Below are 60,948 nucleotides of genomic sequence, written 5' to 3' on the forward strand. Positions count from 1 at the left end.
AGGCCGGGCCCGAGGACTTCGTGCCCCCGCCCGAGTGCCCCGTCTTCGAGCCGAGCTGGGCCGAGTTCCGGGACCCGCTGGGCTACATCGCCAAGATCCGGCCCATCGCCGAGAAGTCGGGCATCTGCAAGATCCGGCCGCCGCCGGTGAGCGAGGAGGCGGGCCGGGTCGGGCCGCGGAGCGGGGGAAGGCCGGCCGGAGGCAGGCAGGCCGGCCAGCTGGCCGGGTGGCGCGCGCGCGCTCGCTCGGCCTCGACTCGGGCCTCGGGCCTCGGGCCTGGGCCTAGGCCCCAGGCCCCGGGGGTGTGCGCGCGCGCGCGCGGCGCCCCTCCTCGGCTTGACCGGGCGCGCCCCCTCCCGGGGCCGGCCCGTGCGCGTGCGCCCCCGGAACCGGCTTGGGGAGGGGGAATAGTCCTCCCGAGTCCGAGTCCCAGAAGGGAGGGAGGGAGGTCGAGGCAGCGGCCTTCTCTGCCGTCTTCTTTCCTCTCTTTGGATCTCGAAAGAGATAGGGCCGAATGGTGCCTTTCCGGAAAGGCCGCTGGAGCCGGCGGCGGGCCGGGGCGGGGGGAGGGGGATGGCTCCACTTGCAGGGGCCCCCGGTGAGATCGAGGCCCAGCCGGCCTCCCTCGGGGCCCCCGACACTTTAGCTGGCTCATAGACCAACTGCAGGGGCAACAAGTGAAAGCCCCCGGCCCGATCGGGGTTGGCACTTCCGGGAGTGCTCGCCGGGCCCAGCTGCGTTTGCACTAACCACTTGCGGGCCCGGCCACCTGCCATCTGAGGAGCCCCTTTTCCTACCTGAGCAGCACTGATTGCTGATGATTCTCTGGGTCCTCCACATGGGGAGAAGGAGCAGGTGTGTCCAGCCTGAAAATAGTGCCCCAGGGAGGCTCTGGGTTTGTGGATCAAAGCACTGGAGGCCAGGCCTCCAGCCTTTTCCCAACACCCTGTGGCCTTTGTTGAGGGAGATGGCGGGAGTGCCTTCTTGGCCCAGCCACCCTCTCCTCAGGATTCCTCCGCTTCGTTGGGCCTGGGAGCCCTTCTTCTTCAGGCCTGCCGCAGCTCTGGGACAGACCTATCTGTGGGGCCTGAAGAGGAGGCGTTTTAGGCATCTCAAGCTCTTCTCTGGTAGCTTTTGTGATGCTGCCAAGGGAAATAGCATACGGACACTTGTTCCTTGCCCAGGGACGTCCTGCGCGTTGTCGGCCTCGAATTTGGCCCTCTTCTTAGTTGATTTCAGTCCAGACTCAGGTGTGCCTAGAAGGTTGAACTCGGTTTCTTGGCTTTGTGGTGGTGGAGAGAGAAGAGGCGCCTGTCGCTCATCCTGCTTGGGGAACTGACAGCGGTGGCTGCTGAGCATGGGCACCAAGTGCTGAGCCACCAGCCCCCCTACTTGACAGAGTTGGCTGGGCCTGAGGCCTAAATAAATGCATGCCCCCTGCTGCCTCTGGCCTTGCCAAGTGGAGTGCTGGGTCTCATGGTCATTCCTTTGTAAAAATGAACAGGACGGGAGCCAAAGGTCGATGGCCCTGTGACCTTGAGAGCACCTCTGAGCTGTGTTCTTGTGTGTCTCTGTGCCTGTTGACTTAGCTTTCAGAAGGGTGATGTAGTGGTGGAGAGGCAGGAGCTAGCCTTAGAAACAGAAAGGGCTGGGTTCGAGTCTCAACTCTGGCATCGACTCTGTAGCTCTGGGCAACCCATCGTACCAGATATCGTCTCTGGCACTTTCATAGTTTCTGTTTGGGTTGGAATTTAGGGAAGGGGCCTCCTGCCTGATAGGTGAGGGGGGAACGGGAGCAAAGTGATTGGGAGTGGGGCCTGGGCACGGCAGAGCTAGCTTAGTCCTCCTTCCTCCTGTTCCCTTTCCCCAAAGGCCCTTTCTGGTCTCTTATTTCCTCTTCCCTGGACCCACCCTTGGAGTCTTGCCCCCAGGCCCTTTGACTGCCCAGAGCCCCCACGGTCTGATCTGTACTCAGACACAATCCTTATGTATCTTCTTTAGCATGGGGTGAACCCTGACTTGGGTTTTCCCTATAGCTGTCTCTGCCCCTGCCCGTGGTGGGACATACCCAACTAAACCTGGCCCTTTTCCTCCCACAGGACTGGCAGCCTCCCTTTGCTGTGGAAGTGGACAACTTCAGGTTCACCCCCCGGATCCAGAGGCTGAATGAACTGGAGGTAAAAGGGAGGGGGCTGGGGGGTGGGAGGTGGAGGCAGACATAAGGACAGACAGACCAAGATGGCCTGGTTGGCCTGATGAAATGAGGCCCACCTGCTTGGGGATAGGAGGAGGCCTGGGCTTAATGCTGATCTAGTGGGCTCCTGGCCTTTTAGCCCTTGTTCTGAAAGGCCTCAGGGTGGCCAGGGAGCTGGGTCATGTTGTCCAGAGGGCATCCCAAAAAAGCCTGGTGTTCAAGGAGACCTTGGAACAGCTTATCCTATTGGCTAGAGGCACTCTGACAGCCCCCTGTGAGCCCTCTCTTTGGCTGAGGAAAGTGAGGCTCAGATCAAGCCACAGGTGGCTTTCAACATCTGGGTTCTCCAAGCCCCAAATCCAGGCTCTTCACACTGCTTTCAATCCTCTTTCTCTTAAAGTGGAAAAAACCAAGACACAAACTAGGTACCTTTCCGGGTTGTCACCCTAAGAGTGCTCTGAGGCTTCTCTTACTATCTCCAGGGACCTCACTACACGCTCATGCCTGAGAGCAGACATTGCCTGGTGGGCAGATGTGACTAAGATGGATGTGTGCTCCACTGCCCTCTCTGGCTGGGGTCTGACATCTCAGGAAGGGACAAGGGGGAACAGGACCCCCCCCCCCAAAAACAAACAAACAAAACAAACCAGAACCTGGGTGAGGGCCTGGCCTGGAATGTAAGGAGAGGGATAGGCCTGTTGCCATCCCTTATCTCTAGGCTAGGAACCTTTCCCTGCCTTGGGCAGTCCTCAGTTTCTCCCTCTGACTATTGGGGGAAACAGAGTTAACTTCCTTGACCTCCTAAGGCTTGGGGAAAGGCTCATGTTTTGCTCCGTGGTCAAGGCTAGCAGCTGTAGGGCCCAGGCCTTGGGGGCCTGGGCAGGAAGGATGCCTGGAGCCCTCTATGCCCTCCCCCCTCCACCTTTCTTCCTTCTTTATTTACTTCTGGGAGTTGGGCAAGAGGCAGTTTCTCTCATTTTTCAGAGAAGACACTGAGTCAGCCCTAGAGACAGGCCTCACCCTTTTTTGGGTCTATTTCCTTAGTTTTCCTGAGGCTCAAATGAGCCCATGTGGCCGCTAGGTGGCGCCACAGTAAATAGAGTGGTAGGCCTAGGGTCAGGAATTTTGTGACTGGTCACTTCATCTCTGCCTCAGTTTTCTCTTCTGTAAAATGGAAACAAGAACTGCACCTGCTTCCCAGGAATGTTGTGAGGGCCACGGTGTCTGGGACATAGCAAGCACTATGTAGCCATATTGCTGTTACTGTCCTTGTTGCTGTTGTTACCACAAGAATGCTGACAGTGAGCCAGGAGGGAGCCTGGGGGCCTGGTGCTTCTCCCAGGGATTCCCTAATTAGCAGCTTCCTAAGAAGAGGCCACGTAACTGGGGGAATTAGGGGCACTGGATATGCCTCCTGGAGGTCAGAACAGGTGTGTCAGATGTGGCTGTAACCCACTTCCCCAGGCCCAGACCAGGGTGAAGCTCAATTACTTGGACCAGATAGCCAAGTTCTGGGAGATCCAGGGCTCCTCCCTGAAGATCCCAAATGTGGAGCGGCGCATCTTGGACCTCTACAGCCTCAGCAAAGTATGCTCCATTCCTCCTCCTGGGCCTCTGAGCTCGAGCAGGGAGTGCCAGCCTCTCTGGATGTGCACCCACTGCTGGGCCAAGTGGTGGGAGGGAGTGGGCATGTGGTGGGTAGGAGGGGAGGGGATTCAGTTCAGCTGGATCTCTGGATGCCTGTAACTTCTCTCCCTCCATGTTTTCCCTTCTAGATTGTGGTAGAGGAGGGGGGTTATGAGGCCATCAGCAAGGACCGCCGGTGGGCCCGTGTGGCCCAGCGCCTCAACTACCCAGCGGGCAAGAACATTGGTTCCCTGCTGCGCTCTCACTACGAGCGTATCGTCTACCCCTATGAGATGTACCAGTCTGGAGCCAATCTGGTGGTAAGGGAGGGAGAGAAGGAAGGAGGAAAGGCTCCTGCCCCCACCCCACACGCACCTGGGCTGTCCCAGCCCAGCCCTTAGTCTCCTGTTACCTTATTGGGCTGAAGCAATACTCTGCTCTTAAAGGATGGACTGGGTGGGGAAATCACCTCAGCTTGGTATACGGATTCCCCGCCTGGAACTGGTTTGGGAAGCTTGGCACCTGGGAGCCCTTACTAGTCCTGGCCTACCTCCTCCCGTGTCACCCAGGGGCTGCCTGCCTGCAGTGGGGCTCCCCACCCCCATTCCCTGGCTAGTTGTGGCCTGGGACTGAGGTGCTTAGAGGCTGGGCTCTGCACCAAATATGTTGGGGAAACTGAGTCAAGGGGAGAAAGTACAGGAGAAGGGAGAGGAAGGGAAGAAGGGTTCGGTCAGGGAGGACTTTCTGGAGGAGGCTCCCCAGCCAAGGCTTTGGGTGCTGGCGGTTACTGATGCCCAGGCAATGGCCTCCCCCTCCAGCAGTGTAACACGCGTCCGTTCGATAGTGAAGAGAAGGACAAAGAGTACAAGCCCCACAGCATCCCTCTGCGGCAGTCGGTGCAGCCCTCCAAGTTTAACAGCTACGGACGGCGAGCCAAGAGACTGCAGCCTGATGTGAGTGCAGCCCCCACCACCCGGCTACTCCGGCCCACTGGGGCTGCCATCCTGCCACAGGCCAGCGACGGCGGCTGCCCTGGGTGTTGTCTTGGAGTTGGCCTGCTCTTTTTCCCTTTCTCTCTCTCTCTCTCTCCCTCTCCTTCCTCCCTCCCTCCTCTCCCTGCCACTCTCACACGATGTGTCTCCCTCTGCTTTCCCTTCCTCTCATTCCCTCAGCCGGAACCCACTGAGGAGGACATTGAGAAGAACCCTGAGCTGAAGAAGCTACAGATCTATGGGGCTGGCCCGAAGATGATGGGCCTGGGTCTCATGGCCAAGGACAAGAGTCTTCGAAAGAAGGGTAAGGTGGCCATCGGGCAGCAGGGTGGGGGTGGGGAGACTGCTGCCGTCAAGACCTACTGACTTGATGTCCTCCCCAGATAAGGATGGCCCCGAGTGCCCCCCTACGGTGGTGGTGAAAGAGGGGGTGGGCACCGAGCCGAAGCTGGAGCCAGCTTCCCCTAAAGCCTTCGTGGATGGCAAAGAGGAGCTGAGCCACAGCCCTGAACCGTGTACCAAGATGACCATGAGGCTGAGGAGGAGTCATAGCAATGCCCAGTTTGTAAGGAAGCCCTTCTCCCCAGCCTCAGCCCTTGGGTCAGGCTAAGAGTCAGGAGGATAAGAAGAGGGAGGAGGACCATGCTGGGCAGGTTGGGGGCCTACGCATGTGCCTAAAGAGCAGAAGGGGGCATGGAGTGAGTACTTTGGTGTCCGGGGCAGGGGGGGGAGGGGACTCTGGCAGAGGCTGAGTGACCTAGGTTGGTGAGGCAGGATTGCTAGAAGCGCCCTCTGAGGGAGGGAATGGTGGACCTCGAGCAGATGGGACAGTGAGCCCTCCCTCCATGTGGCCAGATTGAGTCGTACGTGTGCCGGATGTGTACCCGAGGGGACGAAGATGACAAGCTCCTGCTGTGCGATGGCTGTGATGACAACTACCACATCTTTTGCCTTCTGCCCCCCTCTTCCGGAGATCCCCAAGGGCATCTGGCGCTGCCCTAAGTGTGTCATGGCGGTAAGGTGCTTGACGCAGGAGGTGGGAGGTAGGAAGGCTGGGCCCTTTGCCAGCGGCTCTGCCATCCTAGCCACCAAGCCACGCAGCCCATGGCTGTGCCTTACTTTGCAGGAATGTAAACGCCCTCCAGAGGCCTTTGGCTTTGAGCAGGCCACGCGGGAATACACATTGCAAAGCTTTGGCGAGATGGCTGACTCCTTCAAGGCTGACTACTTCAACATGCCTGTGCATGTATGTGCCTTGGGCTGAGCGGATTCTGGGCAGAGGGCTTTAAGGCTGGAGTTGGCTGGGTATTCTGAAGCCTGTTTCTGCCCCCCCCACCCCCACCCTATCTTGTACCCCTAGATGGTACCCACAGAGTTAGTGGAGAAGGAATTCTGGCGTCTCGTGAACAGCATTGAGGAAGATGTGACCGTGGAGTATGGGGCTGATATCCATTCCAAGGAGTTTGGCAGTGGCTTCCCCATCAGTGACAGCACACGGCACCTATCCCCTGAGGAGGAGGTGCGGGCTAGGGCCCAGGATCAGGGGCTGTCTCTGGAGGGTTGGGCTGGGTCCAGTTGGGCTTTGGTCACTGTTAATTCCCTGCTGGGCCCAGCCTGGCTTTGCCCCCTCCCAGCTGGGGGGGCATTCACTTTCAAGCACTACAGATGTTGATGCTGCCAGGCTGAGATTGCTCCATGGGAGTCAGTGAGGCCCCAGGGGCACATTTTGGCTTCTTGCCACCTACCTGGCAGGTGCACATACCCCAGCACAAACCAATTCATCTTGAAGCCTCTAACTCATCCTCTGAAAAAACAGGGAAGCCACATGCATTCCTTCTATCTTGGGGCTTTAAGAAGTTTTCCACTCTTGTACCATCTGTGAGGCTCAGAGGGTGGGAGAGGAAGGGAGGCTAGCCCAGGTGCCCACAGCGAAGCCTTGGCTGCATCATGCCCTCGTGGCACCACCAGTTGGGAAGGCCCTGGGGACTCAGTCCATACCTGCCCCTCTCCAGGAGTATGCAGCCAGTGGTTGGAACCTGAATGTCATGCCCGTCCTGGAGCAGTCGGTCCTGTGCCACATCAATGCCGACATCTCAGGCATGAAGGTGCCATGGCTGTATGTGGGTATGGTCTTCTCAGCCTTCTGCTGGCACATTGAGGACCACTGGAGCTACTCCATTAACTACCTCCACTGGTGAGCAGGCAGGCACCCAGCAGGGTGGCTCAGGGAGGGCCAGGCTGTCCCTGAGTGCCTGTGCCCTGCCCTTGACCACCTTCTACCCTGTGGGCAGGGGAGAGCCTAAGACGTGGTACGGTGTTCCGTCATTCGCAGCTGAGCACTTGGAGGAGGTGATGAAGAAGCTCACACCAGAGCTGTTTGACAGCCAGCCCGACCTCCTTCATCAGCTGGTCACACTCATGAATCCCAACACGCTCATGGCGCATGGCGTGCCGGTCAGTGCTCTGGCCCTGTGGGGGCCCATCTTGCCACTCCTTCCTCTCCCATTCTGGGCAATCTAGGCAGGACAGCAGATGGGTGGCTTCCACTTCCCCCAAAGTCCCTCGGCTCCATCTAGAGTCGGTCAGCTTGGGCATGTCCTTTCTGCTCTTTTTTTTTTTCTGTGGCGTCTGAGGTGGTGCCTCTTCACTTTAGGGCCCAGCCGCCTGTGTCACTTTCTGGGAGCAGTCTTCCCCTTTCTTCCTCGCCTCTGTCTCTTGAGCTTCTTGGAGTAGCCTTCCTGGCAAACTCCCATCCTTGCTGGTCTCCAGGGAACCCAAGCAAAACCTCTGCTTTCTGTAGGGCACTTTGTGTCTGGGTCTGTCTGAACCCAGATATCTCTGGCCCCGTTTCTCTTTGGTCAGTTGGGTCTCCTCAGTTCTCCCCCACCTGGGGACCAGGAAGGCAGTTCCATGAGACTAGGGCGCAGCTTGACTTGACTTCCCAAATCTGAGTGGCCCCCCCCCGAGCCCATCCTGTTTTTCTCAGGTTGTCCGCACCAACCAGTGCGCGGGAGAATTTGTCATCACCTTTCCCCGAGCGTACCACAGTGGCTTCAACCAGGGCTACAACTTTGCTGAGGCTGTCAACTTTTGCACTGCTGACTGGGTAAGCTGGGGCCAGGGCTGCTCGGGGGAGCGTGGGATGGGCCTGGCAGGGTGGGGGGTCGGCCCAGGCCAGGCTCACCCTCCCATCTCCAGCTGCCTGCAGGGCGCCAATGTATCGAACACTATCGGCGTCTCCGGCGCTACTGCGTCTTCTCCCACGAAGAGCTCATCTGTAAGATGGCAGCCTGCCCTGAGAAGCTGGATTTGAACTTGGCTGCAGCAGTGCACAAGGAAATGTTCATCATGGTACAGGAGGAGCGCCGACTTCGAAAGGCCCTGCTTGAGAAGGTGATGACTGGCGGGGCGGTGGTGGCTTGGTTGAGTACCCTGCCGTTTCCCGGGAGGCTGGGCTGAGCTCCTAGTCCAAGAATCTGCCTGTTGGCCACAGGACACCCCCCCACACACACACACACTCTAAGGGAGGTCCCAGGAGATTTGGTGTCCAGGGCTGGCATGGAGTAGATAAGGGCCCCATTCGTCTGCAGGGAAGGGAGGAGGAGGAAGAGAAGCAGTTTTAGGGTAGGGTGCGTCTGGCTGTGGCAACAGATGCCAGCCTCACTGAGGGTCAGTGTCAGCTCAGAGGGAGGGAGATCTTGGGGCCTGCAGCTGGATTTATAGATGGTACCCCCCCCCAAGCTGTGGGGTCACATGCAAACGTTGGGTCAATGAGCAAGGGGCCTGAAACGCCGGCTGAAGATGAATAGAGGTGGATGGAAGCTTGTATTTCTTGGGCTGCAAAGATCCCTTTCTGAAGCTCAGGGTGGGCGTGGTGTGTGGAAGTGGCAACAGCCTAGTGTCAGCAGCAGGAAAGGAGGGGCGTCATGGGCCTTCTTGTTAACTCTGGAGCGCTAGGCTCACTTGAAGGAACTAGGAATGTTTAGCAAGAGCCTTTCATTTGGGGTGGCAGAGGAGCTGAAGGGACAGCCCCCTCCTTCTACAGATGAAGTCAGGCCCAAATGGGAGTCCCCGAGGATGGGGGAGCTTTTGGTTCCTGCCCCTTGTGCTGGCATCCTGTGGAGGGTGCCTGTCTTGGACCTTGTTTCTGTGGCTAATCTCTGCACCAACTTGTTCAGCCCCTCTGCCAGTGTTGGCACTGAATGGGGGAGAGCCTGGGCTTCTGGAGACTTCCCCGTAGGCTTCTTTCTCCCTTTTTGTGTGCGCTGTAAGCCTTGGTGAGCGCTGTGACACAAGGGCCCCACCATCAAATGGAAGCTCCGGCCCTCCTTGGAAGGCCCCGCCATCAGCTCCCTTCGATCTTCTGCATCCTTTAGAATGCACATGTCAAGATTAATGGGATTTACTTCCCCTAAGCACCATGTGTTAGACACTGGCTGAGTAGATTCGGGGCCCAGTTGTGCTGATGCTTCCCTCTCCCTGCACAACAGCCTGGCTGCTCATGCCCAAGAGAGGATGTGTTGTGTGCTTGGCTTGGTTTTGTGGCTGGCCCTGCTCCGACAGCTGCTTTCTCTTGACTTCACTGGGCCTGCTCGATGGCAGAGCCCCAGAAAGCTTTGGGCACAGTGGGCCTTGGTGGTGAAAGTGCTAGCAGTGAGCATGATTCAAGGTGGGCCTCAGCAGCTCTGCCTCCTGAAGCTCTTTCCTGCCCCCCCCCCTTACATTCTTCATTTGCCAGGCTGCTGGGCTTCCCCCGTGGGTCCCAAATCTTTGCTGAAGGCTTGTTCAAGTTTTCCATGCGTGTTCTTTGCCTGTCATTGGGGCTGTGTGAGGCCTTGGGAGATGGGCAGCCTATGACCTGCCTCCCCCCTCCGCCATGTGTGCACAGGGCATCACGGAGGCAGAGCGGGAAGCCTTTGAGCTGCTCCCCGATGATGAGCGCCAGTGTGCCAAGTGTAAGACAACGTGTTTCCTGTCTGCATTGGCCTGTTATGACTGCCCTGATGGACTTGTCTGCCTCTCTCACATTGATGATCTCTGCAAGTGCCCCACCAGCAAGCAGTATCTGAGGTGAATGGGCTGCTGGGCCCAGGGAGGCAGCCAGGAGGCCCTGGCTGGGTGGCCCTGGGCAAGTCACTTCCCCTCTGCCTCAGTTTCCTCAGCTGTAACCTGCCTCACAGGGTCATTGTGAGGATCCAAGGAAACTGCCTGGAGAGACCTTAACAAACCATCAAGGGCTGTTGTCATATGTGCCTGCAGTAGTGGGGAAGGGGCAGGGGGAGGGGAAGGCTGACAAAAGGCCTGGCAGAAGGAAGGTGGGGGTGCTTGCTGAGTCTTAAAGGGGTCCTGAGGAAGGAGGAGGGGATTCCTAACGAAAGAACTAGCCTGGGGAAGGCCAGGGTGGAAAATAGCCAAGGTGGGCATCTAGGGAAGTCCTAGGATGCCAGCTCTGGGCACACTCTTCCCTTAGATACCGATACACACTGGATGAGTTACCTGCTATGCTGCATAAGCTGAAAGTGCGGGCTGAGTCCTTTGACACCTGGGCCAGCCAAGTGCGCACTGCCCTGGAACTGGAGGATGGGCGGAAGCGCAGTAAGTGGGGGACAGCTGGGGGCTGGGGGGCTCCTGTGGGGAGCCCGAAGCTCACGGGCTGGCGCTCTCCCTAGGCCTGGAGGAGCTCAGAGCTCTGGAGTCCGAGGCCCGGGAGCGCCGCTTCCCCCACAGCGAGCTCCTGCAGCGGCTGAAAGACTGCCTGCACCAGGCTGAAGCCTGCATCTCTCGGGCCCTGAGGCTGGTCAGCAGCCAGGAGCCAGGGGATGTGGAGCCCAGTGGGGAACGCCGGGGCCCCAGGGTGGCAACCCCACAGCTGACCCTGGAGGAGCTCCGTGAGTTCATTGAGGAGATGAGCAGCCTGCCTTGTGCCATGCATCAGATTGGGGAGGTCAAGGTGAGGAGGGAACCCTCCTGGGTGGGCCTTGGGCTGGGCTTGAAGGCAGTTGTGGGAAGGGGAGCCAAGACCAGGCTGGGGAATGAGCCCTTCCCCTCTCCTCCCTCTCTCCTCCCCCTTTCCAAACACAGGGCATCCTGGAGCAGGCGGAGGCTTTCCAGGCCCAGGCCCAGACAGCTCTGGCCTCCCTGCCAGCCAGCCTGGGCCACCTGCCTGGCCTGCTGGAGCAGGCTCATCGCCTGGGCGTGGAGGTGCCCGAGGCTGAGCAGCTGGAGCTGCAGGTGCAGCAAGCCCATTGGCTGGATGAGGTGAAGAGGGCCCTGGCACCCCCGGCCCAGCGGGGCACCTTGGCAGTCATGCAGGGGCTGCTGGCATCGGGGGCTGATGTGGCACCCAGCCCTGCTGTGGACAAAGCCCGGGCCGAGCTGCAGGAGCTGCTTGCCATCGCTGAACGCTGGGAGGAGAAGGCCCATCTCTGTCTCGAGGCCAGGTGCCCCCTCGCTCCCTGGCCTTCCCTGGGTTCCATTCTGGCTTCTTCAGACCACACCCGTTGTGCCACTCAGCACTGCTGAGCCCTGGGGGGAGAAGGCCCGTTGTCCTCCCTGGACCACATCCTGGTGTCCCTAGCCTGGCCAGGGTACCCCTTTGTTCTGGGCTCCAGGCCTTCCCCACCTTCCAGCTCAGGCACTTGCTGCCTCCCCAGCCCCCATGCACCAGGGGCCCTGGCCCTTCTCTTGAGAGGGAGCAATCTCCACAACTTGCATTCTTTCCCTGCCAGGCAAAAACACCCTCCTGCCACCCTTGAGGCCATAATCCGAGAGGCTGAAAACCTCCCTGTCCACCTGCCCAACATCCTTGCCCTGAAAGAGGCCCTTGGCAAGGCCCGGGCCTGGATTGCAGATGTGGATGAGATCCAGGTGAGGCTCTGGGGGTGCCTCCCACACCCCCTCGTCATTTCTAGCCTGTTCTTTAGCTGTGCCATTATTTAGGGAGATGTGTCAGAGAGGCAGAGGTGGAAGAAGGCAGGAAGTTGGCCAGCTTCACTTTGACCCTGTGGTGGCAAGGAGGGGGTCCAACAAGAGCTTGGGCTTCCAAGAGTGGGCAGTTCCCTGTTCTCTTCCTTAGAATGGTGATCACTACCCGTGCCTGGATGACTTGGAGGGCCTGGTGGCTGTGGGCCGGGACTTGCCCGTGGGCCTTGAGGAACTGAGGCAGCTGGAGTTGCAGGTGCTGATGGCCCACTCCTGGCGGGAGAAGGCTTCCAAGACCTTCCTCAAGAAGAACTCCTGCTATACCCTGCTCGAGGTGAGGCAGGCCCTGTTCTCTTCTTCCTCCCAGTCTGCTACCCTGCATGTTGGGCCTCATCTTTGTTTATGCCCTAACTCCTGCCCAGGTGCTGTGTCCATGTGCAGATGCTGGCTCAGAGAGCATGAAGAGAGACCGATGGAAGAGGGAGAAAGAGCAGGGCCTCTACAGATCAGACACTGAGCTCTTGGGTTTGTCTGCCCAGGACCTCAGAGATCCAGGCTCTGTGGTGAGGAGGGGAGCCAGGGGCAGGGTTGTAGATGCACCATGGGCGGGGGTGGGGGGGGCAGGGCAACCCTCCAGTTTTCCCTCTTGCAATTCCCTGTGGCCCCACGAGCCATGGGGGGCTGGACAGAAGGGCTGGCTCAGCCTGCTGAAGTACCATCTGTCTCTTTCCCTGGGGCCCAGATCCTGGCCTTCAAGGAGGGCGAGCAGAAAGAGAAGGAGGGCATCTTACATCTGCGCCGTGCCAATGCAGCCAAGCCCTGCCCATCGGCTCTCCAGCTTACCGGGCCCCCCTCAGCTGTGCCCTCCCCTGAGTCCCTGTCCTGTGTATGCGGGCAGGCGCCAGTGGGTGAGGGGGCCCTGCAGTGTGACCTGTGCAGGGACTGGTTCCATGGCTGCTGCGTGTCAGCACCACGCCTCAGTGGGCTCCGGCCCCTGAGCCCCACTCCCCTGGCCTGGTGGGAGTGGGACACTAAATTCCTCTGCCCACTCTGCATGCGTTCCCGCCGACCTCGCCTAGAAACCATCTTGGCCCTTCTGGTAGCTCTGCAGAAGCTGCCAGTTCGACTGCCTGAGGGGGAGGCCCTGCAGTGCCTGACTGAGCGGGCCATCGGCTGGCAGGGCAGGGCCCGCCGGGCCCTGGCATCCAGGGATGTGTCAGCGCTGCTGGGTCGTCTGGCCGAGCTCCGGCAGCGACTGCATCGGTCCCCGGCCACCCCTCGCCCCCAACCTGGCAGTCTGGCCTCGGCCCCACTCAGGGAGAGCAGAGGTGGCAGCGGCAGCAGCGCCAATGAGCTTCAGGTGAGGAAGCCCCGGCAGGGAGCCTCTTGGGGTAGGGGGCAGTGGGAAGGCCTTGGCTCCCTCACTTTCTTCTCACTCCCACCTTTTCCCTTTGCTCTGTTGGCCTCAGATGGCTTTGGAGAATGGAGATGCTGTGAAAAGCTCTGAGAAGGCCAGCCCTGGGGGCGGCTCAGGTAGGGGTCTCTGGGGTTGGCTGGCAAGGGGGAATTGGGGGTCAGGGCCCAGTGGAGCCGAGCTTTTGCCATGCCCATTTCTGCAGACCTGGAGCTGCTGTCCTCGCTGCTGCCCCGCCTGGAAGGTCCTGTTCTCGAGCTGCCTGAGGAAGCCCGGGCCCCCCTGGAGGAGCTGATGATGGAGGGGGATCTGCTTGAGGTGACCTTGGATGAGAACCATAGCATCTGGCAGTTGTTGCAGGCCGGCCGCCCCCCAGACCTGATCCGGCTCCGCACGCTGATCGAGGTGAGGCTCAGAGGGCTGGATGGTTTTGGGGAGCTGGGCTGCCTGAGGCCACCAACCCACCCCCATTGCTTTGTCACATCCTCAGCTGGAGAAGGCGGAGAGGCAAGGCGCTCGAGGGCGGAGCCGGGCTCCAGAGAAGAGGCGGCGGCGGAAAGGGGAACGTACTGGAGGTGGCGAGTGCACAGATGTGACCAGGGAGGAGCTGGAGCCAAAGAGAGCCCGGGGCCCAGTGACCACCGAGGCAGAGGAGATGCTGGAGGAGGAAGAGGAGGAGGAAGGGGAGGCCGAGGGGACCAGAGCCGGGGATGAGGACCTTCCCCCTGGTGGTGGCATGCGGAGTTCCAGCCCTCCCCTGAGCCAGAACAGGCCGGAGGTGAGGCCAGGGAGCCAGGGAGGTGGGCCCTCTGCCTGCCCCTCTGCCATCTGCCCCCTGCCCACCTCCCCTTGTCCCTCTGAACAGCAGCAATTGTGACAGTTTGGAGCTGGACATGTGCACCGTCCCGTGTCCCTGCACCCCCTGCTGGTCCCCCCCACACACACACACACCTTGGGAGAGGGAGAGAGAACTTGGGGTTGCGGCCTGCCCGGGCGCTCCTGCCGGGATGGGGGGCAGGGCTGGCCTCTAGGGGTCTTGGGCCCTTGTCTCCTGTGTGTCCCCTCCTTCCCAGGGGGGCTAGCTTCCTACCAGCATTCATTCCCTTGGATGGGCAGGCCTGTGGTCTGCCCCCCTCCCCTCTTCCTCTGGCCCCAGCCAGCACCATTCCAGGAGTGGGGAAGGACAGACGCCAGCTTGGCTGGCGCTAGGCCTGGGGGTGTGGAGCTCTTGGCCCGTTCTCTAGGCTAGGCTTCCACTAACCTTCTGTTCCCTGCCCCCCACCCCCCAAGGGCAAGGAGGAGAGGGGAACTAGCCCTTGATGAGCAAATCCTAATGGTTTTCTTTTTAATTAACTTGGGAGGTTTGAAGAAAGCTTCTTTGGTGCTGCTCCCACAGGCCTCAGCAGCCTGCCATCTGACCCCGACACCCCCCACCCCCACCCCACCCCGCTTCCTCTCCCCCATGCCCTGGGATTTTGTTGTAAGGGGACAAGAGATGGCAGCTCTGGCTGCCACCTCATCCATTTGTTGGGAGGAAGAAACAAAGGAACTGCCCCTCCCCCACAAAACCAAGCAAACCAACAGGAAACACGTCGTTCCCGCAGTTGCCTCTTTTAATTTTATTTTATTATTTTCCTCTTGTTAGAAATAAAACTGTTAGCAATGGTTTTTGGAAAGCCGCCTCTGCCCTGGCATTTCCTTCTCTGGCCCTTTTTGGGGGGGGGGAGGCTGGGCAGGGAAAGAGCCCCTTTGGTCACACGTGGGAGGTGAGGACCTGAAGGCCAGCCGGGCCTTCCTTTTCCTGTCTCGACAAGCCAGGTAAGAAGGAAAGTCCTAGGGAGGGGAGGGGGGCGTCCCAGATGCCCAGTGTTGGGGGGGGGGTTATGTGATCGAAAAGTGCTTTGATTGTTTGAAGGAAGGGGATTTCATCTCACTGTACTGTGGGTGAATGGGCCAGCAGGGAGAGGAGGAAGGACCCTTGGCTTCCAGCCTTATGCATTCCCAGTGGAGGGGCAGGATTGAAGCCCCAGGAACAGCCTCCTTCTCACCCCCCACCCCCCACCAGGAGCTGGAGGTACATACAAACGTGCACAACTCCTCAAGAAGTTGGCCACAGCTGGTGGTGTAGGGGTGGGATAGGGAATAAGGCCTGCCTGCTGCCCCAACCCCCAGTTTCTAGTACACTGGGATTCTTGACTTGGAGCACAGTGCCCTTCTCCATCCTAGGCCTCCCCTGACTGCCATGGGCAAACTCAGGGCCAGGAAGGCTGGTGGAGGTGAGCTGAGGGGCTGGGGCCTGGGAGCTGAGATGGAAAAGCTGCTGCCCCCACATGCACCCCAAGGGATTGTGGATACATGGTTCACCCATATGTACAAGTTGGTGAAGAAGCCCATGAGTCCCAAAGCTTAGAGTACTCAGCACTGACTTTTCCAGCCCAGTCCTCACCAGCTTCTAAGAGGAAGCAACAAAGTGCTCTGCAGAGGAGGGAGGCATGGGGGGGGGGGGTTTCATCTGGGGCAATCAGGAGGGGCTTCCTGAAGGAGGTCACAATTGAGTTAATGAAGGCAAGACATGCAACAGGTGAAGAAGAGGAGGAGGAGGAGGAACATGGCGAACAAAGGCCTGGGGGAAGGAAAGGGAGGCCAGAAATTCCAGCACTTTTTTCTTCTGTTTTCCCCCTTGGGCCATCGACCCCTCCCTCCTGCTCAGCATCGGAGGTAATAATGCATTTTACAGAAGCTAGTTAAGAAATAATGGCCACATTTAAAGAGGCTGATGTCACCTCCAGGGAGCCCATAAAACAGCCCTCTCCTCCCCCTCCCTTGTATCCATAGGCCTGTGGGGGGGGGGAATGTTCCATTTTTGAAGGGCCCCCAGCCCCTCATGCTCATTAACACCCATGGGAGCCTCCATCTCTGAGCATCTGAAGCAATAGGAACCCTCAGCTGGAAATGGGATGGGGCTGAGTCAGATCAAGAAGCTAGTGCCAGGAGGCTGGGAGTTGCCCTGCTGCTGGGGAGTGCTTCCAAGTTGATCCAGTTGGCAGAAATGGGGTGGGCAGCTAGCCAGCTGGCCCTGGAGCCTTTCTCCCCCAGGCCCTTCCTGCCCTTGACTATGATTGCTGATAGCATCCAGGAGCCAAGCACAATTAGGAATGTTCAGCTCGGACCCATAGGGCCATGAGGAAAAAGGGTTTGGGGGGGATGGGCACAAGGTGACAAATGGCAGATGGTATGTTAGGGAAGGTGCCCAGAACAGTTGCTTTTGTGAGTCCTTTGTCCAGTCTCCCCCTGCTCCCTATCTTGGACCTCCAGCAGTGGCCCTGGGTTGGTCACCTCCACCTGCAGTTTGTGACTGCCTGCCTTCTCATGCATACTTGTCTGGAGTTGATCAGTAAATCCACTGGTGTCTGGGAAGAGGGAGGAAGGAGAACAGAGGTCACTGAGGCAGGCAGGCCAAGGGTAGCAAGGGAAAGCTCCAGGATTCTAAAGGGTCTAGATACGCTGTGGTTGGGGTGTCTCCCTCGATTCTCCATGGCCTACTGTACCAGGTGGGGGAGATGGGCAAGTTATCTGGGATCACAACATCTGGGTGAGTGGGCTCCATCTTCTGGTTAAAGGGCCCATCCTACGTAGCATGAATGGCATCCATGACCTAGAGACAGCTCGAGCTCGTGGGATTTGGGGTAAGCAGGCATCGCTGGGGCAACAAGGAGACAGGCAGTTAGACCTAGAGGCCCCACTGGATTCCTGGTGGAGAAAGGCCCCAGGTCTGACCTTGATAAACCCCAAGCCTAGCAATGTCACCAGGGAGGTGGGGGTAGGGACAGACAGAAAGGAAGTGGAGGAGAGATAGGGCTTTGGTGGGGGAGGAGAAAGACTGGAATCTCGGGCTGAGTCAGGCTTGGCCCTAAGGCACCCCTGCCTTTGGAGGGAATGGGGGGAGGCTGGCCTGGCCAAGAGGGGCTGAAGGCCCCACTTTTCTGGTGCCCTCAGTGAAATACTCTGCCCTTCTAGGCACAAGACCTGTTGAGCCCATGCGCTCTATTTGATCTGAAACGAGAGTTGTGATGATGGAAGCTGACTGGCTAAAATGGGCTGCCTCTCCATGCCCAGAAATGGGGCTGAGTGGGGGGGGGGGGTTGCTCAGGAGTCAGGGTAAAGAGGGACAGGGATAGAGTGATGCCTTAGCTGGTCCAGTCAGTAAACATTTGCTAAGCACTGGGAATGCAAAAAGGAGCTTGTGGTCTAACGCAAACAAATAGATGCAAAGTGAGCTGTATATAGGATAAATAGGAAATCAGGAAGGAAGGCATTAGAATGAAAGGGATTGGGCAAAAGCTTCCAACTGGGACTCGGAAGGAGGCCAGGGAGGTCAGTAGTTGAAGCAGAGGAGGATTTCAGGCCTGAGAGTTGGTCAAAGAGAAGGCCCAGAGATGGAGGGGCTTGTTGGTGGAACAGCTAGGGAGGCCAGGGTCACTGGAGGGAAGAGAATGTGGTGGAGAGTGAGATGTGAGAAGACTGGAAAGGGAGGAGGGGGCGGGGCACGAAGGGACTTGAACGTTCAAACAAAGCATCTTGTATTTGCTTCTGGAGGCCATAGGGAGCCACTGGAGTTTATTGAGTGGGAGTGGGGAGTGGTGTCATGATCATAACTACACTTTTACACTTTTCACTTTGGTGGCTGAATGGAGGATGGACTGGAGTGGGGAGAGACTTGAGGCAGGCAGAGTCCCCAGTAGGCCATTAATACAGGTGTGAGGTCATGAGGGTCTGCATCAGGGTGAGGGTACCATCAGAGGAGAGAAGGGCAGGATAGGTAGATGTGAGAATCATCACCGTAGCAATGATAATTAAACTGATGGGAGTTGGTGAGGTCTCCCAGTGAAGTTGTACAGAGGGAGAAGAGCAGAAGGCCCAGAACAGAGCCCTGAGGGACACCTGTGGTTAAAGGGCGTGATCTGGAGGAGGAGCAGTGGAAAGAAGAATGGGGAGAGATGGGGTATCCCAGAAACGTAGAGAGAAGAGAGGATCCAGGAGGAGAGAATGACTGACAGTGTCAGAGGCAAAGCATATGTCAACAAAAGAGAAAAATCAGATCGATTAACTGGGCATGCAACTTAAAAAAATGTGTGTGCGCGCACACACACACACACACGCATGCACACGATAGAAAAAGAACAAATATAAAACCCCCAATTAGAAATCAAACCAAATTGGAAATCCTGATAATTGGAGATTAATAAAAATTGAAAGTAAGAAAACCATTGAACTAATAAATAAAACTAGGAGCTGATTTATGGGGTGGGGAAGAGAAAGCAATAAAATAAATAAGCCATTGGTTAATTTAATTTTAAGAAAAGAAAACTAAATTACCAATATCAAAAATTAAAAGGGTAAATGCATCATAAATGAAGGTGAAATTAAAGTAATGATTGGGAGTTATTTTGCCTGAATGCATGCCAGTAAAATTGACAATCTACATGAAATAAAGGAACAATGAATCCCAATACTATATAAACTATTTGGAAAAAAAATAGGTAAAGAAGGGGTCCTACCAAATGCCTTTTTGACACAAATATGATTTTGATACCTAAACTAGGAAGAACAAAAAACAAAACTAGAGACCAACTTGCCTTAATGTGGATGGAAAAATTTTAAATAAAACACTAGCAAAGGGACTACAGCCTGATAGCACAAAGACCATGTCCTATGACCAGGTGGCATTTATACCAGGAACGTAGACCTGGTTCAGTGTTAGGAAAATTATCAGCATAACTGGCCACATCAATAACAAAAAAACAAAAATCATATGATCATCTCAATAGGTGCAGAAAAAAACCTTTGACAAAATAACAGCACCTATTCCTACTAAAAACGCCAGAGGACATAGGAATAAATGGAGCTTTCCTTAAAATGATTAGTATCTATCTAAAACCATCAGCAAGCTTTATTTGTAATGGGGATAAGTTAGAAGCCTTCCCTATAAGATTAGCAATGAAGCAAAGATGGCCATTATTGACACTATTATTCAATATTGTACTAGAAATGCTCACTATAGCAATAAGATGAGAAAAAGGCATTGAAGGAATAAAAAATAGGCAATGAGGAAACAAAACTTTCACTTTGCAGATGATATAGTGGTATACTTGGAGGATCAACTGAAAAACTGAAACAATGAACAACTTTAGCAAAGTTGCAAGATATAAAATAAACCCAAATAAATCATCAGCATCTCTTTCTTTTTTTTAATTTTTTGGTGAAGCAATTGGGGTTAAGTGACTTGCCCAGAGTCTGTGTGAATGTTATGTGTCTGAGGTCGGATTTGAACTCAGGTCCTCTTGACTCTAGGGCCAGTGCTCTATCCACTGCATCACATAGCTGCCCCCTATCATCAGCATTTCTATATGTTACCAACAAAGTCCAGCAGGAAGAGATAGAGAAATTCCATTTAAAATAATTGTTGACAATGTAAAATATTTGGGAGTCAACCTACCAAGGGATTAGATGAACATAATTACAAAACACTAAACAGAAATACAGATCTAAAAAATTGGGAGAGACATTAATTGCTCATGGGTAGGCTGAGCCAATATAATAAAAATGACAATTCTACCTAAGTTAATTTACTTAAACTACCAAAGAATTGTTTTATAGCGCAAGAAAAAAAAATTTATCTGAAAGAACAAAAGGTCAAGAATACCAAGGGAATTCATGGAAAAAACAAAGAAACCGACAAACCTGTGAAGGAAGGTGGCCTAGCCATACCAAATCTTAAACCATATTACAAACAATCTGGTACTGGCTAAGAAATAGAGGGGTGGATCAGTGGAATAGGTTAGGTACACAGTACACTATAGTAGATGACTGTAGTAATCTTGTGTTTGATAAACCCAAAGATCCAAGCTTTTGGGGGTAAAAACTCAACATCAGACAAAAGTTGCTGGGGAAAACCGGAAAGCAGTTTGGAAGAAACTAGGTCTAGATCAACATCTCACACTGTATACCCAGATAAAGTAAAAATGCATACAGGATTCAGACATAAAGGGTGATATAAGTAAATTAGGGGAATGTGGAATATTTTACCTGTCAGATTTCTGGATAAGGGAAGAGTTTATGACCAAACAAGAGATAAGATCACCGGAAGTAAAATGGATAATTTTGATTACATGAAATTAAAAAGCTTTTGCACAAACAAAACTAATGCAGCCAGAATTAGAAGGAAAACAGAAAACTGGGAAATAAAAAATTTTACAGAAAGTTTCTCTGACAGACTATATAGGGAAACTAAGCCAAATTTATAAGAATACGAGCCATTCCCCAATTAATAAATGGTCAGAGGGTATGAACAGGCAGTTTTCAGAAGAAGAAATCAAAGTTATCTATGGTCATATGAAAAAACATTCTAAATCACTACTGATAAGAGAAATGCAAATCAAAATGACTCCAAGTTACCATATCACACCTATCAGATTGGCTAACATTATAGAAAAGGAAAATGACAAATGTAGGGGATGTAGAAAAATTGGGACAACTTGTGTAGTTGGTGGAGTTGTGAACTAGTCCAACCATTCTGGAGAACAGTTTGAAATTATGCCCAAAGGGCTATAAAAATGTGTATGCCCTTTGATGCAGCAAAAGCTGTACCAGGTCTCTAACCCAAAGAGATCAAAGAAAGGAAAATAACCTATTTGTACAAAAAAAAATTTATAGCAGCCCTTTTTGTGGTGGCAAAGAATTGGAAATTGAATGAGTGCCCATCAATTGGGGAATGGCTGAGCAAGTTGTGGTCTATGATTGTGTGCTATAAGAAATGACAAGCAGGCTGATTTCAGAAAAATTCTGGAAAGACTCGTGAACTCATGCAAAGTGAAGTGAGCAGAATCAGGAGAGATCATTGTGCACAGCAACAGAAACACGGTGTGATGATCAGCTATGAAAGATGTGGCTGCTCTGATCAATACAGTGAGCTGAGACAATTCTGAAGGACCCGTGATGAAAGGGAGAAAACTGATGAACTCTGAATGGACTGAAACATTTTTTTATTTTATTTTTCCTGGGTTTGGTTTGGTTTGGTTTTGGTTTTTTTTGGTCTGTGTTTTCTTTTGAAATATGGCTAATATGGAAATATTTTGCATGACCACACAGTATAATTGAAATCAAATTGCTTGCCTTGGGGAGGGAGAGAATTTGGAACTCAAAAATTTTTACAATGAATGCTAAAATTTACTTACATGTATTTGGGAAATATTTAATGAAATAAAAATATGTTGGGGAAAAAGAAGGAAAAAAGAAAGAAAATTTAATTCCAACAAAAGGAGCCAGGTACTTTGCTTGCTCTTCTGGAGCCCTTTGGCCTAGGGTCTGGAGGGAGCAGCCTCTTGCCTTTTCCACGGAGGTCTGCTTTCCTAGGTTGTGTCTGGCAGTCAATAAACATTTATTTAGTGCCTACTGTATGCCAGTACACCATTGAGGACAAGGCCTCTGCCCTAATCTTCTGGACACTGTGAAGTAACCTTTAGACAAGGCCTCAGTTTCTCATTTTATTGGTAAGAGTAGAGGACCCGAAGGAACTTAACCCATAGCATCTGGGCCTTGATGACATCTAAGTCTAGGGTTCTAGATCTAGAGATGGAAGACAGTTTCAAAGGCATTTACTCCAGCCGCTGGATTTTACAGCCGAGCCCCCCACCCACCTTAGATCCCGAGAGAGATTACGTGAATGGCCCAGGGTCACATAGGTAGTAATTGGCAGTCAGAATTTGAACCCAGGTCTCTCCAAAGGCAACAAGTAGCCTGTCCCCTAAATGCGCACACCGCTGATGTAGCTTCTATCTCACACAGAAAGGGAATCTGAGGCATCAAAGGGAGGATTAGAACCCAGCGCCTTGACTAACCTGGCTATTCCTGGCGAGCCTTCAGCTCGCGCTCCATCCCTGCATCCCCATCCCCCATCCCCCACTGCGTATCCCTGATGCACCACCCCCATCAAACCGGCAGCGCCCCCTTAGAGCGGGAGGCTGGAGCCCGAGCTACCCAGCCCTCAGATCGAGAGCATGCGCATTCGGCCGCCTCAGCCCTGGGCCCCCCCCACCGCCTCTCCAGCCCTAATGCCTGCGGCGGGCGGGCTTCAGTTCCTCTAGCTCCTCCTCCCGCTTCCCGGCCTCACCCCCAGGAGCCTATTGGGAGCGGGTCCCAGAGTTGGCCAATCAGAGAACGCCAAGGCGGTAGAGAGGCAGGGCCGGGCCCAGCTGGCCTCCTTTTCCAGGGCATCCCCGCATCCCTCTATCCCAGCATCCACCGCATCCATCCCGGCATCCTCACTCCCTGGGTCCTTGCATCCCTCCCGTCCCGGCATCCCCAACTCCTTTCTTGCCTGCGTCCTCGAATCCCCCGGCTCCCCAAAGCCCAGCCCGCCTCCTGTTTCCTGGGGCCCTTGCGGCGGGGCCTGACTCTGGGGGTGGCCAAGGCCATAGTCCCCGGCGGAAGCTGGCAGGTGCCTCCTGGAGTGGGGTTGGAAGCTTAGACCTTAGAAGGCCCCAGCCGCAGTTCAGACCCTTCACCACAGGGGAAGCCGAGGGTTCTGGCTTGTTTGCTACTAACCACACTCCTGAAACAAGCAGACCTGCCTCCAGCCTGGCCCTCACAGCCATCTCCCAGGGAGAAGGGGCCAGCCATCCCCACCAACTGCCACCCACAGGGCAGGCAAGCCAGCCTGGCTGAAACAGCCAGGGCCCCTGAGGGAGAGAACAGGCAGCATGTGCCAGCCACGACCAGCTCCCCTCAGCCCAGGCAGCCCAGGCCTCTGAGCCCAAGGGCCTTGGGACCAGCCAGGCTTCCAGCCCCGGGCCCTCAGCCATCCTCCTGGGAAGTAAGCCCTGGGGACGGTCGGCTCCCTGGGGGCTCCGGCCACAGTTCCTGAGGCCTCACAAAGGGAAGTCCTGGCCACGGGGCTCCAGCGGCTCCACAGTGGAGCCTGTTGCCGTTCTATGGGTGACATTAGAGAAGAGGCCCGAGTGCCTGCTTGGCCGCTCCACCCTAAGGACCCCGGGCCCTTGACTTCCATCAGACTCTTTTTTCAAGTGTGGCCTCCCCCGTTAGAATGGGGGCTCCTCGAGGGCAGGGACTGTCTGACTCTTCTGTTTGCATCCACCCGGCTTGGGCATAGGGCTTGGCACACAGCAGGTGCTTAACAGATGCTTCATTCAACTAACTGTAAAAGTTTGAGCAAATATCTTGATCTCCTCTCTGGACCTCAGTCTCCTCCTCTGGAAGACAGACCAAAAGCTCCCCAAGGTTTCCTCCTACTCAAGACATTCTCTGAATGCAGGGATATGAATGGAGTCTTGGGAGAGATTTTAGGCCAAGACCCCCAGGTCTTCTGGGCACATCTCAGGGCATTCCTGCCCCTGGACTGTCCAAGACTCTGACCCAACCCCCCACCAAGCCCCTGGAAAGAAAACAAACAAGGCTGAGAGATTTTATTTACTTCAGTATCTTGGTTTACAAAAAAAAAAAAAACAGGCAGAAAAATGAAGGCCCTTCCAAAAGGGCGGCTGCCTGCCCGAGGGCCCTCCCTTCAGGCCCAGTGATAGCTCCCATCCCATCCCTCCCATTGTAGCTATCGCCACATCCCTCCTCCCATCAGGCCCAGCCCTGAAGGGCCCTGACTCCCTACCTCCTCTAGCCCTGGACCACAATGTCTTCACACTGGTCCAGGGTGGGACCAAGCCTAGGCTGGTCCAAAACCAAAGGCCTGAAGCCCAGCTGCCTACCTAGTCCCCATTCCCCTCTACTGCTTGCCTGTTTGCTTCTCATACCCCCACACAGGGAAGATGAGAGGAGCTGCAGAGAATATCAGGCGAGGGCTGAGAACAACAAGCCCAGAACTGGGGAGGCCAAGGGGAGTGGGGGGAGCTGGCCAAATACAGGGCCACTATAGCCAATGTGCTTCCCATCTGCGAGTGGGGAGGTGAAGGGCCAAATCCCGTACCTGAAAACTCATGGATGAGGCTGAGCCCAGCGACTCTCTGGGCCTCAGCATCTCATCCTTTTCTTCTCCTCCAGGACCGAAATGTTGACCCTTTTCCCCTTGGCATTAAAGTCCCCCCCTCCCCCATTTCTCTCTGTGGCCTTAGCCAGTCCCTACTACATACCCCCAGCTCTCCAGGCCCTCTCAGACTCCTCTCCCATCCACACACAAGACCTCCTCCGGGCAACCTTCCCTAGACCCAGCTCACCTCTCCAACTGAATTCCCCCTCCGAGTCTCTCCCCTCCTCCCAGCCCACCCCTTCCTCTCTAACATCCTGCAGGTGGGGCTCTCTTTCTCAGAACCAGAGGGCTGCACAGTCTAGAGTCAACTCTCTGATGCAGGGGAATCCCTGACCATTGACACCCATGTAAGCCTTGTTGGCTTCCAGGGCTCATGTGAGAGAGGAGGTCCACTATGGGGCACCTCCAGAGAGGTATGTTCTTAGGGAAGGGAGGAGGGTCCCTGAGACACACTGAGCCAGGTCAGTGAAGAAGGAGGGAGGATTGGGAGGAGGACAGAAGGAGGTCCCAACAGGGAGAGAAAAAGGTGATATAACATCCACAAGGGTTCTGGGACCATGGACACCCATGTAACGGACCACGTATCACCTTGGAAAAAAAGACGGAGCTGGCCAGCTTGCAAAAAGTAAGGCTGAGGATGGAAAGAATTCCTCAGCAGGGACAAGCTGGGGTCTAAGGACCACTGAGGCTCCCAGAGGGACCCTGGAGAACCAGGGAGCTAAGTCCCCTCCCATGACAGCAGGAGAGTTGCCTAGCCTGTCCCCAAGGAGGCGACTGGAGGGAGCCTAGTGGTGGTGGTGGGGGGTGTTGGTCCTGAGCCACCCCCGTGCCCCAACAGGGGGGCAAATTAGAATTCCCAGTGGGAACACAATGTGGGAAGAGATATGATGGAGACTAAAGACCATCCTTGGCGGCGGCCCCCAAGAGGCCCGCTTGTCCTCTTCCCCCTTGGCCTCCTGGGCCTGGTTCTCAGGCCTGAGGCAGGGGTTTGGGGCAGAGGTGCCGCTGGATGGGGCTCTAGCATTGGAGGGAGTGTCACCTTCCCTTTGCCCACTTTGGGGGGGGCATTCATTACTAAGTCAGTGTTACTGGGTTTGGGGAAGGGAACTTATATAGTACATAACAACATCTCTCTCTGGAGACAGCAAATCCAAGAGAGAGGAATTAATGTAAGTGAAAACCCAGCACATTCACAACTGACAGAAAACCCCGTTTTTTTTGTTTCTAGTTTTTAAAAAAGAAAAAAACAATCTGGGGTGTGTGTGTGTGTGTGTGTGTGTGTGTGTGTGTGTGTGTGTGTGTCCCTACTCCCCTAGAGGCTGCTGGGGACCCCCCCTCCACATACCACCGGTAACAGAGGAGTGCCATGTGATGGAGCTCAGAGAATCAGGTAAGTCTGGGGACCTCCTCCAGGATCCCCACCATGCCCTCAACACCGATTCTCATGTGCCATTCGGGCTTCTTTTCCCCTCGCTCAGCCTCTTTTCCCTTTTCTTCATGCTCCCTCTATCACATAACACAGTAAGGCTCCCGAGGGGCCTGGGGGCCTCCGGCCCCCCAGCACGGGGCATGAGTCCTCAGGCACTTCTTGAGGTCCTTGTTGAGGAGGAAGCAGACAATGGGGTTGACCCCAGCCTGCGTAAAGCTCATCCATACGGCAGTGGCTAGGTATCGGTGAGGCACGGCACAGGCCTTCACAAAAACCCGCCAATAGCAGGCCACAATATAAGGAGACCAGAGCAGCAGAAACAGCAGAGTGATAGCGTAGAACATGCGGCCTAGCTCCTTCTCCCCCCGGAACTCCTCCATGCCGAGGAGGCGCCGGCTGGCCGCGTGGCCCACCCCACCTCCAGCTGCCTGCCGGATGCCCAGCAGCGTGGGAGGCAGGGGGCCTCGGCCAAAGCCAGCTATCCAGTTTGCCGCGGCCTGGCCGGTGGCGCCAGGCCCATGAAACGTCCAGTTCTGACTGACTGCCGGGACAGTCTGGACAGGGCGCATCTTGCGGTGGCGGTACTCAAAGAGAAGCAGCTTCCCATACACAGCATGGGTGGCGGCCATGAGGGCAGCCAGCATGAGCATGAAACCCAGCGTGTCGTTGGCCTTGAAGTAGCGGTGTTCAAAGATGCATTGGTCTTCCTCGCGGATGAACTTGTAGGTGCCCACGTCAAAAACAGGCGGGAAGGCCATGGCCACAGAAAGGGTCCACGCCATGCAAATGACCGCCGCACTGGTCCAGATGGTCATGCGCTTGGCATAGAAGCGGTGATGAGCCACAGCCATGTAGCGGGTGACGCTGATGCAGAAGAGCATGAAGGCAGCATGGAAGCAGAAGAGCACTGCCATGAAAGCCACCACCTTGCAGCTGAGTGCACTGTAGGTCCAGGCGGAGCCATGCCGGATGGAGGCCAGCACAAAGGGGAAGCAGACGGCAGCCCGCACACCATCAGCCAGGCACAGGTCCAGCAGGAAGTAGTACGGAGCCTTGTGCAGGGCACGCTCCCTGAGCACTAGCAGGGAGAGGAGGGCATTGCCCACCAAGCTGATACAGATGATGGCCCCCAAGAGAACCAGCTTGATGGAGGTGGAGGCGGCGGCAGCGGCGGCGGCTGTGGTGGGAGGCAGGGAGGACCCACTGCCGCTGAGATCGTCTGGCCCAGTGGCGTTGGGCATCATGCCACTAGAAGGGCTGGCCCAAGGAGGGAGGGGCTGGGGATCAAAGACTCCTTCGGGCTGCCATGGGCTGGGTAGGATAGGGTCTTCCTGCAGAGAGGACAAGGAGGGACAGAGGCAGCATGAGACACCAGAAATAGAGAAAGAAAAGAGGGGGCAGACAGAAAGAGGAGCAGAGATGTGAAAATTCAGAGGGAGGCAGAGGGGAAAGGGGAACAGGAGGGAGGGAGGGAGAGACAGACAGACAGACAGACACAGAGGCAGAAAGAGACTGAGAGAGGGAGAGAGAGGTGGGGGAGAGAAAGACACACACAGAGAGAGACAGAGACCCAGAGGGAGAGAGGGAGGAAGAGAGAGACAGAGAGACAGAGAGAGACATACAGAGAGAGACAGAGACAGAGACCCATAGAGAAAGAGGGAGGGAGAGAGAGACACACACACACACAGACACAGAGGGAGGGAGGGAAAGATGGAGAAAGAGAGAGAAAATGAGGGCGGGAAAAGACTTGCGAGAGAAAGAGACGAAGGATGGAGAGAGCCAGACCCACAAATGCAAGCAGCGTGGGGGCCAGGAGAGACAGAAGGGAGGCAGAGACAAGAGGGTTACTCCATTCTTCCCCCACCCTGCTTCCAGCCCACCTCAGCCCCACCCAAAGCGCTGGAGCCATAGCCGCCCGCACTCCCGCCCGCCGCCGCCGCCTCCTCCTCCTCCTCCTCCCCCTCCTCCTCCTCCCCCTCCCCCTACCTCTCCCCCTCCTCCTCCTCCATCTTAAGTATGTGTCCCTGAGCTGCTTTTTGGGTGTGTTGTTTCTGTAGCGCGGCGCGGCGTGCGGCTCGTTTGTGTTGCCATGTCTGGATCTTTCTGGCCAGGGCGTGCTGTCCTGATTGTGCGTGTAGGCCTACATTTCTCTGGATTGTATTTTTCTGTTGTGGGTTTGTGTCTTTATGCAGCGTGGCTTGTGAGCTTGTGAGGTGAACCTTCTAGAACAGGTTCCCCCCCCCCATTCAACAATCTGGACCCCAAGAAGCATTCTTCCTCCTCCTCCTCCCCCTTCCTCCCCCCCCCCCATCTTGGCCCTTGCCAGGCACACAGAGACGCGGGCTCCCAATTCTAACAGACACAAAAACTAGACCACAGACACATAGATCACACACACTCGTTCACACGCGCGCGCGCGCACGCACATTATACAATGGCTTCACAACCTCAGGACACACGCACAATAACGTGCAAAAGATCTCACAAAGCCAGTACCCAGAAACACACAATGCCGACAGATCAGCCTCTCCGTAATCTCTAATGTCTCCGTATATACTCACACCCAATACGGAGACACACAGCAAGGCTCGCGAGCCAAGCTGGGTGCGCACAGGCAGCCGGCTAGGAGGTTCAGAAAGGGGGAGGAGCTGGCCTGCCCCCGCCCCCCCGGTCTCTGTCTGTCTCTTCTCTCTCCTCTCAATCAGCGCCAGTGACTGGCTGCACCCCCGGCCCCCCACTCCCCTCTAGGAGGTGATGGTTCCTCCCCCACTCAGTGGAGACAGTGAGAGAACGGGAGGGACACAGAGACGGAGGGAGAAATAGAGCCAGAGAGGAGCGGAGGAAGGGAGACGGCCAGGTTGGCCACAGCCTGGAGTCCCCTTCAAAACAGACCTGCGAGGACCCCAGGCTGGCTGGTGCCCACTGTTCAAATTCCTGCCACACACCAATAGATTAAGATAAGCCCCAATCCCCCCACTCCCAGCTTCTAACTCTGGGCTGGGCATCTCGGGGCCGCCCTCATACATCTACGGATCACAGACCTGACCACACACATGCTCCCCTCCTTTAGGCCTGAGGTGAGACAGGCAGCAAAGGCTCTGTGTCGAAAAGAGAATCTGGTCTCCCTCACCCCACTTCCTGCCCACCCACAGTCACTGAGAACAGCCAGGGATAAAGAGAACGAAACACAGAACAACACGGGGGCGGGGGTGGGGGAATGGGAGGAGGCACTGATGACCAACGGTTTCTGCAGGACTCCATTTTGGGGGGGGGAATGTGGGTGGGGAGCCAGAGAGACTGAGGTAGACTCTAAGAATGGGCAGAGACAGGGAGAGGGAGAAACAGTGGACAGAGACATGACGAGGAGATGGAGAGACATGAAGGAGGGAGAGAGACTGAAAGATGGACGGGGAAAGGAAAGGAGAGATGGAAAGAGAAAACAATAGAGACCAAGAGGGTGCGAGGAGAGAGAGAGGGAGAAGGAAATGAAGAGAACAAAGAAGCTATGGGGAGACAGAAACAGGGGGAGATACGGAGAGACATGGGGAGACATGATATGCAAAGAAAGACGGTAATGAAGCAAAAAGATAGTGAAAGAAGAAATACATGATCAGAGGCAAAGAAGGAGACAGATGCAAATAAAGGAAAACAGGGTGGGATAATGTGGGCATACAAGAGGGAGACAAAAGGGAGAGAGTCAGACTGAGGGCCAGACAGAAGGGAACAGGGATCCAGAGGCCAGAGCCAGACTAGGGTCCAGAGCAGCAGAAGACAAAGCAAGAAAGCCAAAAAATATACAAGAGAGATAGCGACAGAGAAAGGGAGACAATGCCAAAGGAAACCACGACAAAGGGGAAGGCGAAAGGGTGGGGGGGAGTTGGGGGAAGGGGGTAAACTACGGACAAGAGGGGGCTATACCTGGATGAAAGGAGAGACAGAAGGAAGGATCTGGAGAGATAGAGACCTGAAGCGGGGGTGGGGTGGTGGAGCGTAGACAAGGAAGGGGAACCAGAGAGACGGAGTAGAGAACAGGAGAGGGAGGCGGAGGGCAATAGCGAGAGAGAAAGAGAAGACGGAGACACAGGAAAGGAGATGAGGGAGACAGGAAGTGGAGGCAAAGATGTGGGGAGACGGAGACAGAGAAAGAGAGGAAGAGAGTGAGGAGACCGTGTCGGAGAGCCAGGGAGGACGAAAAGCGAAGCAGCAGGAGACAGGAGACAGCCATGGAGACAGAGCCATGGAGATAGCCAGAGGGGCTGCAGATTGCGAGAGCGGGAGAGTGGCGGGGAGATCCGGAGGAAGCCCCGGAGAGCCGGAGACACACAGGGGAGACCGAGGCAGAGACAGCCGAGCTGACGGGAGGCGGGCAGGAGCGGAGAGAACAGAGGAAGGAGGGCAGAGCCAAGGAAGGCAGAACTGGGCTCGGGGGGAGCCCCACGGCGGAAGACACAGGGAAGCGTGGCCGAGAGCACGATCGGGGCAGCGGCGGCGGGCGCCAGGCCCCGCCTGAGCCACAGAAGCGGGGCTTCGCTGTGGGCGTCTTCTCACCTGGCAGCTCGGGGCTCCGGGGCTTGGGCTACGTGGGCCGGCGATGGCAGCGGCGGCGGCGGAGGCGGAGGAGGCGGCGGCAGCGGGCGGTTATGGTTGAATCGCCTGCCTCCTTGTTGTGGTCCCCAGGGGGAAGGGCTCTCAAAGGCCACCAGTCTTTCCTCCTCCTCCTCCTCCTCCTCCTCCTCCTCCTCTCCTCCTCCTCCTCCTCCTCCTCTCCTCCTCTTCCCGTTGTCCTGGAGACCAGGGGTCTGCTCTGCTCTCGAGGGGATGGGGAGGGGGGCACACATATATCACAATATTACATGGGCATTACACATGCATCACATGGGTCCCACATGGCCCACAGGCCTTAGATCCCATAGTAGGCTCTGGCTTTGCCCAAGTCTGGAAGGACTCCCCTGATGCCCCTCTCACCCATGTGGGCACACAGCCCCTTGAGGCCAGGGTAATCCCATGCCCCAGGCTCTGACCCCCTACCTCCCTTTTGTCCTAGACCACCACAAGGAAGCAGCCTCAGGCCTTGGCTGAAAAGTGTGCATAGAGATAGAAAGGGGCAGAGACATTGAGAGAAACAGAGATAGCCAGACACCCACCATGACACAAGGAATGCCAGTTACAGAGACAAAGAGAGACACTGGCAGAGAGACACACACACAGAAAGACAGAAAGAGACAGAAAGCAAGAGAAGGAGAGGGAGGGAGACAGCCATGCAGAGCAAGACAGAGAGACACCCTGACAGAGACTCCAAGAGAACTAGACCAGATGATGCTCCCTCAACCCCATCCCAAGCCCCCCTCCCTTCCAGAGTCCAGGGGCTGATTCAGTTACTGGGTCAGCCGGGAGGCCCAGGGTTCCAGTCCAGAGGTGGCAGAGGAGGCGTCTGCAGCTGCACATTCCTGCCACTGAAAATGATATGGAAGGCCTGAGCTTCTCCCCACCCTCCCCCCTTGGCCCCCACCACTCAACCCCCCACCCCCTTTGAATTGGCCCAAAGGAGAGACTTGAGCCCAGACTAAGGAAGAGGAGGCAGGCAGGAGCCCAGAAGCAGGCCCTGAGGCCCACCAAGATACACACCCAGCCTCACCCCCAGGGAGAGGAGGCCAAGATCTAGGCAGAGCCCAAGGCCGCTGGCTAGAGAGGAAGAGAAGACAATCCGCCTCTGAGCTGCACGGGCCTGCTGCTGGTTCCCTCTGTGTGGGTGGTAGTGGGAGGGATCTCCAAGCACAGGGGAGAAGAAGAGGAAAAAGGGAACAATGAGCCGAGAGAGTGAGCTGGAATAGAGGGATTGAGAAAGGAGAAGGGAGGAAGAGCATGCTCAGGAGGAAGGGAAAGGAGGGGGAAGGGAAAGGGGGACACAGAAAAAAGGGAGGCCGAGGCTGGGGGAGGTGACAAGGAGGCCAAGGAGGGAGGGCTACAGTACAGATGTGGATGGAATTGGAGACAGACACCAAGGACAGATGTGGAGTAGGGGAGGAGTCGCTAAGGCCAAATGTGGATGGGGGAGGGGGGCAAAGAGCAGACCACTGACTGGGAAGAGTCCAGGAAACAGAGAGGGTAGAGCCAGGGAAAGAAGCGTTCAGCCTTTGCTCCAGGCTCCACTCTAGGGCACAGGAGACCAAAGTAGGAAGGAATCTATACAAAGTATATCATGCCTAGCACTGGGCCCGATCTTTCTTGGTTGGGATAGGGAACCTCGTCCTGGGCGAGCAAGCTGCCCATTGCAGTCAGCGCCTGTTCTAGAGCTTCCCTCAAGCCCTAAAAGCTGATGGAGCCTGGCCAGGGTGGTATGTCTCACAGGCTGCTCACCATCCACCATCCCATGCTGGGAGGCCCTTGAGCTTGGCTTGGAAGGAACCTGGAGATGAAGAGAGAGGGAGGCCATGCCTGCTGGCACTGACAGTAAAGGGCCTTAAGGAGGATGCATAGGATTTTGTATTTGATTCGCCTTGGGAAGCCAATGGCTGGTTAAGGTTGGCCCTACCTCTTGTCCCCACCTCTCACTCTCCCAATCCCAGCTATAGGGGAATGCCCTCTATCTCCAAGCCTTGCTGCCTTTGTCCTCACCCCATCTGGCTGAACCCTCCCCAGCAATGTCCCTGCTAGTCCTGGGGCACACATCAGAGAGTTCCCACCCACTCCTGCCTCATTCACCGCCTCTGCCAGAATACTCTTTGCTCCCTATGTCCACTAAAGTATCTAGACTTTCTGTTGCCATGACTGAATAACCTCTCTTCCTTTAGGGTTCATGCAGTCTGAACTGATCTCCTGACCCAGATTCTGGTGGCTCTTAGCTACCAATCTTCCCCCTTTCCCAAGGAGTTCAGTACCTGCTTCATAGTGCCCCTCTGCACCTGTTTCCCTGCCTAGTCATGTTTATCGCCTGAGCAGGAGGCCAAGTCCAGAGAAGTGAAATGCCACTCTGTCCTTGGTTAACCCTTTCTGAGCTAGGGTGAAGTAAATCTCCTCTTGGTAACTGTTCAATGACCTCTGATATCCATCAGGCTTTGCCAGACCCCAACCTACAATTACCCTCACCATCTAGCCTCCTTCCATTCTACCCACTTTCTATTAAAGGGAGTTGGAGGAAGTCACAAAACTGAGCTGAAGGGTTCTCAGCTAACACAAATCTGTGTTATCTCATCTCAACTGGGACCTCACTGCAGCAAGGCAGGGTTTCTACTCCTCCCTAATAAACTCTATCCCATTCACCAGAGTGGCTACTTCAAACCCTCTCTTCTCCTCAAGCCTCCCACAGGACCCCCCCCACCTCAGCTGAGGACTTTACTCTTATCATGTCATATCCCTCACCCCCCACTATCTCCTCCTTCACTCAAGTCTCTAATGAAGGAATGGCCCTTCTTGCCAATGTGTGCCCCTGTACACACACCTTTCCATCCCCTTCCTTCTTCTCTAGCAGATCACCCCAGCTATTATCCCCACTCTTTAGTGGGAAATCTCTCCCTGTCTACTGGTTACTTCTCTATTGCCTACAAATGTGCCCAAGTCTCCTCCATCCTAAAAAAACCAAAAAACAAAAAACCCATTAATGAAAAAAGGAATTTGCCTATAAAAAAGCCTTTATTAGACTCTCTCATTCCCTTCCACTATCATCCTAGATCTCTCCTCCCTTTCATGGCCTCATTTCTTCTCCTCTCATTCTGGAATCATCCTTCTGCAGTCTGGCTTCCAACCTCAACATTCCACTGAAACTTCTCTCTCCAAAGTGACCAATGGCCTCTTAGTTGCCTTTTTTTCATCCTCATTCTCCCTGACCTCTCTCTCTGCAGCCTTGGACATTGCTGGTCACTCTCTTCTCTCTAGGTTTTCATAACACTACTGTCTCCTTCTAGCTCTCCTCCTGTCTGTCCGATCATTCCCTCTCATATTACTTTCAAAATTATCTAGCTTATCAGTGTTTCTTTCTGAACTTTCTTCTGTTCCTTTTTGGGTACTTAAAAAAAAACACATTTCAAAAGCCTTCTTTGTTTTGGCATGACTGATGCTAGCCCCTTACTTCCCCCCCCCCCGCCACCCCAATAAAGGGCCTTGTAAGAAATAAGAGTCCAGCCCAACAAATCCACCCAGGGGCCATGGCCACACATAGTGAGTCTTCCTGCACTTCAGAATGGGTCCCCTACAGACAGACATGCTTGGTCATTGCACTGCTCAGAGGTCTTAGAGCTTTCAAAGTTTGTATTTTTTATTAAGTGCCCACTATGGGTCAGGCACTGTGCCAAGCATTTGTTTTTTACAAATATTACCTCATGTGAGATAATGAGAAAATGATAAAAGCAAAAAAACCAACCCCTGCCCTCAAGAAGCTCACAATCTAATGGGGGAGACAATATGCAAACAGCCATGTGTAAACCAGCTCTAGACAGGATAAATTGGAGAAGATCAAGCCAGGGAAGGCAGTAGTGTTAAGGATGCCTGGGAAAGGCTTCTTGCTGAAGGTGGGGTTGGAGGGAAGCCAAGGAAGCCAGGAGGAGAGGGGGAGTTACAAGCATGGGGGACAAGCAGGGAAAATGCCTGGAACGGAAGACGGAGTATCTTGTGCAAGAAATAGTGAGGAGACCCATATCACTGGGTTGAAGACTATGTTAGGGCAAGCATAAGAAGACTGGAAAGGTTCTGAGAAGATAGAAGGGAGCCACTGGAATTTATTGAACAGGGGAGTCAGCACTTGGATAGCTGAATGGCGGATGGACTGGAGCCAAGAGAGACTGAAGGCAGGGAGGCCAACAAAGCCAGATAGCTTATTTCCCTCTGCCTCAGTTCATAAGAGCCTTCCCAGATTTTTCAGAAACCATCCCCTTCATCATTTCTTATGGCACAGTATTCCCCCACTTTCATATCTGGTGGGCACCCCCTCATAATGGAATTCTTTTCTTTTCTTCTTTTCTTTCTTTTGAAAGGGGATTGTATTTCTATGTCTATCTCTGTATTTCTGTTCAAGCCTCCTTTGTCTGGTTCAGATAGGAGTGAGTTTTTTCTGATGCCCCTCCACCCACCTTTTCCTTCAAGTTTATATATTCTTCTTCTCACTCAGCCCAATTGGGAGAAAGAGCAAATTCTACCTCCTCCTCACTTTCTCCTACACGAGTGTATTCCATTTATTTGTTTGTTTGTTTATTCTCTTTTCACTCTTAAAACCTTCAGAACAGAACTGATCCAACCCCAGATCCTCAGTTTTTCTTATTTAACTCCCTCATTACAATGCTTTTGATTTGTTACAGGCCTATGTTTCCCCTGGAGGATTATACGAAGTTTTGCTGGGTAAGTTATTTTTGGGTTTTTTTATTTAGGGATTTCTTTCAGAGGGTGACCAGTGGATTCTTTCTATTTCTACTTTGCTCTCTAGTTCTAAGACATCTGGGTAGTCTTTTATGATATGAAATATAATGTCTAAGCTTTTTGGTCATAGCTCTGAGGTAGTTCAATGATTCTCCTTGATCTATTTTCCAGGTCAGTTGTTTTTGCTATGAGATATCTTATGTTTTTTCCATTTTTGATTTTGACCCTCTGATCTTTTGACTTTGTTTTAATATTTCTTTTTAATATTTTTTACTGCTTCATGGAATCATTATCTTCTGTTTGGCCAATTCTACTTTTTAGGTAGTTTTTTCCTTGAGCATCTCGTTTCAAGCTATTAATTCTCTTTCCAAATCTTTCTTCCATAACTAATTTTTTCTCCAATTTTTAGCTCTTTAAAATTTTTTTGTGTTTCATCTCTTTCAGGGATTCTAGCTGAACTTGTGCCCAAGCTGTATTTCTTTCTTTCTTTTGAGGTTTTGCTTGTAGGTGTTTTGGAGTCATTCTCTTTTTCTGCATTTGTGTCTTGAGCATCTCTGTCACCATCATACCTCTTTATGGTGAGTTTTTTTTGTTTGTTTGCTCATTCTTCTAGTTTTCTTTTTTCTTCTTTTCTTTCTTTTTGGTGAGGCAATCGGGGGTAAGTGACTTGCCCAGGGTCACACAGCTAGTAGCTGCCAAGTGTCTGAGGTCGGATCTGAACTCATGTCCTCCTGACTCCAAGGCCAGTGCTCTATCTACTATGCCACCTACCTACCCCTTCATTCTCACTTCTATAGCAATGGTGGCAATAGGCAGCCTTACTTTACCCCGATCTTATTGGAAACTCTGCTAGTTTATCACCATTGTATATAATGTTGACTCTTGGTTTTAGATACATACTACTTATCACATTAAGGAAAGGTCCATTTATTTCTATCTTTCCTATGTTTGTTCCAGCATTTTTTTTTTTAAATTTGAGTTCCAAATTCTCTCTCTCCCTCTAGCCCTTTCCCTACCCATTGTAAGCAATATGATATCAACCTCTCAGAATAGTGTTTCCTATTTTAAAAAATAGAAATGTGTGGTCAAATTTGGTCAAAGCCTTTTCCGTATCTATTGATAAATCATATGATAAAATCATATGATTTTTGTCATTACTGTTATGACTATGGTCAATTCTGTTGATAGTTTTCCTAACATTGAACCAAGCTACCATTCCTGGTTACTCCAAACCTGGCATCGTGTAATCCATCTTTGACATATGTTGCCATAGCATCTTGGCTAACATTTTAAAATTCTGTATCAATGTTCATTAGGGTTACCGATCTGTAGTTTTTTCTCTGATATTTGTATCATGAAGGGAATTTAGTAGGATCCCTTCTCCTATCTTTGTACTTTCTATACTATTGGAATTGTTCTTTGAATATTGGATAGATTTTGCTTGTAAATTCATCTGTTCCCAAGGTTTTTCCTTTGGAAGATCACTTATGGCTACATTTTTTTTTTTGCTTAGGCTGGATTGTTCAAATTCTTTTTTTGTTTGTTTTGTTAATCTGGGCATCTTATATTTTTGTAAATATTCATGCACTTATGCTGTCTGTTTTAGTGGTATATATTTGGAGCAAATAGTTTCTAATAGTTTTCCTTCTTCATTTGTTGTCAATTCTTTTTTCATTTCTGATATTGGTAGTTTACTCTTCGATTTGTTACTTTTTTTCTGGTTTGTTTCGGTTTCCTGCCCAATTGTTCTGCTCTTTCTCTCTTTCCTTGATGAAAGTGCTTAGAGATAGAACTTTCCCCCTAATGACTGAATTGGCTGAATCCCCAAAGGTTAAGTTGCCTCATTGTCATGCTCATTTTTGTGATTTGCTGTCTGACCCACCAACTATTTACCGTTAATTGATTTCTAGTTTCTTCAATGGCTCTTGATTGAATATAATCTTATTGCATTGTGGTCATTAAAGGTTGTGTTTAGCAGTTCTCCTTTTCTGCATTTGTCTATGTATGGGGTTCTTTATGCTCTAATAAATGTTATAATTTTTGTAAAGGCGCCTAACACATTTAAGAACTAAGTCTGGCTGACCCCTTGTGCAGTTCTGGGGTTGGAAGAAGTTTCTCATTGGATTTCTTGATGTGAACTTCAGGGTTGGATGGCCTGTTACCTTCCTGTTCAGGTGACCATATTGGCTGGAAGTCAGTACAGTATATGTGTTTCTCTCCCCCCCCAACACAAATCTGATTTTATCCCTTACTTTGACCCTTAGCCTTAGTGCCACTTTAACCCTAACCCTTCTTACTACCTTTTTGAACTTCCCCTCCAACTAGCAGGAAGAAATATTCCATCTCCCACCTCCATACCTTTGCAAACTCCACCCCCCCCATTAATTTCCTCCTCTACTCCAACCTCTTAAAACTCCTTAAGTTCTTTCCAGCTCAGCTCCTCTCTCCACCTGTGTGAGTTCTTTCCTATTATTCCGTTTCTCTGTCTCGCCTTTACATGTACTTTGTAGTCTTTGTTTCTTTCTTCCTCTATTACTTTGTATTTATTTAACACAAGTTGTACCCATGTAGGAGGGAGGGGCTCTGGGTTTTTGCCTCTAGCACGGGACTTGCTGATTTAGCAGCTCTCCCAATTGATGGGGGGGGGGCACATGGTGGCCCTTGTGTGTGAACAGGCCCCCTAGGTTTACAATTTACAAATTCCTTTCAAGTTGGACAAGTTTTCTATGGCTTACATTTACAAAGGCTTTCCATAGTTTCAAAAGTACCCTTTGGTTTAAACAGACCTTTACAAAGCCGCTGCAGGGTAGGGCAGGGTGTGTCACCCAATCCTAGGGGAAGACTAGGGGAAGCTCTCCCTCCCCACATTTTGCTGAATTCTTTACTGTCTTCAAAGCTCAGCTCAGGGGGAGCCTCCTACACTTGACTGAAGAGGAGCATGTGTTAGTGATGGGGAGGTGAGAAACTCAGGCCAATTCTACCTTTCCTCCACCTCCCATCAGTCTTTGCTCACTTTGTTTTGAGCTGAGCTGGAATTTATCAGGTAGGCAGGCTCTCTTACTGCTAACTCTCCACTTGTAGGATTTCAAATGACAAGCTGAGATTTCCCATCTGAATGCAGTAAGGTGAGCACATGCATGACCCCAGCACACTATGGCCCTGGCTCTGTCTGACCAACGCAAATGTTCTGGTGAAGGGGATAGCTCCTCCCTCCTTCCCTTTTGCTGCCACTTCTTATACTGGCCCTCCAGCTCTAACTCACCAGGCCTAAAGCTGGAAAATCCCTGCCACCTGCTGGGTCTATCTTTGGGCTTTGTGACTGAATTAACACCTGCTTCCACCTCCCCCGCCCCCCAAGAGCCTAGGCCCTTTTCTACCAGAGCCCAGAATCAGGAGGTGAAGCTCTACTGTGTGTCACCGTAGGCAAGTCAACCTACATTCTGTGAGTGATCTCAATGATCTAAGCCTATGACTATTGTGAAGGTGAGAACGCAGCACAGGAGGGGCCCAATGGATTCTGGGGTGGCACAAGGCCCAGCCTTCAAGTCCCACCACTGACTATACTTGGAAGCTGAAGAGGAGGGAAGAGGCAAAGTTCTTGATGAAGATTAGGAAGAGAAATTTGAGAGATTAGAGATCTGAACGCATCCCCTTGTCAAGGGAATCCTGCCCAGCCTTGTCTTGCTTTGCGAGTTGGCCAAGATGCAGTGAGGTGGCGCTGCAGTGGACAAAGTGCCACTGGGCCTGGGGTCAGGAAGACTCATCAACCCAAGTTCAAATCCAGTCTCAGATACTTACTAGCTGTGTGACCCTGGGCAAGTCACTTCACCCTGTTTGCCTCAGTTTCCTCATCTGCAGCTGGTGAAGGAAATGGCAAACCACTCCAGTATCTCTGCCAAGAAACCCCAAATGGGGTCACGAAGAGTCAGAGATGATTGAAAACAACTGCACAAATCCACATGAAGTCATGCAAAATGATGTTATTCTCTTAACATCCATTCTCAATATTTCCATCACAGTTTCTAGGTAGCTTGACTTCTGCCCATTTCCCAAACGGGACAAGGCAGCTCCTGGCCCTCCTAAACAAGTGGGATGGGGGAGTGGGAATGACGCAGCCAAACTAACACACAGCCATGAGTAAGGAGCTGAGATTTGGGAATTTATTTGGACACAGTCACAGTGCTGAGGATGCACAAGCAGCTGGAGGTCAGGGTGCTCTAAGACTGGAACTCTTCACATAGAAACTCATCCATATGGACCCAAAGGAATGTACGAATCTACTGCTACTCTTCCTGTATCTAGTTCAGAAAGTGCTGAAGGAAGCATACAGGCAGAAGTATAAGGGCACAAGTGCCAGATTTCCTGATCTCATCCCCACTCTGAGGCCAGAAATACATTGAGTAGCAGCAAACAACATGCCCACACCAGGCAAAGAAGGGCTTGTGGCTCCTAGGAAGCACCCACAAAAGCCTGAGGAACTCCCCAGGCTCCTATCTAGAGCTCTTCAGAGAGACACACAGAGATGGCCAGACACAGACGTGGATAATAGAGATGAACAGACAAGGACGCAGAGATGTGGATGGGCAAATGAGACGGACATACAGGCAAGGACACAGACAGGGAAACAGAGAGGGACAGATGGACACAGGCAGAGGTGGGGATGGACTCACACAGAGAAAAACAGTGAAGTGGAACATATTGAACACTCGAGGGATCTTCAATTTGATAAATACTTTCTTACCCACTACAATAGTGTGGATGAAAAAACAGGCTGACATAGGTCAACAGTTGAATTGGGGGAGGGTCCACTATGATCTACATGTGCTAGAAGGGTTAAGCTGTGACAGATGGACAGAAATTTGTGTCTGTCAAGAGAGAGACAGAGAAAGAGACAGAGACAGAGAAGGGAGAGACAGAAAGAGAGAGCGAGAGAGAGAGAAGGGAGAGCAAAAGAGAGACAGAGAGAGAAAGAGAAGGGACAGAGACTGAGAGCAAGAGAGAGCGAGACAGAGAAGGGAGAGAGTGACAGAAGAGAGAAAGAGAAAGACAGCGAGAGTGAGAGAGAGGAGAGTGAGACAGCGAGAAAGAAAGGAGAGAAAGAGGAGAGGGAGAGAGAGGGAGAGGGAGAGAGAGAGCACGTGCAAGAGAGGGAGAACAAGAGAACGAGAGAGTGTGTGCGAGATAAGGGACAGAAAGAGAGTCAGAGAGTGAGAAAGACAGCGAGAGGGGGAGGGAGAGAAGAGGGAAAGAGAGAGAGGAGGGAGACAGCAAAAGAGCAAGTGTGTGTGTGTGTGTGTGTGTGTGTGTGTGTGTGTGTGTGTGAGAGAGAGAGAGAGAGAGAGAGAGAGAGAGAGAGAGAGAGAGAGAGAGAGCGCGAGCGAGAGAGAGCGCAGAACAAGATCCAAGGGCTGGAGTGTACACACATTTGGCTTGACCTCAGAATGCATGGAGGGAAGCAGCACAAGAAGAGGCTGAATAGGCCAGTGGGAAGCAGCTTGTGAAGGCCTCCAATGCAGGAAGCAGTAGGTTTATTTGGCTTGGTCAGCAGTGGGGAATGAGAAAGCTGAGAAGTAACCTTCTGTAGGTCGTGGCACAGGAAAGGCCTTGGGCACATCTCACCGAGGGCTCCTTGTGGCAGCAGGGTATAGGATGGAATCTCTCACATGACAATGAGCAGCTAGGTGGCCCTGCAGTGGGCCTACAGTCAGGAACACTCATCTTCCCAAGTCCAAATCTGGCTGTGTGACCCTGGACAAGTCACTTAACCCTGTTTGCTTCAGTCTTCTCATCTATAAAATGAGCTGGATAAGGAAATGGCAAATCACTCCAGTATCTTAGCCAAGAAAACCCCACATGGGATCACGAAGGAGACTACTGAAATGACGGAACAACTCGTAACAGAAGAGAGGCCACACATGTATGAACTCCATGAAACTGAGGCGATGACATCCTTGACACCTGCTCCTTGAAAAGCGCAGCCATCATTAGAACCCCCCTTCCCCATCGCTCCCCAGGTTACCCCCAAATTAGCCTGTCTAGAATTTGTTTGTACATTGTTGTTTGCCTGTTGTTTCCTGCACTTAAACTGGGAGTCCCTTGAGGGCAGGCACTGGCCTTTTGCCTTTCTTTGTATCCCTTGTACTTGGCCCGGTGTCTGGAATATAGTAGGCACTCAATATAGTAGTGCACTGGCTTGCGGGATGATCATTATAATCAGATGAATAGGCAACAAGTTCTGGGAGGGAGGCTGAAGAAGAGCTATAACTGAGTCTCAGACTTCCTATCAAAACATCTGACAGGGAAGGAAGTGTCAGGCCTCTTAGACACCTGTTCTGTGGCGGGACTTCAGGGGTCTGTGAGCTAGGAACTAGGGAAAGAAGACGGCATCTTCCTTTTCATTCCCTTCCAACAAAGCTACCACTTCCTTCCATTTTGAAAAAACCAACCATGTTCCAGAGTAGGAGCCCCTGCCCCCAAACAGCTGCTCTTCATCACATTCTAAACCCCAGATACTGAATTCACTCTAACTCTTTCATCCTGAAACCCTACGATCTGGAGGGTCCCTCTAGTGCTCTGGGGCAACTAGAGTCCCATTGGACCCTTTGAGACACAGAGAGGAAATCCACTTCCCAAGTCACTTGGCTTCCTGGGCTCCATTCCAGGCGCCTCACTCCCAAACTGAGCCTACAAAGCATCCCGTTTCTGAAAAATAAGTAAAGCAGGATTCATCCCTTAAGACTATTCAAGTGCTCATCCCAGGGTGAGGGAGCTCTGGCCAACTTTCATGGAATCGAGAAGGCCGCTGAGGTCTGGCCACAAACCTCTCCTTCACTCTTCCTTCTGTGGGATGGTCATTCCAGCCCTTCTCAGGGCCTGCTTAAAATGAGAGGGTTGGAGTCAGGTGCTCCTGAGCAATCAAAGAATCTAGGGACTGAGGTCCTCTGACACATAATAATCAGTGGCACTCTTTTCTCTGCCTCCGGTCAGTAATCTTTCACTTAAAAAAAAGAAACCAAACCAAACCAAAACAAGCTCTGACTTGCTTGTAGAAACAGAGACCGCGGATGCTCCAGGAAGATCAAATAACTGTCCAAATGGGGTGAAGGTCGAGGGAGAAAGGATTCAGTCTCCCATCAGGAAACCTTCTTTGTCCATAAATGGAATGGGAAGCAGTGCCCATGTCACAGTGAGCATTCAACGACAACTAGGCGGGAACGCTGTAGAGGAAATTCTTCAACAAGTCAAGGTCGGGCTCTGCTTTTCACCCAGGCTCTTTTCTTGCTCACACAAGCAAACTGTTGGTGGAGTTGGCTGCAAGCGACCACCCATGAGAGTCTTTGAGCCGTGGCCTAAGCCTGGAACCTGGTCCCTGAGCTCATGGCCGCAAGTGCTAATGTAAGTGGGACTCCTTCCCCATGCCCAGAAAGAAAACACTTCCAAGGTCAACTCGCCCTTTCAAACTATCACCGAGATGGGGAGAACTCCACAAACTCACTGCAAAAAGCCTCTGCTGGTTTCTTCAGAAGTTGTTTAGTAAGAAATACAGCAAACAGTAACTGATGCTTTTCTCTGCTACATTCCCCACCTACCGTATGATGCCACATACACATGTGCATTGTGCATGTACATATGTACAGGTGTCCATATAGATCTACGTAAACGTGTGTCTGTGTCTGGGCCTGGGTATCTAAGAGCTTTCCTCATTTCTTCCACTAACCTCCACGGTTTCTGTAATTATGATTGCTAGGCCTCCCCTGCCCCCCCCCCACCCACCCCCACACACAGCCATCTAAGAGAACCAGGCCAGAGAGAGATAAAAGGCCAAACCCATGAAGGCCATGCAGGCATTCCACACAATGGGCAGGAAAACCAGCAGACCCAGCACACACAGAGACTGGCTGAGAGCCCTCTGGAGCTGACCTGGGAATTCCCAGAGGCCTCCCCCTTGGGCAATGCCAGAAGGCTTTTGCACTGGGATGCTATTGGGCAAGAGATCGCTTCCTTCCTGGAAGCAGGAAGAGAGCCCTTCAGCCTTGATGGCACTGATCTGGTCACATTCTTTCTCTGTATCCGCTGGCTTCCTTTCAGGGGCTGCCCAGGACCGTGAATGGCCAGACCTCAGGATTTCCTCTTCTTCTGGGTCCTGACTGAGCCCATCCTTGACCAAGACGAACCCAGGATGCTGTCCTGCCAGCCACATGCCAGTAACGATGCCAGGAGGGGATTCCTTCAGTGTGTCTCCTTCCCCAGACTCCTCCTCCTCCTCCTCCTCAGCACCAGAAGACACCCCCAGCTCCTCAACCTCGTCACCACCTTCTTTAGCATCTTCAAGGAGCTCCATCAGCCCCTGCACACTTTGCATTGCATAATGCAGGGTGATCTCCTCTGCTAGGGAGCTGTTCAAGGCTCTCTCTGGACCCATCCACTTCAGGAAGAGATCTTGGTCGGGATCAGTTATAGGGATCCCTGCCAAATCCCCATCAGCCACCTCTGCAGCCCTCAAGCGGCTCAGGTGGGTGAGGTAGAGCTGTTCCAACTCCAGGTCCACAGCATCTTCATTCTGGGCCTCATCTGACCCAAACAAGTCTGTGCTCTTTCCAGGGTGACCCTCAGAAGGCCACTCACCCAGAGGACTCGCCAAGTCTGACAGGACCTCTTCCTCAGCCCCCAACAGGGGCACTCCCAGGGCTCCTCCCTGATCTGGCCCCAAGCTCAGCACAGAAGGGTGGATTTCGATGGCGGGGGACTGTGGGTATTCCAGGACCGTCTCAGGCAGGTACAGGTGAGATCCCTTGTTTTCTGGAGAGCTAGCCACCATGACATCTGAGACCTAGGGTCACAGAAGATAAGGAGGAGGGAAGGGGGAAGGGGGTTAGCAGAACAGGGACAGAAATGAGAGAAAGAACAAAGGGAAAAGAAAATCAGGACAAGGTCTACCAAAAATGCCCCATTCCCCTCTAAGGTGCTAGGTAGGCCCCACTTCTCCCAAGCACCTCAGCTAATGACCCTGGGGGTCACTCTGGCTCATTTCACTGAGCAAACATTTAGTAACTAGCTACCCTGGGCCAGGCACTACAAACACAAAGAAGACAGTGTATAGGTCCTAGAGTCAAGAAGACCCAAATTCTGATCTTGCCTCAGACACTTGCTAGCCTCTCTGGGCTTCAGTTTCCTTCTCTGGAAAGTAGAGATGATAATGACAATGTCTACCTTGAAAGGTAGGCTATCTGGATTGTGCTTTATGAGCCTCAAAGTGCTATGAAAATGTGAGCTCTTATTAAATGGGACAAAGTGGCATGTGATGGGGCAGAGGTCCTCAACAAGCACCCTAAGGAAACTGAAGAGACAGAGAGAGACAGAGATGAGAGTGACAGAGATGACAGAGACAGAGAGAAGAGGAGGAAAAAAATCAACAGAGAAGAGAAGGAGCCAAGAAGCTGAGCTGAAGAGAGAGGGAGTGCCTTCCTTCTAGGCATGAGAATGAGCTCTCCCAGCCACCGAGGCAGGGCCAGCAGAGAGAGAAAGAGAAGATAAGGCTCCCTTGATGAACTGTGGAAGGCCGTGGATTTGTCTTCTTGGCAACAGGAAACTGCTGAAGGTCTGGGGGAGGCCATTGCGAGGCCCACTGACTAAATAGAGACGATCCTGCCAACTTCAGATTGAGTGCAAATGAATTCTCTGGCCCTCCCCGTGGCTGACGGCAACTCTCACCTCAGAAAGGAGTACCTGGCCATGTTTTTGGTTTAAAAAGTTTGAGCTAAATAAGGCAGGCCACCCCAGATCACCCTAACATGTGGCCAACAGGGGAGTCAGAAGACCTGGATTTGAATTGCAGTTCTGTGACATAAGGCAAGTCATTTGACTTCTCTAAGCCTCAGTTTCCTCATCTGTAAAATGGGAATAATTATCCTTGTACTACCTATTTTATAGAGTTGTTGTAACTTTGCGAATTTTAATCTTCTATAGAAATAGGAGCTGCCCTTTTCTCCCACTTCTATTACAATGGTTTTAAGTGTAAATAAATTCAGCCCAGTGAGATCCTGGGTCCATTTAAAATTGAAGCAAATATGAATTTCTCATCAGAATGGTGCAAGATTCTCAAGCAAAGCTAGCCATATCCTTGCTAAAAAAAAAACAATTCACTTTATTTTGGCTTTATCAGTCTCTCATCTGAACATGGTCAGAGTATGATGTCACTGTACTAGCCACTTCTGAGGGTCACCGTGAGCAAAGCCCCTTTGTAAAGGGTGGGGAGGACAGCCCAAGAAGGGCTTGGTCTTACCTGGAAGTTGGAGAACCTGTCTCCAGAAGTAATAATGGAGGGGCCCCTTGATGCCAATTCTCAGAGGCAGGTACCCCAAGCATAGGGAATCAGCAGAAGTGGAGGCATGCAAGATATGGAAGGGTGGCAGCGGTTCCATTAAGAGAAAAGATTGTTCTGGAAAGGATCAAAGACTAGCACCAGTTTCAAGTGCCAGACTAAGAAATCTGGGCTTTAGGAGACCCACAGCAATCTCCTGACTGAGCATGTGTCAAAGGCTGCGGAAAGGTCAGGAAGGACAAGGACTGATCAAAGGCCAGTTGCTCTATCATGGTCCCTTTGGAATGCTGAGGTCAGAGTTAAGAAGAGAGGGAAGGGAGAGGAAACAAGGACACCCATTGTGGAATTTAGCCACACAAGAGAGGAGAGATATGGGATGAGAGCTAGCAGGAATGGATGGATCAAGTGAAGGTTTTTTGAGGATCAGGGAGACACAGACACGTTTGTAGGCAGCAGGGGAGCGGCCAGGAGACAGGGAGAGATGGAAGATAAGTGAGAAAGTGGGGATGGCAGAGGGGGCAATCCACTAGAGAAGCTAGGATGGGATCAAGGATGCACATGGGGGGGTCACCTTGGCAATCATGGGAGACAGGGGTGAAGGAAGGCATCTGAGTGATGGGAGATGAGGAAGAGGGGACTCAAGGCAAAAAATGGCTTCAACATTTTCCAGTGAAATGAAGCAATTGGTGGCGGGAGCGGGGGTGGGGGGGCAGGCAGAAGAGCCATGGGAGATTTGAAGAAGGTTTTAAGGTTTGGAAGAGCCTCTGTGGAGAGTGGGAGAGGGAGCTGATGAGGGAGGTGTGAGAGAATTGCCCTGCTGCAGTGAGGGCCCAGATGAGATTAACATAACGTACAAAACAGTTTTGTGAATTTCTCAGCAGCATGTGAGTAGGAGCAAAGGCAGCAGAGTGTGAATGATGCAAGACTGAGACCTGGTGGGGCAAGATCGGTGATCCAATAAAGGGGCTGGTTCATCAAAGGGTCGACATCTCGATAGCGGATAAAAGGAAGAAAGTGTAACCAGTGTAGGGGTATTGGCCTGGGAGAAGGGTGGACGTACTGGTGATCCAAGTGAGGAAAAATGGGTTGGAATGAAAGATGGAATGATTAAAGGTTTTGAGCAGATAAAACCATGTCAGAATTCTTGATCGTGGAAGTGGAACCCTTGTGGGTGATGGACCATCTTTGAGTGTGGATGAGGTGAGGTGAAAGAGTAGGTCACAGGAAGTGGGTTTGAATAGGGATTGAATAAACCTCAAAGGAAGATGGTGGTAGAGGGAGAATCTAGTCAGTCAGTCCACAAGCATCAATTAAGCACTCTGTTCCTGGCACAGTGCTAAGCACTGAGAATACAAAGAAAAACAAAAGACAGACTAAGTCCCGAGATATAGAACCTATGGCTCTAGGTCACAAAATGTAACCCTTGGGCTCAAAGGCTCAAGGCCTCACGTGTCTTTGGTGTCTCTTTCTAGGTCTAGATCTAGGGCTCCATGTGTCCAAGTCTTTGGGATTTTTTCTATCTCTAGCACTCTAAGGCATTAAGTCTCTGTGTCTCTCCAAGTCTTGGTCTAGAGGTTCATTAAGTCTAGGTCTGTGGCCCCAAGTCTCCTGATATGTCTCTAGGTCTAAGTTGCTGAGACTGGAGGTCAAGAGTGGAGGCTAGCGTGGAGTTGGTTCATGGTTGAGTATAAGGCAGAGATAGAGCGACGAACTGGAAAAGAACTGAGGTCCCAGTGAAGACCAAGAACAGGTTTAAGAAAAGTGTTGCAGAGGCAGAGACAGAATGAGAGAAGATAACGATGAGATAAGGGAACTTCAGAGTTCCTGAACATGGAAGTGGAACATTTGTGGCCAATGGCAAGATCAAGAGTGTAGCTAAGGTGGAAAAGAGAATTAGGCCATGGGAAGTCTCCTAGTTAAGGGCAGGAACTGAGCTGGAGAAGAAGACTGTGAGCCATCAGGACTGGGTAATAAATTTGGAGAGAATCACCCTCAAAGGAGAAGAGGCTGCTGAGTGATGGTAGCAGAGGGAGAGACTTAGAAACAGTGATGGAGAGAAACCCCTTCTAGTGCCAGTTTGTCTGAGGTTGTTGGTATTGGAGAGGTGAAACTAGTATTATAAAGCATAGTTAGGGATGTAATATAGTAGGGCACAGCCAGGGGGTGTTACAGTGCACAGAGTGCTGAGCCTGTAGTCAGGAAGATCTGAGTTCAAATCTGCCCTCAGACACTAGCTGTGAGACTCTGGGTAAGTCACTTCACCTTTGGCTGTCTCAGTTTCCCCAACTGTAAAATGGGGCTAGTAATAGCCCCTAACTCCCAAAGTTGTTGTGAGCATCAGAGGAGGTGATATCTGTCAAGTGCTTAGCACAGTGCCTGGCCCATAGTAGGCTCTATATAAACGCTAGCTATTATTATGATTATTCAGTGTCAGTCAAGAGGAGCTAGGTCTCAGCGAGTGACAGATGGAAGCAGCATAAGAGGGAGAGGCTTCAAATGAGGGAAAGTTTGTTAGTCATAGAACTTGGACATTCTACAATCACAGACTCTCAGAATCGTCCTGATGGGCGGCTGTCAACAGTCTCTGTTTGGATACCCCCAGTACTTCCAAGGGCAGCTCATTGCACATCTTCCTCATGTTGGACCAACCACTCTCTAGACCTGCAGTCTAAGCTAACTGTGAGAGCTGAGAATAGAGCAGCCTTGGAATTCAGTTTCTTGATGCAAGTGGAGACCAGCTCCCCCTGGGTGACATTTCATCCATGGGCATCCTGGAAGGTTGCTGCCATCAGGCACATACCTACCACAGGGTGGACACGTGGAGTTGGCTAATGTGATGGGGATGCCACTGTCTCTTACCTGTATTATCTGTGACCCTGGTTGGAATGGCAGAGGGGTTACTAATATGCTCCCTGACCCCCTGTCCCCGGCATCAGGGCATTCTGAAAGAGTGAGAAAAAGGTAGGGAGGAGAGGTCATGCTGCATTTCTGTGACTTTGAGTCAACAGATTCTTTTCAAAACTGGTCACTGTATGAGAAACCGATATGGGATGGAGAGGACACAGCTTTCTCCGCCAGTTCAGTGTGGAGAGAAAATCTCTCCCCTCCCACCACCCCACCAAAGGCCTGCCTGCTTTGGTTTCAAACACCCTTCCCCATCTTCAAACCCAAGCAAATGGTCATTCACCTGTGAAACTCAAGGTGTCATGGAACACCTTGTTCTCGTGCTGTTGCCTTGGCCTCAAGGGCCATTCATTGTCTACTGCCTATAGACAGAGCAATCAGGGCCAAAACTCCTTGGCCCAGGCCACTGGGGGGCCAACTCCCCACCCCCTTCCCCAAATGGCTTTATCAGAGATGCTGCTGCTGTGCCTAGACTTGCCAGGTTTGAACAGTCAGTCTTTTTCACAGTAAACAGGACTATTTTCATAGTAAATAGGACTATTATTCAACTCCCAAATTGGTGGGGTTCCCATTCTATAACCAGGGGATTTCTGAGACTCCAGGTGAATCTGAGAAAACTGAAAAGAAGGAGATGAGGGGCAGGGCAGCAAAAGAACATGAAAGTGGCCCCATCAGACTTACCTTTAGAAGAGACAGGCTCATGTACGTTCTCTCTTCTGAATTCCTCCTCAGTCTGCCTGTGGGAGGTAGAGAGAGGAAAGTGGACACATTCTCCACCTTAGAGGTCTCTCTGCCTTGACACTTTGCCCCCTCCACACCATCACAATGATGTTTCTTAAGCAGAGACCTGGACATCCACGCCCCTCATTGGCACTGTTAGGCATTCAAGGCCCTCAGCAGTCTGCTTTCTTGTCTCTCATTGCTCCACACTCTCCCTTCTTTTTGCCTTTGCCACACTAGCCCTGACATCACTTATTTACTAAGCTAATGTCACCTAGCACTGGGCTTCATTCCTCTCTCCTTTCTCGTGTTACAAGAATCATTTGCATGACAGATGGTGTGCTGTTCACTCATTGTAGAAAAGCAGGTTGTCACTAAATGAAGTCACTGACCAGCAAGAGGGTGCATACTGTGGCCACCAGATGGCGCCAGCCCAAGGCCACCAGGGTATTCCCCTGCTCACAAGAGGGCGCTCAATCTATACACTCTTAGCAATGCTCCCTGGCACGTCCCTCTGCCAGCATCAAGCACTTCCTCAGCTACTGCCCCCAAGCCAATTCTGATCTAGGAGTATATGGAAGAAAAACAAACAAACAAACAAAAAAAGAAACCCAAACCAGAAGCATACTCTGGGGGGCAGCTAGGTGGCACAGCAGATAGAGCACTGGCCCTGGAGTCAGGAAGACCCGAGTTCAAATCCAACCTCAAATACTTATTAGTTGTGTTTTACTACTCACTTAACCCCAATTGCCTCAAAAAAAAAAAAGGCACACTGAAATATGAAAAGGAAGCTTTCACCTGGTTTCCCACCACCACCAAATCTCGGACCCTTGGGCTGTAGACTGAACAACTTTATTTACAAATTTACTTTTTATAACAAACCTACTTTTTTTTTGTCTCCATGATTTATTAAGATGTAGCTGGGGGAAACTGCCACAGAGCAGAACCGCAGAGACCGCTTCGCCTAATCAGCTTCCTTGTCTCCATGCCTCCTCAGAGAAGGGATGTGCACACTGGCAATTGGCTAAGATCAGCGTTCCAGCAACTGGAGAAATGAGGGCAAAGTGCCCAGGCCTGGGGTCTGCCCGTGGGTCACATCCTTGGCCCCCTCTTCACCTTGGAGATTTTCAGTGGACCACTACAGCTCTTGCCATCACAGCCCAGCCCATGGCTACTACCATCAGAATGCTTCCAGTCTCAAAAGCATCTCCAATCCCAGCAACAGGGAAAGACTGGGATAGTGGGCCTGAAGTCTCTCTCCAGGCCGAAGCCTGCGAATAACAATCAAGGGGGAAAGGTTAAGCCTTGGGCTGTCTCCTGGTTTCCTGAACCTCATACCAGGGTGGTCCTCACAGAATCACAGGACTTGAGAGCTGGAAGGGGGTCTCTGTGGCCATCAAGGCCAGCCCATCCACCAAAGGAATCTTCACCATAACCCCCAGGCCTTGTGCCCATTCCTCCAAACGCCTCAGGCCAGGCCCTGTGATCCTCCTGAGTCTTTTCTTCTCCAGATTAGACAATCCCAGTTCCTCCCATGTGACATGGAGTCAAGGCCACGTCAGAGACCCTGGAGACGTTCTTTTCAAACTATCATCTACTGCTGAATCCAACATTTGAGATGAGTTGGGACAAGGGCAGAGCACAGAAGGATGACCACTTTCTGATTTTCCTAATGCAGCCCAAGGTCATGGGAGGGTGTTTGAGCCTTTCCACTAAAACCCTTAGATCTTTTTCTTGTTAGATTTGGCTCAAGGCTTTAGCCCAGAGGTATTAAACACAGGGTCCCCAGTCAGCATGTAGGCCCACAACACTCCAGAGTTTTTAAGAGAGATCTCAAGAAATTTGATAGAGATTTTACCAAAATAAATAACAATACAATAACACACAGATAACATTACATTTGAAAACAAAGTCAATCTATGACCAGCAAGGCTCCTTCGCTATGAATGGAGTAGTGGCTCCATTCCTATTTGAGTCTGACCTTGCTGCAGTACCCTGCCAAGGTCCCTCCCACTGTTTTAGCTGGGTGTCCTCTGCACATGTGAATGGTAGACCATTTATGCCCTTGTCCAAGTCAGGGATATGAATGTGAAATAGCAGCCTGAGGCCCAGTGTGGATGCCTGGGATACTACTCTGTTGGGGACCTCCTCCAACCATGCTGACATGGGGCCATTACCAACCAACTCCACTTTGAGGCCGATCATGCGGCCTCATCTTCTGAATCCAGTTGCATGTGATAGCATCTGAGCTGAGGCTCTCCATCTTCACAGCGGTAGAGGTAGAGATTAGATCCCTACTCCACGTGAACTGCCTAGTAAACTGTCCTCTCTGCCTACTCAGAATGGAGACAAATTTAAGTCCTGTGTGACCCTGCACTACCTTTCACCCATAGATTCTGGCCTCTACCTCATCAAAGTCAACACCCTGGAAGGAAAAGATGTGTGGAGTGAGAACACATCCAAACACATGGTGATTACTGTTTCTTTTTGCTGGGATGAAAAGAGCCCCGAGTTCCAGTCCCCATCTGACAGGTGACTAGACTGAAGCCACTAGCCCAAGATCATGTAGCTGGACTGAGGAGAGAGAGAAGAAAATGGGCACTAGGGAGTTTTGTCTTTCTCGGCCTCTAGTCCCTAAGACCTGATGCAGCTGAATAAGAGAAGGCCATCACATCTGGGCCTCTAGTTCTGACGAAGGAACTATTTGGGTAGTTTTAAAGTCTTCTATCCACAACATGTCTTTCATTTTCTCAAACCCCAAGTTCAAATGCTAAGAGGTCAGGGTGAAGGAGCAAATAGGAAATCCTCTGTTCGGCTTTCTTCAAATCTGGCCCCCTCCTACTGTTCCAGTGACACTGGTCTCCTGCCTGCTCACATACCCATCCATCCCCTGGCTGTGCCCCATGCTCAGAATGCTCTCCCTCCTTATCTCCTCCCCCTGCCCTCTCAGGGTTCCTTCAAGTTCCAACTCCAATCCCTTTTTTTTTTTTTTTGCTTTTTTGGTGAGGCAGTCAGAGTTAAGTGACTTGCCCAGGGTCACACAGTTAGTATCAAGTATCTGAGGTCACATTTGAACTCAGGTCCTCCTGACTCCAAGGCCACAGCTCTATCCACTACGCCACCTAGCTGCCCCTCCAATCCTATCTTCTACAGGAAATTGTTCCCCCCTTCCCTAGCCCTTAGTGCCTTCCCTCTGCTGATTCTAATTTTTCCTGTTTATGTCTGCTTTGCACCTGGTTGTTTGCATGTTGGCTCTGCCATCTGACTGTGAGCTCCTTCAGGGCAGGGTTAGGGTTAAGGTTTGGTCTAGCACTTAGCACAGGGCCTCACCTCCTACATAGTTAGGGTTTGCTCTGTGCATAGCCTTGGCCCTGTCACATGCTCCTATTCACTAAAGTCCACTGTTCCATTACCTCGAGAATCCAATCCAAACTCCCTTCACAGCCTGGCTCCCACCTCCTTTTTCTCCATCCAGACTGGACTTCTCCTGCCTTCTTCCCTTTGCATATCTCACATACCTGGAATATACTTCTCCTCCTCCCAGGCTCCTTCAAAGCTCAGGCTACTTCCAATGTGAAGGCTTCCCAGGTTCCCACCACCTCCACCCCACAGACCGCTTCAGCTCGGCCTTTGTTTCTGTACCTGGCACAGAGGAAGGCTTTCAGGAATGCTTGTTCATTGAATGGCTGGCTGATTAAACACCCAGATCACCTTTCTCCCTCCAACCTAGTCTCTTAATTATGGAAATCAAGCTGCTCTCACAACTGTCTGAAGATCATTTCTAGCAGTCAGGAGGGGAAAACCTGCCAGTGTGGAGACAAGGGGGTGAACCGAGAGTAAACTGTGATGACTTAGGAGATGGTCTGACCCAGCTCCTAGACAGTGGGGACAGACAAGAAAGAGGCAACCACAGAGCTTTCACTTGAAAGGGAAAAGAGCCAGATGTGACAATTTCTAAGAGGCCATGAAAAAAAACAGTGAAAGAGAAGAGAATTGCACCACCACACTGAAGAATCCAGTCTCTGCTGTTTCCTCCAAGATGCCATCACATCATGTCGCTTTTGAGGTGCTCAGGCGACCCAACAAAAGCAGGTCACAGAAGAAAAGAGAAAATTCAGCAACATGGAGGGGGTCGGGAGAGTGCCAATGCTTCATGACGGACAACTGAAGACAAGTCAAGAAGCACTGCCTAACAAGGGTCGGGATGCACGGTGATCTGAGTGAGGAAACCGAGGTTTGCTCCAAGCAAGCACGGGGGGAATGGAAAGGTGGCTGAGCCAAGAGCAGGGCCAAGTCTGATGGCAAGACATCCTCTCTGAGGACAGGGGAGGAGAATAAGTGCCAAGCACTGTGCTAAGTGGTTTTGAGAAATCTTCCGTCATATCTGGACGGGGAGGGAAGGCAAGCAGGCAGAGAATGTCTGTTCTCTGGGTCACGAATGACTACTGAAAGTCACCGTGGAGGAATCTGACGGCCCAGCCCAAGTTACAAAGAAGCTATTCAGGGCATTTCTGTCACCAGTTTTTAGCCCCGTCAGTTCTGAATAAGCCAAGCTAGCGACTGGACGTTGGACCACCCTTCAGGCAAGCCTGACAAGGGTTCCCTCTTTTTGGTCCCCTTCCATCCTGGAGAATCTCATTCTTTTTGCGGTCAAGTTAACAACCATGGTTTTCACTAGGGCAATAATCTCTGTAGCTTTTCAGTATGGGGGTGTAAATTCTGCCAATTTTGTTGTGGGCGTTGTTCCGTCATTTTTCAGGTGTGTCGGACTCTCCATGACTCCACTTTTGGGGTTTTCTTGGCAGAGATACCGGTATGATTTGCCCTTTCCTTCTCCAGCTCATTTTACAGATGAGGAAACTGAGGCAAGCAGGGTGAAGTGACTTGCCCAGGGAATGCAGCTACTAAGTGTCAGAGGCCAGATTTGAATACAGGAAGAGGGGTCTTTCTGACTCCAGGCCCAGCACTCTATCCACTGCAGTGCCACCTAGCTGCCCTACCAACGCAGAGTTGCAATTCAGAGTCTCAGAGTGTGTGTCCAGCACAGGACTAGAAACCAATTCTTCCTGAGGTTGACCTCATTACCCAACACTCCCTGCTGCCTGAGTACCAGCCTATGCTCACCTTCAGACAACTTGATTCTGGTGGAAGGCTTCAGAACAAGAACCAGTGTGAGAATAGCCTGAGGGCTGATCCTCCCTAGTTCCATGGGACAGAGTGGAAAAAAACACAAGAATAATCATTCCTCATGTATGGGAGGAGGAAACTGAAGCAGAATGCAAGAAGCTCAGGACACAATGTTATCAGAGGTCAGAGGCTGGTTTCAAGCCCAAGCTGGTCCAGAATACAAATTCAGGGCTAGTTCCATTAGGACAAGATAAAGAACTCAGCCACACAGAAGGTTTTTAGCATTTAGTGGTAGAAGATGAAGGCCCCAAGGGCTGAGGGACACAGAAGTATAGTGCACACTGACAGCAGGTCAAATCTAAAGCTCTAAGTCAGCATCAAAGTCCTGGTAACAGGTGGTAACCTTTGGGGAGAATGTGTGCAGCAATAACAGAAACAGCCCTTTATGCCTGCTATCTCAGTCAACCTTCAGCAACCCTGGGAGACTGGTGTTATTAATATCCCCATTTTACAGTTGAGGGAACAGAGGCTGACTTCAGTGGCTTGTCCAGGGGCTCACAGGTCTTCCTTTTAGGAGAGATTGGATGCTTGTCAGGAAGTGCCTGGTGTGTCAAAACCAAATGTTTCCATCTTTTTTTCCCCCCCAAAAATAAAGATGAACTACACACACACACACACACACACACCCCACACTCTCTCTCTCTCTCTCTCTCTCACTCTCCATCATTTCATAGGTGTGGGGAATTCTCTCTTCAGATGCAGACTGACAACTATTTTAACAATTCATAGTCTTAAGAATTGCCTGACTGGCTGAAAGCTGCAAAGAAATCTCCAGTCCTCAGAGCAGAGAACTGGGTGCAACTGGGGGCAACAAAGTTATGGGGAAGAAAGGGTGTCCCTGTTTGCTAACGTATCCCTGTTGAGATGAACAGAGGTGAGGATGGGTCTGACTTCAAAATGATCAAGCATCTCCTAGTTGTCAAACCAATGGCCTTTTCTCAATCCTCATTCTTCTTGACCAGGGATCCCTCTCTCCTCCTTGATTTCCAGGACACACCTCCCTCTCTGACTGCTCCTGCTCTGTTTCCTGCAACATTGGGGTCGCGTATGGTGTCTGCTCATTCTGTCCTTCTATATTACTGTGGAGGGCAATGCCATCCTCACAATGCTCCAGGCTGACCACCCAGGTCTCATCCTGGACCCCTCACTCTCTCACCACCATATCCAACTTGTTGCCAAGGCCTGTCAAGTTTACCTTTGCGGCATCCCTCATACACGCCTCCTTCTCTCCTCTGACCCTGCCCCCCACCCTGGTGCAGGCCCTCATCACCTCATGCCTGGACCGGGGCATGTCAATGGGGGTGGGGGTGGGGGGTTCTGCCTGCCTCCAGTCTCCCTCCACTCCATCCTCCATTCAGCCACCAAAGTGATCTTCTAAAATGTGGGTCTCACCATGTCCCCAGCACCCCCTGCTCAATAAACTCAGTTGATTCAGTGACTCCAGCCTCCTGGCTGCTCCTCAAACAAGATCCTCCATCTTTAGGCTCCAGGCATTTTTTTCTGGCTGTTCCCCAAGTCTGGAATGCTCTGCCTCCTGGCTTCCTCCAAGTGCCAACTAAAATCCCATTTCTACAGGAAGCCTTCCCAGGGCCTTTTCTTTGGAGACCATTTCCTATTTGTTTTCATATCACTGTTGGTTTGTTCTCTCTCCACTTAGACTTGGAGCTCCCTGAGGGCAGGGGCTGGCTTTTGCCTTTCTTTTTATTCCCAGAGCTCTGCACAGTAATAAATGTTTAGTGACTAACAGTTCATGGTGAGAGCCCAGGGGTTTACACGATAATGGATCCCAGATCACTAGTGGGTGACTAGCAGGTGGGCAAGCACATAAGAGCTAACACTTGGCCCCCAAGTTCTGAGATTAGAGAAGAAGCCCACAGGACAGCAGAGACAGAGAACCCTCTGAAGTCGGACCTAGGGAGCCAGCTGAAGAAGAAGCCTGGGTCTGAGTCCAGGCTCTGACACTCTCTCTGGGCTTGGGGGCCTTTCTTTGCCCTGATGCTTTTCCCATTATCTCCACTTTATAGAGATTTGCAGGACTTCCTGGGCAACTGGAGAAAAAATGCTCTAGAAATGGAGGTTGCTCTTGCTGTAATTCTTTGCTAAAACTTCTTTTTCCTGACTCCCGTGTCTATAGACACAGGAAGAAGAGTCTGACTCTGTCGACCTGGCTCAAGACAATCCATTTTGAACATCTTTAAGACCCCCAATTTAGATCCAGCCCACACTCATCTCCCGACCCAGACAATGGTAAAAGTGGTCCTCGTGGGACACAGAGGAAGAGGATCTCTAAAAAGCTTCCTACTGCCCAGTCTCAAGAAACTGATCCTACCTGACCTGCCCCTGAACAAGCATCCCCAGCATGTGATCATCAAGCACCTACTGGGAGACCTCCAGTGCCTCCCAAAGCAGCCATGTATTCAACTTTGGAATTAGGCAAACATCCTAAAAATATCCAAACCCTTTGACTGGGACATTTCACTGCCAGGCAAATTTAAAAAAAAAAAGCCCAGAGGAATGAGGTTGATCCTTTTCTCCTTCCACAATGGCCACAACAGAACTCCCTTCCTTCCCCCCCGCCCCCCCCCCGAACCAAAATCTTCCTGCTCTAGGATCCAGCTCCAAGGTGGGTCTCCCTATGAAACCTTCCCTGCTTCCCCCAACATTTGTATGTGCAGCTCATTCCCCTCATCCTAGATTTAGGTTGGGCCCAGGCCATTTTTCATCTTAAAGTATTTAGGGGGTCAAGTATATAACCAACAGATTTATTCAATTATTAACAGTGATTAAGTTGTATTTTCTCAGTACTGAGAGTACAGAAGATTAGATAACATTAGATAAGATTTAGGGTTGTGTCGTTCCCAACCCCCCCCCAAACCAAGAAACTTCCTAGTTCCTAGGAAGAGGGGAATACTCAGGGACCTGGACCACCCAACATTACATTATAATGAAGTGTACTGGGAGCATTCTAAAACAAAGCATTCCCTGGGTCACTGACTCGGGAGGGAGGCTTTAAAGCGTGACAAGGAATCCAAGAGATCGAAGAGGTGTTTTAGGTAATAGTTCCAGTAAAGGCCCAGAGACAGGAGAGCCCACCAGGGTGTATTCACTTTGACCACACATATGTAATAGCATGCTACCAATAGGTAGAGAGGCCTGAGTATCAGGCAGAAGAGTCAGAGCTTTACTGAAGATGCTTAGCCAGGTGGTGCAATGGAGAGAGGTGCTGAATCAAGAGGCAGGGAGACCCGAGTTCCAATCCTGCCTCAGGCACTTTCTAGCTGTGTGACCCTGGGCAAGTCACTGAACCTGTCTGCCTCAGTTTCCTCATTTGTAAAACTGTAGCCACCTGCAAGAGTTGTTAACACATGTAAAGCACATGACAAGTGCCAGTGCTGACTTCTATTAGACATTGTATCAGACTAAGTCTCCTCCCTCTCTCACTTTTATGGTGATCAAGCAACCTGGTTGAATAACTTCCATCCCATTGTCTAGTGAAAGGAGAATGGAAATACTGTCTCCTGCATGCGTGACCTGGGGCTGATGAGATGGCACTGATCTGTCTCTGGGTCCAGGAAATGAACTGAGTCCTTCCACGATTTTTGCAGAAGGGAAATTAGGGCCTAGCACAGAATCAGACACAGCAGAGATAGAAGAACCCTTCGAAAGGAGGAGAGGAGATCCAGATGTCTCACACAGCACACAGACCAGACCCAGAAGCCCAAGCTAGGTCTCTGCCTCCCAAATCTAGTGTTTAATTGGGCTCCAAAGTAGAAACTGCCTCAAAGCCAGCCAAATGAAGACTTGCCATGCTGACTTTCCAATACTCACCAACTTGAGCCTGCCATCCAGTGATGAACTGCCAACTGAGTACTGGCCCACTGCAAAGAGGCCTGTAAGCCTTGTTGGGAAACACCTGAACACTGCACTGGATGTTCTGCTCTAAGCTGGATTTCCTCCCTTTTCTTCTCCCTTCTTCTGCTCTCAAGTCTGGCCTTTCAAAAACCTTTGGAACTGAAAGGGACTGTCGAGGCCATGGAGGCCAATTCCTTCGTGTGCTAAAGAGGAGGGGAGAACCCAGGGGTTTTTGAGGCCAAATTCTACCATGTCATAAGAGCTTAGTCTGAAATCGCTCCTGCCCTCAAGGGCTCCCATCGTCTAGTACCCTTTGTCACACCAGGGCTGAGTATAGGAGATAGCTCAGTTAGGTGGCCCTGAGAGACTGATGACACAAAGTAGATCACCCCCATTTTAGAGACGAGGAAAATGAGGCAGAGAGAAGGAATCTGTCCAAGGTTACACAGTGAGACAAGAGCTTAAGTTACTGGACATCTGGGTTCCACTTCTGAAAAACATTTTGGCAAGGGCCCAGGACATGGTGATCAAGCTCACCAGGCTGACCCCATGATGGCCAAGTTCTCCCTATGCCTAGGCATCTTCCCATTGGTCTCTCCAGTGGTGTACTCGGGGATACAGGGGTGAATAGGCCTTAAGTGACCCCCCCTGCATTTTCTGGTCTCGATGCCTTCTTCTTCCTGGCCAGCCCCTTAAAGGCCACCTCTAGCATCACCTTGCTTGTGGTCCCTCAGAACATGCAGCATTCTGGTGTCACTCTGGTGACTAGACTGTGAGCTCTGGGTCCCATCTCCACTCTGTTCACTCTGAAGGTCGGAATGTTGGTGTGACTAGTTTTCTATGCATAGGTCACACTCCTATACCAGGCTGGGGGCCCCAAGAGGGCCAGAAGTCAGGCCCTTTGACTGAATCCAAACCTCACAGAACAAATCCCCTTAACAAAAGGATTTCTTCGGTAAAGCTTGCACTCAAAAGACTGCACCCAAAGATTCCCCCAACCCCTGATCTAGTTCAACTCCTTCACTTTACAGAGGCCCAGGGAGGTCCAGCAGGCATCTGAGCCGCAGGGTGAACCCAGGCCCTCCCAACTCCAACAAGGTTGGACAGGGTGAGTACCTTACAGTGAGACTAACACTGCTCGGTCTAACATCTTGTCACTGTCCCCCCAAAACAATTCTGCTCACATCTTGGCTGTTTGGACTGGGACCATTCGGACTAATTCAAACAGTTGGGTCAAAAGTCCAGGCAGCTTAAAGCAGCAACTCCAACTCCCACAGTAATAATAATATCCAGCAAGCTTGCCCATGTGTCACAAATGTTACCTCATTTGAGCCTTGCCAGCCTTGGAGGCAGGTGCTATTATCGTTATCCCCATGTCACATATGAGGAAACTGAGGCACAGAGAGGCTTACTAAGGGGGGGGGCAGTAAGTGCCTGAGGCCAGATTTCAACTCAGGTTCAGTGTTCTATCCACTGTGCTACCTAGCTGCCTGACCCTTACTCAGAGCTTCATCCCTTTTAATTCGGAGGGGGGGAATAGGGCAGTGGCTGCCTGATTCCTTAGCAGGTTCCCCAGAGCTCAGCCCCGGAGGCCCCCGCCCCGAGTATGGGAGGGGAGGGTCAGAAGCAGGGGTGGACGCTGGAGTGCGAGTTACCTGTGTCTGACAGGTTTCATACAGCTCTTCAGCTGTTTTGTCTCCACCTCCCAAAGGAGGTGCTTCGCTGCTGCGGGTGGCACGGGAGGCCCCGGGAGGCCCAGCCCCTTGGTCCGGGCTGCCGAGGTCTCCTTCAGCACCACCGTATAGTTCTTGCCCTGGTTGTTGGCCCAGTAGGTGGCTTCGGGCGTCTGGTAGCGCACCACGAAGTCGATGCGGGCACCGTCCTGGACCTGGGCACCCACGCTGGCAGGCTCGAACGGCAGCTGGAAGGCGAAGCGGTCCGTCTGCCCCCCGTCCTCGGGGGAACTGCTCCCTCCTGGCACGTAGTGGGCCGGGTGGTCGCGAAAGGTCAGCCAGCCGTCATGGGTGGCGCGCACGTGCACGGCCTTGTGGTAGGAGAGGTTGAGGACCCGGATGAGGCCGCGCAGCACCGGCGCTCGGCCCGGCGCCCCCGGATCCTCCGGGGGCAGGAGGTCCTCCAGCTCCACCATGGAACCGCGCAGGCGCTCCAGCCGGCCCGGGGCCGGGGGCAGCACGAAGCCGGGCAGCAGATAGAAGGGGGGCCCGGGCCCCGCTCCGGGGGGGCTCCCGCTCAGGCCCAGTTCGGCCGGGGACTCGTCGTCGGCCCCGTCGTCGTGGTCGTCGTCGTCATCCTCTTCATCGTCGTCGGGCCCTCCCCCAAGCCCCGTGCAGCCCCAGGGCTGGTAGCGCCTCAGCTGGGCCAGGGGCAGCCCCAGGGCCTCGTCTGCGAAGAGCACGCGCCGGGGCCCTCCCGAGGGGCGCCGCCCCGGCCCCGGCCCCGGCCCCGGCCCCATCCCCATCCCCAGCCCCGGCCCGCCCAGCTCCTCTGTGGCCCTGGTGGCGGGAGGCGGCCCCGGCTCCGCAGGCTCTCCCCAAGGGGCCGCTCGGGCCATGACGTTGGCGGGGCCGGACGGCCCAAAGCCACAGAGCCGAGGCGGGGCCTGCGGCGGCCGCGCCCAAGGCCACTCGGACCTTCGACTAGCCCGAGCCGGAGCCCGAGAGCCGGGAGCCGGAGCCGGAGCCCGAGGCTGCCGGGGAAGCGCAGGCGAGAGGAAGACGCGGCCAATGGCAGGCAAGCGAGGGCGGGCGACTAAGGGCAGCGACCAATCGGAAGACGGCGAGCGCGAAGAGGCGGGGAGTGGTGGGGGCGGTGTGGGGCGCGCTGGGACTGACGGAACAGGGCACGCGACCAATGAGAGAAAGCTGCGCGAGGAGACGGGCTAAGGGAGGGGGCTGCACCTCGGCGGAGGGGGGGGGAGAGAAGGGCGGGGAAAGGAGAGGGTGGGGGAGAGGGGGAGGAGTCGGCGGCCA

General features: G+C 52.5%; 3 protein-coding genes across 6 annotated transcripts in view; 1 reads left to right on the forward strand and 2 right to left on the reverse strand.

The window, feature by feature from the left end:
• Positions 1–14,823, forward strand: part of KDM5C (lysine demethylase 5C) — a 14,966-nt gene extending 143 nt beyond the window's left edge. Inside the window, 26 exon segments of the mRNA XM_020976470.2 lie at positions 1–146; positions 2,100–2,177; positions 3,659–3,781; positions 3,970–4,140; positions 4,639–4,773; positions 4,993–5,116; positions 5,196–5,377; positions 5,668–5,769; positions 5,771–5,827; positions 5,939–6,058; positions 6,173–6,331; positions 6,825–7,006; positions 7,104–7,266; positions 7,799–7,918; positions 8,011–8,205; positions 9,701–9,882; positions 10,283–10,407; positions 10,482–10,762; positions 10,894–11,252; positions 11,541–11,679; positions 11,888–12,067; positions 12,156–12,296; positions 12,476–13,093; positions 13,203–13,266; positions 13,353–13,552; positions 13,638–14,823. The exon segment at positions 1–146 is cut by the window's left edge and continues 143 nt beyond it. Of these exon segments, the coding sequence (XP_020832129.1) occupies positions 1–146; positions 2,100–2,177; positions 3,659–3,781; positions 3,970–4,140; positions 4,639–4,773; positions 4,993–5,116; positions 5,196–5,377; positions 5,668–5,769; positions 5,771–5,827; positions 5,939–6,058; positions 6,173–6,331; positions 6,825–7,006; positions 7,104–7,266; positions 7,799–7,918; positions 8,011–8,205; positions 9,701–9,882; positions 10,283–10,407; positions 10,482–10,762; positions 10,894–11,252; positions 11,541–11,679; positions 11,888–12,067; positions 12,156–12,296; positions 12,476–13,093; positions 13,203–13,266; positions 13,353–13,552; positions 13,638–14,024 (4,733 nt within the window). The 3' untranslated portion in view covers positions 14,025–14,823.
• An 8,796-nt stretch (positions 14,824–23,619) lies between these two features.
• On the reverse strand, positions 23,620–30,334 carry GPR173 (G protein-coupled receptor 173). 4 transcript variants are annotated; one of them, XM_020976591.2, is made up of 2 exons: positions 30,178–30,334; positions 23,620–26,960 (listed from the first exon to the last, which is right to left on the reverse strand). In XM_020976591.2, the coding sequence occupies exon 2, from the start codon at positions 26,871–26,873 to the stop codon at positions 25,710–25,712; it is 1,164 nt and encodes a 387-aa protein (XP_020832250.1). In that variant the 5' UTR covers positions 26,874–26,960; positions 30,178–30,334; the 3' UTR covers positions 23,620–25,709. The 4 variants fall into 4 exon arrangements, with proteins under 4 accessions (XP_020832250.1, XP_020832253.1, XP_020832251.1 ...); XM_020976594.2 differs by lacking the exon at positions 30,178–30,334 and adding an exon at positions 28,671–30,157; XM_020976592.2 differs by lacking the exon at positions 30,178–30,334 and adding an exon at positions 28,191–28,293.
• Positions 30,335–42,754: 12,420 nt separating this feature from the next.
• Positions 42,755–60,688, reverse strand: PPP1R3F (protein phosphatase 1 regulatory subunit 3F). The gene is made up of 4 exons (XM_020976551.2): positions 59,614–60,688; positions 48,881–48,936; positions 48,155–48,237; positions 42,755–43,804 (listed from the first exon to the last, which is right to left on the reverse strand). The coding sequence occupies exons 1-4, from the start codon at positions 60,528–60,530 to the stop codon at positions 42,764–42,766; spliced, it is 2,097 nt and encodes a 698-aa protein (XP_020832210.1). The 5' UTR covers positions 60,531–60,688; the 3' UTR covers positions 42,755–42,763.
• Between the last annotated feature and the right edge of the window lie 260 nt (positions 60,689–60,948).

Source organism: Phascolarctos cinereus, unplaced genomic scaffold (genome assembly GCF_003287225.1).
Source record: "Phascolarctos cinereus isolate Bilbo 61053 unplaced genomic scaffold, phaCin_HiC Scaffold_8;HRSCAF=390, whole genome shotgun sequence".
NCBI classification, from domain to species: domain Eukaryota; kingdom Metazoa; phylum Chordata; class Mammalia; order Diprotodontia; family Phascolarctidae; genus Phascolarctos; species Phascolarctos cinereus.

Bases quoted from the DNA above. Each gene is read 5' to 3' on its own strand.
- GPR173 (XM_020976591.2), bottom strand. From the start codon at position 26,873: ATGATGCCCAACGCCACTGGGCCAGACGATCTCAGCGGCAGTGGGTCC.
- PPP1R3F (XM_020976551.2), bottom strand. From the start codon at position 60,530: ATGGCCCGAGCGGCCCCTTGGGGAGAGCCTGCGGAGCCGGGGCCGCCT. The intron at 48,937-59,613 runs GTAACTCGCACT...TACCTCCCACAG, and splicing joins ATGAAACCTGTCAGACACAG to GCAGACTGAGGAGGAATTCA. The intron at 48,238-48,880 runs GTAAGTCTGATG...TCACTCTTTCAG, and splicing joins TGAGCCTGTCTCTTCTAAAG to AATGCCCTGATGCCGGGGAC.